This window comes from Schistocerca serialis, unplaced genomic scaffold (assembly GCF_023864345.2).
Source record: "Schistocerca serialis cubense isolate TAMUIC-IGC-003099 unplaced genomic scaffold, iqSchSeri2.2 HiC_scaffold_849, whole genome shotgun sequence".
NCBI classification, from domain to species: Eukaryota; Metazoa; Arthropoda; class Insecta; order Orthoptera; family Acrididae; genus Schistocerca; species Schistocerca serialis.
Window position 1 is genome coordinate 12,072,311 of NW_026048462.1, and position 72,089 is coordinate 12,144,399.

The following is a 72,089-nucleotide window of genomic DNA, read 5'->3' on the forward strand; positions in this document are numbered from 1 at the left end:
AAGACAGTAAGAATAACACCTTTCCAGACAAGAATTAGCCGAAAAATCAAGCACACGAAATACTGCACAGTAAGCACAATCCAAATACGCAATATCTGTATTGCTTCAACGACACCCTTGATGCCAGATACCCACACCCATCTGCGAAACCGATACCGCTTATTTCACTTGGCCTATATGGAAGAAAAAGAAAGCCCATAATGACAATAACACTAAAAGTGTCAAACTCGTTACGTAAACCATAACGTACCATATCAAACACGAAGACCACACTAAAACAAACGAAAACACTCCAGAAATAGTACAAAAATATGACCAACCAACAACGGTAAACCGATGTCGACAACACCTACCAACCATTGTCTAACAACTGCCAAATACTAACAATAAAACACCTTAAACTAATGGAAAGAATCGTCCGCTATTGGTCGAAATAGTGCTGCAAACTAATCACAGACAACTTCTTTTCCCACTGCAGCAAGCATTGACCTGCTCGTAAATTTCCTCATTTCGGACACCGAATTTTATATGCATTCCCTGTCACCTTCCCGAAAATTCTGAAAACTTATTATGAGACGTTTGGTGGGTTTCCAAACTTATCTTCTCACACCCTTCACCCAGAGCTTTTCGAGTTGTATGGATACGAAATCAGAAGTCAAATGACGTAAGCAAAACATCTAATGCGAAAGTAAACAGCACATCCACTGCTGACAAGAAAAAAAAAAAAATCAACCATCTATCGAATCGAAACAGGCAATATATTAATGTAAAATATCTGTTTTTGATGTTTACTGTAAAAAAATATTCGCAATGGGCAAGAACGTCAACTAAAACATGAACACTGTAGTTTTCTTAAAACTTAACATACCTGCAAAATACATTTTACAAGAAATACCAGTTAACTTACCATGGCTCTTAACTTGATGAAGAATTCCTCTCTTCCTCTCCAGGCAACAAGAACTACTCTCTCTCTCTCTCTCTCTCTCTCTCTCTCTCTCTCCAAACAACAAAAACGCCTCTCTCTCTCTCTCTCTCTCCAAACAACAAAAACGCCTCTCTCTCTCTCTCTCTCTCTCTCTCTCTCTCTCTCTCTCTCTCTCTCTCTCTCTCTCCAAACAACAAAAACGCCTCTCTCTCTCTCTCTCTCTCTCTCTCTCTCTCTCTCCAAACAACAAAAACTCCTCCTCTCTCTCCAAACAAACAACAAAAACTCCTCCTCTCTCTCCAAACAAACAACAAAAACTCCTCCTCTCTCTCCAAACAAACAACAAAAACTCCTCCTCTCTCTCCAAACAAACAACAAAAACTCCTCCTCTCTCTCCAAACAAACAACAAAAACTCCTCCTCTCTCTCCAAACAAACAACAAAAACTCCTCCCCTCTCTCCAAACAAACAACAAAACCTCCTCCTCTCTCTCCAAAACAACAAAACCTCCTCCTCTCTTTCCAAAACAACAAAAACTCCTTCTCCAAACAACAAAAACTACTCCTCTCCCTCCAAACAAACAACAAAAATTCCTCCTCTCTCCGAAACAACAAAAACGCCTCCTCTCTCTCCAAAACAACAAAAACAAAACAACTCCTGCCAACTCTGTGCACACAACAAAACGCAGTAATACTCGATGCGCGCGAAGCTAACCAAGTAACACCAATAACCCACAGCTGCTAGTTTCACGCCTTGCAGCCATCAGGCAGGTCACGTGACTCGATAGCAGCGCCTCTCGTGGCGCCCCACCAACCGGCAGTCTCATAAATTGGCTGTATGTCGGTGTTTTGACTGACCGACCGACCGACGAGCTTTTATTGTCGAGATGTCGGGCGCGTCCAACCACTTGACAACCAACCCAAGAAATTGTGTCGTGTGTAGCGCGATCGTGCCAACCGCATGAGTAAAACTCCTGTTCTGACAGCTCTCTGAATTAAATTCTGTTGTAATTTACATTTAGACGTCCGAGGCGGACGAAACTTTAAGGACTGAATTTTTAGAGAAATTCAAAGACTGCAGATGTTTTCGCGACAAATCGTGCGAGGAGTGTAAGAATAGAGATGCAAAAAATGAGGTACTTATTTCATTTTTTAACGAATCCATAATGGTTTCTCTATGTGCAACACGAGATTAAGTCTGTCGATCTTCTTTAATTCTGTTTTTAGATATTAATTTCCCTGTAGACCAAACTGTGGGATCTTTAATTTTTATTTGTTTATTTATTAGAATTATAACGCCGAGCGAGGTGGAATCGCATTCGAGAGGACGACGGTTCAATCCAGCGTCCGGCCATCCTGATTTAGGTTTTCCGTGATTTCCCTAAATTGCTCCACCCAAATTCCGGGATGGTTCCTTTGAAAGGGCATGGCCGACTTCCTTCACCATCTTCCCCTAATCCGATGAGGCCGATGACCTCGCTGTTTGGGCTCTTCCCCCAAATAACCCAATTCAACTATTCTAACAGCCGCTAAATGTTTCATTTCTTACGTATCTGTTGTATTTACTAGATGATGCGCTCCGCCCTCAAGTGTAATCTTTCTTGTTCAAATATGAAATGAGTTTCTGAAATTTGCAGGTCATCTATTCTACTACATCCGTAAATAAGTTAAAAATATTTTCATGGTAGTCTTTTGTTTTAGTTATTTTACTTCATCATGATTTATTTCCTCTGTCAACTGTTGGTCACGTTGCACGTTTCAGAAATAATTTTAGTTAATAATTGTAGCGGTATGACAGTACTGAATCTTAGGTCTGCCGCCAATGGTGAGAAATTGTAATACAGCTAACAGCCTCTCCTCGGAGTTCATCACTTCTCTCAGGACTGCATTATTTTTCCTTTAAGAATGGTTCTATTATGTCCAGCAGCTTTGAAATGCATGATTCACCCCTTCTTAAATAATCAAGAAAATTATAAGATCTCACCCTGAACATGGGTGAATTTCTTCCCTTGCCACTTCTTTGCCCACAGCTTTGTATCAACTTTTTTCTCTTCTTACCTTCTCTATGAAAAACCAGGCGCGATCTCGTAGAACAAAAACGCAATGAACTGAAGAGAAAACAAACAGGGCGGCACTATAATGACCGTGGGTAGTCGGTTCAGACGTGTGTAGGTTGCGACCAATTTGGTCATTCTGTCATCCGATAAATTGGTGTGTGTATGTAGGAGCCTTGTATACGCAAATATTGTTCATTGAGACCCTAAACCGATGACAAATCCGTATTTCCTGCTTCCCGACGCTGAGCTGCCTCTGTTTCCTTTATGGCGCACAGTTTCTTAGTGACACCAATTTCCGTGGACAAATTGTGGTTCCATAGATCTGGACAAATATTTATTTCAATTTCGTAGCTCGGGGGGTGGAGGTTAGTTTAACGTGCTGTCGACAGCGAGGCCATTAGAGACGGAGCACAAGCTCGGACTATGGAAGAGTGGACTAGGAAATCGGCCATGCCCTTTCACAGGAACCATCCCGGCATTTTCAGTAAGCAATTTAGGGAAATCACGGAAATCCTATACCTAAATGATCGGACGCAGGTTTGCACCGTAAACCTCCCGAATGCGAGTCCAGTGTGCTAACCCCTGCGTTACATCACTCAATAATTTCATAGTTGTTTGAAAGAACTATTCTGAGGTTACAAGCAAACTCCCGCGAGAAATCGTGGTCAGCCACCCAACCGAACTTTCCTCAAGCATTGCCAGTAACTCCCCAGCGTGTGTCGCCAGTGATCTGTCGTAACGTTGCTTCGGTATACTACATACCTGGCAAGATATAGCACTGAAATCCTTCAATACTGAAGTTAGAAGCCTATTATGAGACATCGGAACCTGCTAATGTGAAATCTAGATTTTCGAGCTCTTTCTCTCATTCAGTTACAGTCAGAGTCTCACTGTCAGTAAAGGACCCAATCCTACACATGCGCCGGTTTATCGACCGACCGATAAATTGTGCGTGTGTAGCTTGTTGACCGACCGACCGATTAACTGTACGCCTGTAGGCTTGTTGGTCGAAAGACCGATTTTTCTTTGCGGTGGGTTGGTTAGGTAAGACTAGCAAACAGCCGCACCCGCCTGCCCACGCCCCCATTCGCCGTAAAAATTGTGTAGTCTGTCCTGCAAGCCGCCCGACAACAGTTCCTTTTCAGTCACTATGCGCGGGGTTCAATGCAGTCCAAATGTGGCTAACATGGCGGTGTGCGAAGCAGACGGAATTGTGATGACAGAGTTTCTGGAAAGTTTTCGAGTCTTCAGATATCTGTGGGACATGGCGTGTGAGCAGTACAGCAATAGAGGGGTAAGAAATGAAGTGCTTCTTTCATTTTTAACGAATCCGTAGTAGTATCATGTGGCAAATAGAGAACATAAAAAATACGCACTTTTGTGAATAATCGTTAGTCGTCTGTCTGTTTCTCGATTTTGTTTCCAATACTCACCAGAAATGTCAGATAACCTGGGTCGACAGAAGCGTCCGATCCAACGCGTCGGCTTTGACCCGTGACGTAAGGGTGTTGTCCTGTGTGACGTCATGACGGCGCGGAGTTTGGTTTGAGTGTGGCTGTCTCCAGATCTGTTTTATCTTATTTTATTTACTTTTCTGATCTGTTCGTTCTATCTCGTGAGATTTTTTTAAAAATTTAAAAACACTTATTACTTATTTTAATTATATGTTTCCTCGAATTTCTGTTTTAGTTTACTATATTTATCTTTCTGATCTGTTCGTTCTATCCCGTGAGATTTCTTTTTAAAAAAGACAAAAAATACTAATCAGCTACTGAAGCATCTTTATCTTCTATGGGTTGCAGGCGTTATGACCCCTGGGGAGGTGGGTGGGTATTCATGCATGGCTGTCTTCACTTACACGTTGTAGCTACGCAAGGCGTCTAAATTTGTTTATATTTAGTTTGCCCTCCACCCAAAACACCCCATTTCCCGCGCTTGTCCCGTTAGTGTCATTAGGCTTCTTGTGGAAAGTGTGTGTGTTTTTGTTTCCGCCATATTTGTGACGTATTGGGTCAAGGCAGACGGGTGGGATCGGACGCTTCCGTATTTCCGATAACCTTAAATAGAGACAGATTGGATTTTTATTTCGTTTCCGATACGTATCGAAAATAACTAATAACCGAATTATAGACGGTACACGGACTTTTATTAATGAAATCCACTATGTTCATTATTAGAAGTGTTACAAAAATTCAACCTATCGTCACCGCTTCTGCTATGAAGAGCGAAGTGGAGGACTTTTCGTACGTTCTGACAACTGTTAAGTGCTTCATTTCTTATGAATATCTTGCTGAATTTATTACATAATATGCGCCGCCGCCATTTGCTGTCATCCTTCTAATCTGAAATGAGTTTCTTGACCTTACAGGGGATATTATTATTACATACGAACATAAATTCATAAAGTTTACGTGAATATAATTTAATTTTCGCTTCGCTTCTTCATCACGAATGTTTCCTCAAGCAACTATGAATCACCTTGCAGAAGTATCATTCTAGATAATTTTGGTGATTATTTGCGCTGAATCTGAGGTCCTCGTAAATTCCGCCAGTGGCTAGAAATGATATGTAGCTATCGTTTGACGACGTTCAGGAGCTCCGAAATGCATTTTCCATCCATTCTTAAATAATTCCGAAAATCTTCGGGTCTCTGCTCCGTAAGTAACAAAGCGTAGGTGTATTTGGTCCATTGCATTAGCCATTTCTTTACCCACAGCTCTATCACGGCTTTTTCTGGCCTTGTTAGTTCCAACGGCCAAGCCAAATCCCAATTCTTTTCCTGGCCATGGCCCAGTCCTAGTTAATGTTTGACTCCAAAAACGCTAAACGTGCCTTCATCCCTGTGCAACTACATCCATCACAGGCTTCTCATTCATCGTGTATTTGTAATAATGCAGAGTGAGGAAGTATTTGCAGTAACAAGTAAAACTGTAACCAATGCGTAAACGCAGAGGAAACGGGAGAGTCCAAAAAGCGAAGTAAGGAATAAATATTTGTAAACTAAAACAAATTCTACGTGTCACACGTAAAGTGATCGTTTCTGTGTTTCCAGTCACGAACAACTCGTTTAAGGAAATACAGTTGTATGAAATCCCACACAGACACCTCCTTCAGGAATGTAGGTTGTATAAAGAAACAGCGAAGTTTGTTGCAAATTGTGCTAAAGGGGTGACTCCTTTTCGACGAGAGAGGTGCTTCTGATGACAATTGCTAAGAAATTGGATAAGAATTAATTAATCTAGGTGCAAATTATCGAGAAGTCAGCGTTTCAGATGTTATGTCAAATATTTCTACTGTAAGTATACATGCCAAAGAAGCGGCTTCTTGCAGTCCGAAACCGTAGAAGACCTTGTGTTATTAAGTTATTAATAAAAAATTGTCTCCAACGGTTGATACACGTAGACTGATCGTATAAAAGGTGCATTATTTGACACAGCACATTACATCAGCACAGAATGGTGAATAACGTTCTATTTATAACCGAATTCCCGGATTTCTCGGTTAAAATTACTTTCTCCCGGGTGTAAATACTTTTTCCTTGTTAAGTGACAGGATACTTTTCCTTGGAACTGTAAAAATTAACAATCCTTTGAATGGTTATATACACCGGCGTAGTACTTCTCGGCCACTTAGAAAACCAAACTCAGTAAAAAAAATTAAAACATGTACGCTGCATATTTTCGTATTACGAAAGTGTAAATTTATATTCTACCAAACGCAGCATGTCACTTTCCGAAGCATTGAAAGAAAGACTGCAATTCGCGTTTGTAGCCAGTCATAGCTCATGTCACGAGATCTCGCCAGGCGATGACAGCGGATATTCGAACATAGGACACGTGAGAGCAATATCACTGTTAAGCAGCGCGTACACACAGATAGGAAACGTTAATGGTTTAAATTAATATACTTATTATTACTATAAGAAAAGCACAGTTTTCACATATAATCTTGATCTCTATGATTAATAAGCTGCAAGAGAAGCTAAGCTTTCACATATAATGTTGATCTATTTTGTGCGTGTTACACTTAGGACATCGCACAAATGTGCCAGAAATTTTTTTAATACAGACATGACTGTCTGATTTTCTGAGCTCGAAATTTTTCTAAATTTTCGTACTCAGACTTCATTTTTAAATGAGTCGAACTCTCCGTGATTTAAGGAATTTATCGTAAATTCTCGCACATAGTTCATCTTATATATAAGGTAATTTATTTTGAAAGTAACGCTTTTCAAACAAGCGTTCTCAATATTTTCCCGGGACCTGTTAGAAATAGGTTCGTTTCAGAGAGCGCCAGATAACAGGCGTCACCGCGCTTGCGCAGCTACTAGGATACTGGAAGCTCGTATGTTTGTAGACGTAAGACATTAAACGTTCTTACATTGTCATAAAAGAAACAAGACATCAGAGGATACTCCAAAAGCATCGGAATTTCGTGAACCACACCAAAACGCGTAATTCGGCTTGAAGTGCACATTCGTATGTCCAGATTCGGATGTAAATTTTCTTGGAGTGCCTGTAATGTATTATTTCATGTTTGGTTCTTCATTATGACATAATTTCATACGGGCTAAAAGATGAAAACATGCACTTTTAAAATGCAGCGAACAGCTGAAACCAGCCATTAGTGTGGAATTAAACACTTCGTTTCAGATAAATTGACTGCATCAGCGGAAAAGATTGCTAAAAGCCAAATCTCTTTAGCAAATCGACAAAAATAACTTCATTTTTCTGCAAGGCGATTATGCTTGACTGTCAGAAAGGTGGAAATAAAATCTGAAACTGATAACATATTTTAGCCTTCCGTACTCATGTCAATGTATTTTAATTCACTTGATAGCTCCTGGCCACAGAAACCTATTTTGTTTTCACTTGACGTGAGAGCAATAAACGAAGAGAAAACAGCAAAATCACTTAACGTAAGCGTCGGTCACGTGAAGATTATCATCTTTCCCACTAAAACTGAGACTGCTTTGTGCATCAGAAAAAAAACTAACCATCAAAATTGGATGGGGTAATCTGTAACCGGGAGAACAAGAACTCTTCAGAAAATTTGCGTTCTTTATTCCCTATAGCTAAAACTTGCTTTTTTGTGACATAAAATTAAATACAGGATAAATGAAACCAATAGAGGAGACAAGCACGTCAGTACACATTTCTTCAATCCTTAAACCTAGCATTTTTTTCTCTAACTGTTACAGATTTACATGACGTGCTTTCCTTTCTGGGAAAGAATTTATTACCTCATCAAAGATCGTTAAATGTTTTGCTACGCGGAAAGAGATTCTTTGTCTAGGTACTGAAAAAGCCGTTAATACAAACAGTCCCCAAGACTTGTGTGGTTTCTGAATCTGATTACGTGTTTTGTCACTGTCTGCTAGATAAAACGAAATAGGCTTGTCTAATATTGTAGCTATTCTAACAAACACCAATCAAACGAGAATGTTTTGGCACAAAGGACATTTTTATAACACGAGAAAATGTAATTCACGAAGTACCAGTTTCAAATGCTTATGAGACCTACTACAAGCAAAAGCTTTGTTCGGAACTAGTTTCAAATTTCATTCATATGCTTAAGTTTCTCAAGCATGAGATCGAAAAGTAGTAGTATGAAAATTTTATATAAATTTGGGATCGTCACTGCTCGGGATTAGCCGAGCGGTCTGAGGCGCTGCAGTCATGGACTGTGCGGCTGGTCCCTGCGCAGATTCGGTGGAATATAAATTTACACTTTCGTAATACGAAAATATGCAGCGTACATGTTTTCATTTTTTTTACTGAGTTTGGTTTTCTAAATGGCCGAGAAGTACTACGCCGGTGTATATAACCATTCAAAGGATTGTTAATTTTTACAGTTCCAAGGAAAAGTATCCTGTCACTTAACAAGGAAAAAGTATTTACACCCGGGAGAAAGTAATTTTAACCGAGAAATCCGGGAATTCGGTTATAAATAGAACGTTATTCACCAATCTGTGCTGATGTAATGTGCTGTGTCAAATAATGCACCTTTTATACGATCAGTCTACGTGTATCAACCGTTGGAGACAATTTTTTATTAATAACTTAATAACACAAGGTCTTCTACGGTTTCGGACTGCAAGAAGCCGCTTCTTTGGCATGTATACTTACAGTAGAAATATTTGACATAACATCTGAAACGCTGACTTCTCGATAATTTGCACCTAGATTAATTAATTCTTATCCAATTTCTTAGCAACTGTCATCAGAAGCACCTCTCACGTCTAAAAGGAGTCACCTCTTTAGCACAATTTGCAACAAACTTCGCTGTTTCTTTATACAACCTACATTCCTGAAGGAGGTGTCTGTGTGGGATTTCATACAACTGTATTTCCTTAAACGAGTTGTTCGCGACTGGAAACACAGAAACGATCACTTTACGTGTGACACGTAGAATTTGTTTTAGTTTACAAATATTTATTCCTTACTTCGCTTTTTGGACTCTCCCGTTTCCTCTGCGTTTACGCATTGGTTTCAGTTTTACTTGTTACTGCACACGCGCGCGCGCGCGTGTGTATGTGTGTATGTGTGTGTGTGTGTGTGTGTGTGTGTGTGTGTGTGTGTGTGTCCTTATGCTAATTTAGGTAAATTTAATTAGGCTAAGTAGTGTGTAAGCTTAGGTACTGATGACCTTAGCAGTTAAGCCCCATAAGATTTCACACACATTTCAACATTCTTTTGGAATCGTCTTATTCTTCCATAATTTGTGATTTCCCGTCTCTTCTCCTCCTTCATTCTAATAAACATTATCACTAATTATGTAACTTACTCTACGGTTAACTTCACTACCCCTGCCACAATCAACAGTTTAGTTATCCCGCGTTTATTCTCCGATTAGGCATTATTACATGTTCATACTACACGTTTTCCGCATGACTCCCAGAATAGAACTCAGGCGGCTGCTACCGGGGACAGTAGAACTGGTAGAACTGGTTCTACTAGTTCAGCGGTCTGGCCTAATATTTTCTATCAAAATTTCATTTTCTTGGAAACACCAAGAAGAAAATATGTAATCTTTCTTACCTATCGATCCTATTAGTCGTTCACTTCCACTCTGGTAGTCTGAATCTATGGATTCCGCTGGAAATTATAAGAACGCTGATTATTCGCAGCCGGCCGAGATGGCCGAGCGGTTCTAGTCTCTACAGTCTGGAACCGCGCGACAGGTACGGTCGCAGGTTCGAATCCTGCCTCAGGCATGAATGTATGTGTTGTCCTTAGGTTAGTTAGGTTTAAGTAGTTCTACATTTGCTACATGATGAAGAGGAGTACTGTAATCCAAGAACTGTCAAGAAACTTATTACTTCCTCCCTAAGGTATCTCATGAAATGATCGTCATGTCAGAGCTATCGCAGGTGTCAGTGCAGAATTCGAGCATAGGGCGGTTTTGATGTACCCGAAAGAATCATTCTCACAAGGTAGCTGATGTCGACGTTTATCGGAAGCTAAGAAGCCCAATAAAGCATCTTCCCTGACAATCACATGCTGAATGGCTGTATTTTTAAGCATACCTCTATACAGACTCACAAGACGAAAAAGTATCGCTATAAACGCTTTGAGGTCTACCTGCATATGTGGATGACGAAGCCGTCGTCGACTCCCCTGTCCAGCATGCTCTGGACGGCCTCCCTCGTGCAGACGGACAGCCCCAGGACGTTGACGTCCAGTGTGTGCCTCCACTCGGCTGTCTGTCCATCTGGGAACACAGGATGCTGTCGTCATCAGTCAGCAATAAAGCGAAGGACGAGGACTGCAGTGAAACCCTGTGTACCGACACATCATTCGAAATGCTTATGCTGTTAAAGTTAGTGATCCTGTATACAATGAAGCTACTCAGAACAGCCACTATTTTAAATGTAGTGACAGAGCATCGCCGTTTAAGCCGATTCTGTAATCCTCGTCACAAGAAGTCGAGTGCAAACTGTTGTATCTACATCTTCACAGCCACTTTATGTCACCAGTATTATCAATTTGAGACGCTGAAGACGGGTCCAACCTGTAGAAGTCGGAGGGTGTCACATCTGCACTGTGCGAAGTGTAAGAGATCTTGATACAGTCTAAGAAGGTGCCAGATTAGCTGCCAAAGATTCGTGCGGTTTGGCATTACCACTGTGAATTTGAACCGCTTCCGTGTTCTTTTGTAATCTCTTCGTGGTAGTGACGGCTTTATGCTTGTAAAAGGTGAACGTGTCCCTCGCTATTTACGAACAGCGGCATTACAGAAAATCAATAACTGCGTCCTTATCATTCCAAAATAGTAATTATGAATTTTTTTGCCGATGGCTACCTCTTACATTTGTTTAGTATTCGGAAGGTGATGCGTCGCATGTACCTGGACCTTTCTCATTCTGGATTATATACAGGGCGGTCGGATGCAGTCTGAAAATCTTTTGAGGGTCTCGCAGTGTAGGCTGAGTTGAGAAATAGTTGTTAAGAAAAGAACTCGATACGTTCAGAAATAGTAAGCACTGAAGGTCCTTGAGCGCACAAATTCAAGCGGCCCGCTAGATGCAGCTAGTATCAGTTATTATAGCATGGAAGGCAACATACGAGACTACTCAGCCTTCGGCTCTGGTTCGATCCTTACTGCCTTCCCGTGTCCAATTATTGTGTCGCTCTCTTGCTCGGTATTCGGGAAACAAACGATCATGTTTGGCGACACTGTCTCTGGCGGGCCTCTTGAATTTGCGTGCTCAAGTTGCAACGGCCTGATTTCCTTTTGTCTTTTACTCGGACACGTTGCAACGTATCGAATTAATTCTCAGCACAACTTACCCTGCAACAGCATTACGTGCTATTCGGACTGTTTAGCACAACCCTGTATATTCACGTTTCGTCAAAGGCCAGTAGATGGGATGCAAACATGTCTTTATTGGCTTCCAACACTTGCAACCTTCTCTTTATCGGTCTCAATCCAATATGTTCACACTTTCCGATATTACAAATTTTTTTTCACTCTACGTAATGCTTTTGGAACGCAGACCATGTTTTTAGAAAGCTCTCAGGTTCTTAATCCATTGTATGCGTAAATAGACTCGTCGCCTCGCTGAGGATTTGTGTCAATGATTTTAGTTTAAAGCGTCCCACTTTTGACACTATGAAACAGTACGTAACACTGTAATTCCTTTACTATCAAAAAATTTTATTTCATTATATTTCATTAATCTCATATTTTATTTTTCAATTTTAGTATTGCGTTAATATTTTGAAGGAATCATCATAAATCATTTGTAGCTGATATTTTATCAGAAATGTGCCTAAAATCCAACATCCAATAAATTTATGAATTTAAACTACAAAGAACACAGCTAAAACAAAACAAGTCGCCTCTAGTGAGAAGATCGTAAAATATTTCAATCGTACTGTGCGAATGGAACCTGCTGCCTAATCGAAAAAGACTCAACTTAAACAAAAATTAATGAAACTAGTTCTGTAGGTTAAAAATAGCTATAATACCAAAGGTATACATAATTGCTTCGTTACAAAGTGGTAAATACTAACAATATTGATGAAGGAAGTTAATGCAAGTCGCATCACAGAGGTGCTCTGCTAGTACACAACCTGACACATCCAGGTCTTTCACCTGCCTTGGTCCACTGTCTAGTAGATGAACGTTCGTTTGTCTCGCTATTTACAAACTGCGTTTGAGAATCAAGGTGGCTGTGCCAAACTTATACTAATGAATGCGGCAGGGAATTATTCCATTGTATAACCCTGGTTAAAAATAGATAAAAGTAGGAGGGTAGATGAACAAGCATTAGCTCGCCCTCTCGGATCAATCCAACAAGTAAAACTGCATTAATTTGGTATGTAGTGTCTCTCTCTCTCTCTCTCTATTTGTTTAGTCGATTCCCACTCTCCATGACCCCATGAACTAGAGCATGTCGATTTCTTCAGTCCTGCATTTTCTCCTGCAGAAGTTCCGAAACCATTACTGATGTGACGCCATCGATTCATCTCATCCTTGCCCGCCCTCTTCTTCTGCCTCCGATCTTGCCCAGCATTACCGTCTTTTCTATCGAATGGTGTCTTCTCGTAATGTCCCTAAAGCAGGTCTGTTTTTTTGCTTCTTTATTATACCGTTTAAGCAGCAGTCTGGGTTTTTATTTACTGTATTCATACTCTTTTCAATCCATGGAACTCTTAAGAATTTTCTTCCAATACCACAATTCCACGCCGTTCAGCCTTTCTTGCGATTCAGGTCTTACATCCGTATATCACAACTGACTATACAGATTTTTGTTGTAAGGTTACGTCTCTACTCCTTAAAACACTGACCGTGTTGTAATTCCCCTCTCCTCAAAGCGGTAACGGTCTCTTGATTTCGTAGCTGCATTCAACATCACAGAAATTACCTCCATTTTTGCTCCTCCCGTATGCCATGAAGTGATACGTGCAGTTGCATAATTTTCGTTTTCTTGACGCTCTAACTCAGATCAGCCTCTGTACTTCCTCCTTTCACCTTAAGTAAGAGGATGTTTAACTGTCTTCCACCTTCTGCAACCGGCCGGCCGAAGTGGCCGTACGGTTCTATGCGCTACAGTCTGGAGCCGCGTGACCGCCACGATCGCAGGTTCAAATCCTGCCTCGGGCATGGATGTGTATGATGTCCTTAGGTTAGTTAGGTTTAAGTAGTTCTAAGTTCTAGGGGACTGATGACCACAGCAGTTTAGTCTCATAGTGCTCAGAGCCAAGCCTTCAGCAACCAGTATGCTGTCATCTGCATTTGTAAGATATCTATCTCAGCTATTTGAATTCCAGTTTATTCTTCATCTATCCCAGCATTCCTCATAGCGTCCACTGTTGAGCCAACTGACTTTGATCCTTTCCCGTCGCAAGGTTGAACTCACCTTGGTAGAGTTACAGGCATGTAAAGTCGGAGCGGGGACGGATGGAGAATCATTCTGCGGGGGGGGGGGGGGGGGGGGGGGGGTTACTATCGCAAATAGGGTGACTGACGTTTGATATGGGCTGATAGCTATGCCCGATACCTGGGACCGAGATTCATACCAACCACTCCTTAAGAAGGTGCGTATTAACACGTTAACGTTAAAGGCCGGCAGTGTCAATAAGCACCATTCACGTACGTAAGCAATTGACAACAATAACTAAAATCTTACGTCACATTTTAATTATTTCATCTGCCTTATTCTTTACTATGTCATATTCATTTGTTTAGGAATGACTGTACTAATATGAAAGGCAAGAACATAGGAATGCAAAAGCGAATTTTAGATAAATCCTCAAGCATTTCTAATTCCCTGCAGTAGTTATTCCCTAATTCTAGTCGCAAATTCTAGCTGCAAAGGCATCGTGCTACGCAGTTCCCTTTTGTTTGGTGAAAACAATTTTTGGTTTCTTTTCTGTATCCGTGCGACGTTGGGCAGATTTGATGGTCATAGACGAGGGGCGTTCAATAGGTAACGCAGCGTTTCTTTTCTGAAAGTAGGTTGGTTCTATTCAGGATTCTATTAAACCTTATTATTCCCCACTCTTTGGGCACAAATCACAATTTTTCAACATTATTTCCGTTCAATGTGAAGGCCTCGCACCACCTCGCTGGGCTCGCTGGGAGAGGCAGTATGCTGACATGGTACGACTCTACTGGACGACATCGGAGGCATTGGACCCAACAAATGTCGGGAGGTGCGAGATCCTGGCCGTACGGTGGCTGAGGAGGAACAGCCCAACGAAGTTCTGTACTCTCGGGTGCGCATACTTGTGTGAGGGCTTAGATTGTCTTGGAGAAGGAGCAGTTTGTTTGCATTTTTGTGGCGACGAGCACACTGAATTCATTCAGTTTCCTGAAGGTAACAGAACACAGTTCAAAGTTGATCGTTGCCCCGTGAAGTAGGGCAGCAAACAGAATAACCCCTTGAGAATCCCAAATGGTCGTCGCCATGACTTTATCGTCTGAGGATGCGGCTTTGAATTTCTTCTTCACAGGAGATGTGGTGTGGCGTGACTCCATGGACTGCTGCTGTATTTCCGGCTCGAAGTGATGAACCCGTGTTTCATCGCCTTTGTGGTTGTTCTTACAAGTAATTGCCTCGATCAACCTCTTGACGGGCAAGTAATTCCACGCAGATGGTTCTTCGTAGTTATTTTATGGTCTTCTGTCAGTCGGCAAGGAACCCACATCTTTCAGTACTCCAATTCAAGAACGACTGCGTATTTTATTGCGATCCGTCGATCAGCTCGAATGAGAGTGGCTACTCGTTGCAACAGATGAAGCGTGACAGCTGTGTGCGGCCGCCCAGACCGCGGGAGATCGCAAGGTTTCGCGACCTTATTTGCGATGACAAAGCCTCATCCTACGAATAATCTTACTTTCGTTCAGCGCCAGGTCTTCGTAGACATTTTGCAATCTATTACGAATACCTGTGAGTCTCTGGTTTTCCGACGAAGGAAACTCAACAACAACTCTCTGCTTGCAACGCACCACTTGTTACAGACGCCATTTTGAATTCTACGTATGGCGCCGCCAGATGTTGAAACTTCATAAAACTAGAGGGGTGAAGCGGAAATATTCCACCATGTCCCACAGGAAATTCCGCATTTTGCCAGCCGGAATTGGATGAGATAACGAAGTGTTGCATTACTTGTTGAACGCCCCTTTTATGTATCCTAAAGTTGAAGCCACTGAGTGGTGGGAAAGTAGATTTGATGGAGTCGTCCATCTTTAGTACAAAATATAAGAGACTAGCGATGCACTGGTTGAAGTAAGCGAAGACGAAAATACGAACATAATGGGTGCACGTGAGGATGGCAATTTGGCTGACTTTATCAGTGCTTTCCTTTGTTGTAAGAAGGCCAATATTTGTTCTGTCTCACGGCGAAATAGCTAGCCAAATGCAAACCAGTATTATTGCGGGTCCTATTTCACATGCTATCGTCTGTCCACTTAGTCTTGTTTCTTGAGAGCCACAGTTCTGTTAGGAATTTTTTGACTTAATTCTATACGTTTCGTGCCTTTTGCAACTGCTGCCATAGTCGGCGATCTACCACTGTTCAGCGTTGCAGCGAACAGCCGGTCAGTGCGCGACTAACAGGTGAGCGGGTATTTCTTTATCTTTGTGGTGTGCTGTCAATATATACCACACGTGAAGATAACAGTCTACGTACATACGCACTGACACAAAACTTTTCTCTCCCGCCTATCATGTGAATTACAGGAAAGCAATCGGTACGAAACGCAAAGCGTGCACATTAGACGTAATGCGAGATCTCTATTCGCCTCTGCTCCCTGCCTGTCACACCCTCCCCCCTCCCGCCCCCGTGGCGGTCTTTGTGCTCCTCCCTCCGCACTGCACGCTCGCCTCTGCTCACGGAACGAGAAAGAGGGAACACATTTTAGTTGTACACTCTGCAACTGACATCACTTAATTCTGGTTGACGTATTTAATTTTGGAGTTATAGTTCAAAATAATTTAGACTGTAAATCTTTCACTTCTGTTGTACTCACTTGTTTCCCATATCTGGCTCTGTCTCAAATACGTATTTACATCAAAAAGAGCTATAATTATGTGTGGTATGTGAAAATAAGACGTCAAGGACTAATGACCGCCTGTAAATAGAAGATGGGGCGCTTTCCTGCTTGTTTCTTCGTCACTACTTCTACAGGGTTATCACAAAGTCCCATTAACCCCTATGTATTGCAGGGAAACTACATTGTTCTCTTTTTCTTGTAGGCAGTCACATATATCTAAATCATGGCTGATGTGCGCACTTGCACCATCTAGGAAAGGATCGTGATGAGCATGTGTGTTCACGAACGACCTCATACAGCAAAATCAATAAGAAATATTCGTCTAGATTTCAATGCAATGTTTCATAAATATTCCCTACCAAACCTAACAATTTTACGGTGTGAGAAAAACCAATTTCATCTCAATGTATAAAACATGAGATGCGATCAGGAAGACTATAAATACTAATGCAAAATTATATGAAGGATGCAGTGTCTGTCGAACATTCGCTAAAAGAAGTCCATTCGTAAGCGGTCATTGGAATTGGGAGTTCCATACTCTACATAACAAAATCATATGAGGAATGATTACAAGCTAAAGGCATTCAAACCTTCGTTTGCAAAGGAAATGAATGGTAACGACACCCGAAAAGTCATTGGGCTTGTGTGGGGGTGAATGCTTGATGACTTAGCAACTATTCCTTCAAGGCACAAATTGTTTTTCTCGGACAAGTGTGTAATATATCGCAGTGCAAGAGCCAGAAACGTTTCTGGAGTAATGAAGACCAATATTTTTATGACGAACTTGACCACAACCCACAATATGTCATGACATTGGCTGCAATGTCTGTAACCCACTTGGTTGCTCCATATTTCTTCAACGGTTCTGTGAATCACACTGCGTATCTCACCATGTTACGCGATTTGTTTATTCCGTATTTGCAAGATCGGGGACTGCACGGTCGTATGTGGTTCCAGCAGGATATGGCACCAGTCCATTCTGTTATCGCCATTAGAGAAAGCTTCAATGATACATTTCATTACAAACGGACTGGATGTCGTTCTGTCCATTCGCGTGTACCTTTGGATTGGCCGCTTCGAAGTCCTGATCTGTCATCCTGTGTGCAATAAGTTTTATGGGGTTCATTAAGCCGAAGGTTTCTGTCACACGTTGCGAGACAGATGAATTCTGTTCGACGTACGTTTACTGCCATCATGCCAGCAATTTGGAGAATTTCACATCTTACATGCTGAGAATATACGAACATGCCATAGGGGGAATGGGACTTTGTGATCACTCATGGTCTTCCGAGTAATCCAAGCTTCAAAATTATAAGCTGATTGACGGCTCAGCTTTTTTTTTTTCTTTTTTTTTTTTTGTCATCAGTCTACTGACTGGTTTGATCCGGCCCGCCACGAATTCCTTTCCTGTGCTAACCTCTTCATCTCAGAGTAGCACTTGCAACCTACGTCCTCAATTATTTGCTTCACGTATTCCAATCTCTGTCTTCCTCTACAGTTTTTGCCCTCTACAGCTCCCTCTAGTACCATGGAAGTCATTCCCTCATGTCTTAGCAGATGTCCTATCATCCTGTCCCTTCTCCTTATCAGTATTTTCCACATATTCCTTTCCTCTCGGATTCTGCGTAGAACCTCCTCATTCCTTACCTTATCAGTCCATCTAATTTTCAACATTCATCTATAGCACCACATCTCTAATGCTTCGATTCTCTTCTGTTCCGGTTTTCCCACAGTCCATGTTTCACTACCATACAATGCTGTACTCCAGACATACATCCTCAGAAATTTCTTCCTCAAATTAATGCCGGTATTTGATATTAGTAGACTTCTCTTGGCCAGAAATGCCTTTTTTGCCATAGCGAGTCTGCTTTTGATGTCCTCCTTGCTCCGTCCGTCACTGGTTATTTTACTGCCTAGGTAGCAGATTTCCTTAACTTCATTGACTTCGTGACCATCAATCCTGATGTTAAGTTTCTCACTGTTCTCATTTCTACTACTTCTCATTGCCTTCGTCTTTCTCCGATTTACTCTCAAACCATACTGTGTACTCATTAGACTGTTCATTCCGTTCAGCAGATCATTTAATTCTTCTTCACTTTCACTCAGGATAGCAATGTCATCAGCGAATCGTATCATTGATATCCTTTCACCTTGTATTTTAATTCCACTCCTGAACCTTTCTTTTATTTCCATCATTGCTTCCTCGATGTACAGATTGAAGAGTAGGGGCGAAAGGCTACAACCTTGTCTTACACCCTTCTTAATACGAGCACTTCGTTCTTGATCGTCCACTCTTATTATTTCCTCTTGGTTGTTGTACATATTGTATATGACCCGTCCCTCCCTATAGCTTACCCCTACTTTTTTCAGAATCTCGAACAGCTTGCACCATTTTATATTGTCGAACGCTTTTTCCAGGTCGACAAATCCTATGAAAGTATCTTGATTTTTCGTTAGCCTTACTTCCATTATTAGACGTAACGTCAGAATTGATCTCTCGTCCCTTTACTTTTCCTAAAGCGAAACTGATCGTCACCTAGCACATTCTCAATTTTCTTTTCCTTTCTTCTGTATATTATTCTTGTAAGCAGCTTCGATGCATGAGCTGTTAGGCTGATTGTGCGATAATTCTCGCACTTGTCAGCTCTTGCCGTCTTCGGAATTGTGTGGATGATGCTTTTCCGAAAGTCAGATGGTATGTCGCCAGACTCATATATTGCCCCCAGGGGGTCCACAACTCTTTTGTGGATACGTGCGTGGCGAGCACGGGGCCCCGAGCCATTGCAGCCTTCTTTCGCTCCCGGGCTGCATTTCCTTTCCCTTCCCCTCCTTTCCCCTCCATACCCCTTTCCCCTCGCCCTCTCCTCTCCCTCTATTGGTGTCCTTGCTTATGTTGGCCCCCGCTATCCTCCTGGTTCTGTTCGTTTTACACTCCGGCTTTGTTGCGTAATAATCTCCTCCTTTTGGCATTCCTTGGTCCCCCTCCGGGGTTTGACCTCCATTCCAAAATTTCTCTTCCATAGTGTGAGCCATTTGGGGAAGAGCACCTTACCTAGTGTCTCCGACGTGTGCCCTCCTCGTACATTCCACCTTTTCTTTTACGTCGTTGTCTGATGCTAGGGTGCATAGCCAGCACGGTAGCCAGCCCGTGTGGTGGGGTCGCTATGTACCCGTTTGGTTGAGCCCCCTGAACACGCAGGGATCACACTTCTGATACCTGAGCTGTGACCTCCTCATGCATGCCTTGGAGTGGTTGCTCGTCATCCTGGAGCATCGGAACTCCCGGCAATGGCCGCCGTGCCAGACGGCCCTTGCTGTGGCTGGGTGGCGCCCGTGAGGAGAGCCCCTGATCGGAGTGGGTGGTATCAGGGCCGACGCTATGCAGATGAAACGCATACGGGTCCAAAACTCTGGCCGCTCTTCTGCGGCCGTCTCTCTGCGTGGTACTGATTCCTCAAGTGCTGCTTCTCTTGCCCCTTCGGCCTTCCCTTCCGTGGCTACCCCCTGGTTGGAGGGTCAGGCCCGTCGTCTAGGGGCAAAACCTTTCCCCCGTTATCTAGTTTGCACCAGGACTGATGGAGATACTTTCACCAGTGTCAAACCTTTAATCTTTGTGGAACACATTGAAGACAAGTTCGGCGAAGTGGACTCCCTGAGCAAGATGCGGTCGGGTTCGTTACTGATAAAAACTGCTTCAGCTGCCCAATCTGAGGCCCTTCGTGCCTGTACCCATCTTGGCACAATTCCCGTGTCCATTACCCCTCACCAGTCTCTAAATATGGTACAAGGTGTGATTTTTCACAGAGACCTCATCCTTCAAACTGATGAGGAACTTCAGGACAATCTCGAACGGCGGGGTGTTCACTTTGTTCGGCGTGTTCAGAAGGGTCCTACAGATAATCGTATTGATACTGGTGCCTTTATCCTGGCCTTTGAAGGGGATACCCTTCCTGAGAAAGTTAAGATTATGGTCTATCGCTGTGATGTGATGATACATCCCACCTCCTATGCGGTGTTTTAAGTGCTTGCGTTTTGGCCACATGTCTTCTCGCTGTACCCAGGACCCTCTCTGTGGTGACTGTGGACGTCCACTCCATGAGGGGAGTCCCTGTGTTCCCCCTCCTGTATGTGTAAATTGTCATGGTAGTCATTCTCCACGTTCAGCAGATTGCCCAGTCTATAAGAAAGAAAAAAAGATACAGGAGTATAAGTCTCTTGATCGTTTAAGCTACACAGAGGCCCGTAAGAAATATGCACGATTGCACCCTGTGTCCATGACATCTAGTTACGCCTTGGTTACATCTTCATCCCTTCCTCCCCCTTCCTTACCCCCATCCCGGACCCCTCTCCTTCCCCCCTCCCCTGCGGCTCCCACACCTTCTCCTCTGGGCGCTGCTCCCCCTCCCCAGCCGGAGAAGTGTCCCACTCCTTCGGCGTCTGCCGGTCAAGGGCGCCTCTCCCGGGATGCCCCTTCCCGGCACCTTCCAGGCCAAAGGTCTGCTGCAGCGCGGCGACCGCGAGAGCCGCGGTCTATCGGCCCCCAGGTCGCCCGGTCTCTTTCTGTTCCTGATCTTGCTGCAGCTGGCTCTATTATGCCACACAGCCCTCCTCGATCTCAGCCTGAAAAGAAGAAGAAACGTAAGTCCCGGGACAAAGAGCCTCTGGTGTCACCGGAGGCCCCTTCCCCGGCTTCACAACCGGATTCTGACCTGTCGTTTATAGATGTCGCCCCCTCCTTGTCGGTGACGGGTGGGGACCCGGCGGTATGACTGGATTTAGCGTGTTCAGCCCTCATTTAAACCATCGTTCTGTGGTTCTCCAATGGAATTGTAATGGCTACTATCGTCACCTTCCGGAATTGAAATCCCTTCTTTCGTCCTACTCAGCAGCTTGTGTGGTTCTCCAGGAATCTCATTTTACTGATGCTCACTCACCGACCCTCCGTGGGTTCCGTGTTTTCTGTCGAAATCGGGTCGGACCCTTGCGGGCTTCTGGTGGCGTTTGTACGTTGGTCCGTACAGACATTGCTAGCACGTGGATTCCTCTCCAAACTACATTGGAAGCAGTTGCTGTTAGGGTCCACTTAGACTCTGCAGTCACAGTATGCAATCTTTATCTCCCTCCTGACAGGACTCTTACACCTGCTGCCTTAACCACCCTTCTTCAGCAACTTCCTCCTCCCTTCCTCCTCCTTGGGGATTTTAATGCTCATCATCCTTTGTGGGGCAGTGCCTTTCCATCTAGACGAGGTCTTCCTATAGACCAATTTATTGCAGACCACGACCTGTGCCTTCTTAATGATGGCTCCCCTACTCATTTCAGTGCTGGTCATGGTACCTTTTCTGCCATTGATCTTTCTCTTTCTTCTCCCTCTCTCCTCCCTTCATTACACAGGTCGCCACACGACGACCTTTGTGATAGTGACCATTTCCCGTTGATTATCACGCTCCCTTCCCACTCCCCGATGGACAGGTTATCTCGTTGGTCTTTCCACCGCGCCGATTGGCCTCTATATACTGCACAGGTCGAGTTTTCTCCCTCTTTGTCGGGTTGTATTGATGACGTTCTACGTGACGTGTCTGACGCGATTGTTCGCGCTGCTAACCTTGCTGTCCCGCGCTCATCTGGACAATTTCGTCGTCGGCAAGTCCCGTGGTGGAGTACGGCCATTGCCATTGCCATCCGTGATCGCCGTCGAGCTTTGCAACACTTTAAGAGGCACCCATCTGTAGCCAGCCTTTCTACCTTTAAGCGCCTTCGCGCTAAAGCCCGTTATTTAATCAAACAGAGCAAGCGGATATGTTGGGAACGATTCGTTTCTTCCCTTGGTTCCACTGTCCCTCTGTCACGGGTATGGGCTACACTTCGCTCTCTCCAAGGTTGCCATCGGCAGTCCACCCTCCCAGGCCTTCACCTCCCAGATGGCATTTGTACGGACCCATTAGTTCTCGCAGAACATCTTGCGACCCATTTTGCAGTGGCATCAGCGTCGGCCTCCTATCCAGCTGCTTTCCTTCATCAAAAACAGCAGGCTGAAGCTGTCACCTTCTGTTTCACCACTTGTGAGTCAGAATCTTACAACGAACCTTTCACTGAATGGGAATTTCTGTCTGCTCTATCTTCTTCTCATGATACGGCCCCTGGCCCAGATTCCATTCATAACCAGCTGCTTCAACATCTCAGTGCTCCACAACGGCACCATCTTCTTCGGGTGTTTAACCGTATCTGGCTCCAGGGTGACTTCCCTTCTCAGTGGAGGGATAGCATTGTGGTTCCTGTCCTTAAGCCTGGTCAGAACCCCCTATCTGTTGACAGCTATCGGCCAATTAGTTTGACCAGTGTTGGTTGTAAGTTACTTGAACGGCTGGTAGCCCGTCGGCTCACTTGGGTCCTCGAATCTCGGGATCTATTGTCCCCTTACCAGTGTGGCTTTCGAGAGGGACGATCCCCAATCGATCATTTGCTTCGCTTGGAATCCGCAGTTCGGCAGGCTTTTTCCCAGCGCCGCCATTTGGTTGCAGTGTTTTTTGACCTTCGCAAGGCCTATGACACGGCCTGGCGCCATCACATCTTACAAACCCTTCATCAGTGGGGTCTTCGGGGCCCACTCCCGATTTTTATCCACCAGTTCCTGATCCATCGGTCATTCAGAGTTCGAGTTGGTACTGCTTTTAGTTCTCCACGGACCCAGGAGACGGGCATCCCACAGGGTTCTGTCTTGAGTGTCCTTCTTTTCCTCATTGCTATCGATGGACTTGTGGCCTCTGTCGGTCCCTTGGTCGCCCCTGCCCTGTATGTGGATGATTTCTGCATTTGGGTTAGTTCCTCCTCGATGCCATCTGCAGAACGGCAGCTCCAGGTGGCTATACGGCGTGCCTCTGCATGGACCCTCTCACACGGGTTTCAATTCTCTCCTTTAAAATCGCGGGTGGTCCACTTCTGTCGCCGTACTACGATCCACCCTGATCCAGAGCTCTATCTTGCTGCACAAAGATTGCCTGTGGTTCCACAGTTTCGTTTCCTAGGTCTTCTTTTCGACAACAAGCTCACTTGGCTGCCCCATATCAGACTCCTGAAGGTAGGATGTTTCCGTAAACTCAATGTCCTTCGCTTCCTTGCCCACTCCTCTTGGGGTGCGGACCATTCCATCCTCCTCCGTCTTTATCGTGCTCTAGTTCTGTCACGTTTGGACTATGGTTGTCAAGTTTATGGTTCAGCTGCTCCTTCCACACTGCACGTGCTGGATCCAGTCCACCATCGTGGTATCCGTTTGGCCACTGGTGCCTTCCCTACTAGCCCTGTTGATAGTCTCCTGGTTGAAGCTGGGATCCCCCCCCTTTCTGTTCGGCGGTCCCAGCTTCTGGTGTCTTATGCCCTTACTATCCGTTCTTCTCCCGCTCATCCTTCCTATTCTATCCTATTCCCAGGCCATGGACGTCGCCCGCCTGACTCCCGCCCTCGGGCGGGTTTACCGGTTGGGCTGCGCCTTGCGTCTCTTAACCGTGATTTTCGGCTTCCTTCTTTGTCCTATCTTCCTCGCTCCCTCCCCTCCACCCCTCCTTGGTTAGTTCCTCGGCCTCGAATTCGGATGGATCTCCGCCGCGGTCCGAAAGATTCCATCCCCCCGGTCATGTTCCGTTCCTTTTTCCGCCAAATTTTATGGGAGTTTCGGGATGCTGTTGTTTTTTACACTGATGGCTCTAAATCTGCTGATCATGTTGGGTATGCCTTCACGTCCTTTGTTGGAACGGAAAATCATCTACTGCCACCCTCATGTGGGGTGTTTACTGCGGAATTGATGGCAATTTCCCAGGCCCTTACCTTTATTAAACAATCCCAACACAACCGCGTTTTGTTATGTACGGACTCGATGAGTGGCCTTCTTGCTATTGACCGGTGTTTTTCGCGCCATCCCTTGGTCTCTGCCATCCATGACCATCTCGCTGATCTTCACCGTGCTGCTTGTTCCATTGACTTCCTATGGGTCCCGGGCCATGTGGGTATCCCAGGTAATGAGCTCGCTGATCGTTTGGCTGGGGGAGCAGTTACTTACCCCCCGTTTTCTGTAACCCCTCCTGCAGCGGATTTACGGCTTCACATCAAATCCCACTTTGCACAGTCATGGGCCAATTCTTGGGAGGCTACTCCACTGTCTAATAAACTTCGTGCCATTAAGGTGAATCCAGGCCCATGGCGTTCTTCCTTTAGCCTCTCCCGCAAGGACTTGACCACACTGTGTCGTCTCCGCATTGACCATACCAGGCTGACCCATGGTTTCCTTTTGCGTGATGAGCCACCCCCGCTATGTGGTTGTGGAGCCTTCCAGTCAGTGGCCCACATTTTGGTTGAATGCCCCCTTCTTTTGGCTCTGCGTGCTAAGTACAGACTCCCCCACACTTTACCTTTGATGTTGGCTGACGATTCCCGGATGGTCTCTCTGGTTCTAGGTTTCCTCCGGGAGAGTGGTTTTTATTGTCAGTTTTAAAGTTTTTAATCTCCCTCTGGTGTTGGGGCAGGGCGGTGAGTGTTTGGGTGTCTCCCACTGTAGGCAGTGTTCGGAGATTCCCGATTCACCTCCCTGACTGGAATCCTCTTTTCTGCCCCTTTTACTCTGTTTTTACCCTTTCTTTTTAAGGCTTGGTTAGTTTTTCTATTCCCATACGTACTTTCTGCATTATAGCAGTTGTACCTTTTAAGTCACAGGTGGTCTTGCCTATGCTGCTTCAGCATAGTGTTGGGTTCGTTCTCTTGCCAACTTCCCTCATTTGCTTTTACTAAAGACAACGTGACTGCCCTTTTAACGTTTCCCCTTTTTCCGTTTTATTTTTCTGACTATACTGAGATGTCCCGTTAGCAGAATGGGGTCTATTTGAAACAAGGGACTAATGACCTTGCTGTCTGGTCGCTTTAACCTCAAACAACCAACCAACCAACCAGACTCATATATTCTACACACCAACGTGAATAGTCGTTTTGTGGCCACTTCCCCCAATGATTTTAGAAATTCTGATGGAATATTATCTATCCTTTCTGCCTTATTTGACCGTAAGTCCTCCAAAGCTCTTTTAAATTCCGATTGTAATACTGCATCCCCTATCTCTTCTAAATCGACTCCTGTTTCTTCTTCTATCACATCAGAAAAATCTTCACCCTCATAGAGGCTTTCAATGTATTCTTTCCACCTATCTGCTCTCTCCTCTGCATTTAACAGTGGAATTCCAGTTGCACCCTTAATGTTACCACCGTTGCTTTTAATGTCACCAAAGGTTGTTTTGACTTTCCTGTATGCTGAGTCTGCCCTTCCGACAATCATATCTTTCTCGATGTCTTCACATTTTTCCTGCAGCCATTTCTTCTTAGCTTCCCTGCACTTCCTATTTATTTCATTCCTCAGTGACTTGTATTTCTGTATTCCTGATTTTCCTGGAACATGTTTGTACTTCCTCCTTTCATCAATCAACTGAAGTATTTCTTCTTTTACCCATGGTTTCTTCGCAGCTACCTTCTCTGTACCTATGTTTTCCTTCCCAACTTCTGTGATGGCCCTTTTTAGAGATGTCCATTCCTCTTCAATTGCACTGCCTACTGCGCTATTCCTTATTGCTGTATCTATAGCGTTAGACAACTTCAAACGTATCTCGTCATTCCTTAGTACTTCCGTATCCCACTTCTTTGCGTATTGATTCTTCCTGACTAATGTCTTGAACTTCAGCCTACCCTTCATCACTACTATATTGTGATCTGAGTCTATATCTGCTCCTGGGTACGCCTTACAATCCAGTATCTGATTTCGGAATCTCTGTCTGACCATGGTGTAATCTAATTGAAATCTTATCGTATCTTCCGGCCTTTTCCAAGTATACCTCCTCCTCTTGTGATTCTTGAACAGGGTATTCGCTATTACTAGCTGAAACTTGTTACAGAACTCAATTAGTCTGTCTCCTCTTTCATTCCTTGTCCCAAGTCCATTTTCTCCTGTAACCTTTTCTTCTACTCCTTCTCCTACAACTGCATTCCAGTCGCCCATGACTGTTAGATTTTCGTCCCCCTTTACATACTGCATTACCCTTTCAATATCCTCATACACTTTCTCTATCTGTTCATCTTCAGCTTGCGACGTCGGCATGTATACCTGAACTATCGTTGTCGGTGTTGGTCTACTGTCGATTCTGATTAGAACAACCCGGTCACAGAACTGTTCACAGTAACACACCCTCTGCCCTACCTTCCTATTCATAACGAATCCTACACCTGTTATACCATTTTCTGCTGCTGTTGGTATTACCCGATGCTCATCTGACCAGAAATCCTTGTCTTCCTTCCACTTCACTTCACTGACCCCTGCTATATCTAGATTGAGCATTTACCTTTTCAGATTTTCTGGTTTCCCTACCACGTTCAAGCTTCTGACATTCCACGCCCCGACTCGTAGAACGTTATCCTTTCGTTGATTATTCAATCTTTTTCTCATGGTAACCTCCCCCTTGACAGTCCCCTCCCGGAGATCCGAATGGGGGACTATTCCGGAATCTTTTGCCAATGGAGAGATCATCATGACACTTCTTGAATTACAGGCCACATGTCCTGTGGATACACGTTACGTGTCTTTAATGCAGTGGTTTCCATTGCCTTCTGCATCCTCACGTCGTTGATCATTGCTGATTCTTCCGCCTTTAGGGGGAATTTCCCACCCCTAGGACAAGAAAGTGCCCTGAACCTCTATCCGCTCCTCCGCACTCTTCGACAAGGCCGTTGGCAGAATGAGGCTGACTTCTTATGCCGGAAGTCTTCGGCCGCCAATGCTGATTATTTATCAAAATTTAGGCAGTGGCGGGGATCGAACCCGGGACCGTAGACGTTTTGATTATGAATCAAAGACGCTACCCCTAGAGCATGAAACGAATTTTTTCAACGAATTATTAATATAAAAGATTTTTCTTCACTTGCGAAGATTTCCAATCACAAAGTAACCATAACATTTTTCCTCACGTACGCTTAAAAATAATATTTGACCGGGGAAAACATCTGAAAACCTATCACGAGCTTCTAGAATCCATTGCACGGAGAGTCGCCGCTCATTTGTTTTCCAAATGTGGACCAACAGACTTTTAAGTAATTGATCATTATGTTTTGGCTCATCAGTGTGTATAAAATAATAAGATTTTACCAATTGTTGGGAAGGCTTCGAGGAAAGCAATAGCTATCTGAGATCAGAGATAATAAAGCCGAATGGCAGTTTATTCTAGCCATAGTAACGCTATATTAATCTGTGTCGTCTACCAGGATAACTGTCTAGGCCTGTACAGCACACGCCTTGGAGACTCATTCAAACCCCAGACAGGTCAGCCCAATGTTGCGCCGCTACTGCCGCTGTTCATCAACGGACGACAGCCTTCAGTGACATGAAATGTATTCGCAGTTGCGATTATGGGCAACCATCAGCTGTGTAATGGAATGATTGTAACTGTCGTTGTACGGATATTACTACAGATCAGAACGATACAGAGTAGCAGATGGACGTTTTCTGAAGCTAATTCCACAGATTCGAATACTGTAATACGCTGATATCTCTCTCATACCGCAGCACTACAGTTACTGTAATTGTCAGCCTGTGTCCCAGTTCGAGGTAGTTCCTGCTTATACGTATATAGGACGAAATTAGGCCTCCCTCGTGTGTGTGTGTGTGTGTGTGTGTGTGTGTGTGTGTGTGTGTGTGTGTGTGTGTGTGTGTGTGTGTGTTTGTGTGTGTGTGTGTGCTAAGAGATTCTTCCTGTTTATTTTTCGTTCAAATTCCATTAGCTGTGAACAACAGCTACGTGTCCTATCTCTAGTCTCAACAACTGGTTTATGTCGCAGTGTGTTTGCTATTTCAATATGGCACTGCCTTATCTGCCCGACTGTGAACGCCTAATACTATTAGTTTTCTTTGGCTACGTAGTCTAAAGCTGGGCTCATGATAGGGCTTACCGCCACACACTGTCTTTGCTATTTCATCATGGAACTGCCTCATCTGCCATCTTGGAACGTCGTAGACGGCTGGTTTGCTTTCAGCATTTTCCCAGAGTAGCGTATGATTCTTTTCTTTGTTGTACCTGCTGCCTCTTTTCCTCTTTCATTGACTAGGCGTATCAAACTTAGTGAACTGAACAATGCTTTATCGAAAATTGTGTCAATATTATGTGACAGCTTTACTTCTTATGCTACACGCAATTTGTAAAGCAAAAATGAGTAGTGGCTTCTGTGAAGGTGCGCTAGGGCGATCGTACTGGCGCCATTTCTGCTCGCGTTCTATCGATTCTGGCCCTCGTCGTATCATCCTTGCTTTGTTAAGTGTTACCTCTGGAGCTTTGAAGTAAGGAGTGGTGTATGGAAGTCACATCTGGACGGGTGTGTCTGAGTAGCTGGCGTACTGACGAATGCAGAGAGTTGAAACCGTTGACCGTTGGTTCGTAGGTCTTAAATTAAGTCCTGTTAAATTCAAGTCCTGTTGTGGGGTTAGCCCACAGTTGTGCTAGTAGATGCGCGGACTCAGTCCTGCCGCCCGTTTATTTCATCAATTATTTCTAATCGGTGTGTGTGAATCTCTAAGGAACCAAACCGCTTATGTCATCGCCCCCTAGACTTAAACTCTACTTAAACTAACTTTAGCTAAGAACAACACACTCACCCATGCCCGAGGGAGGTCTCGAACCGCCGGTGGGAGGGGCCACGCACTCCGTGACATGACGCCTCACACCGCGCGGCCAATCCACGCGCCTTTGTAATCGGGCCATGACTGTGTTGCACCGTTGACATGTTCTTATACTACCACTTGTAATTTTAAGTATAGTACAAATGTCATTATGCAATGCGATATTACTTTAAAAACCTCAGTTATCTGTATTAATTTAGCAAGATTCTTGGTAACTGTTAGTTGGCTTACGATAGAATGACTATTAAATAAAAATGTTTTTTGAGGGGAATGATAGATGACTCACGAAGTTGGTCCACCTGATCCTTGCTCTGGGTCTCAAACATATGACACGATATAAACAAGACATCCAGCCGTGGTCAGAGAGAAACAGTAAGCGTACAAGAAGCCTTTTCAGCACCGGCTCTGTGCGTAATTTACCACCTGTTCGTATAAACTATAAATCTCTTTCCAGATCCTTTGCAGCATCATGATGTCTCAAAGTTCTTACTTGAACGGAGACGAACTGTGGCTCACTTACTTGTTGAAAGGTTTTCTCTGCAAATGCCGGCGCTGTTGGTAAGAACATCGACCCCTCCTAAATTCTCTTTGATCCATTTGAAGGCCCGTAGAACATTCTCCTCGCAGCTGACGTCACATTGCAATGGATAGAGCATACCCGGAGCGTCCTTCAGTTCTCGAGCCTGCAAGATATAAACGACAGATTTGTGGAATCTGCACGCGACAGAAGAAAAAAAAATCATTAGGCGATAGATCAAGTTTGCCATTTAACGAATTCTACACAAGTGAGTGCCGTAATTACATGAAGAAAGAAGCTGTTGCCACTAAGGATGATAATATTCATGTTTCCCCAGAACCTGGGAATTCGTGAACACAGGTAGCCTCACTTAACTTGATCATGTATGTGAAGAAACCTAACATAGTCATTCAGTGTTAAGCTTTCGCCACAAACTAATCGAATTAAAGCACCAAGCAAGTAACAACCAAAAACTTACATTTTCAGAATTCTTCAAAGAACTTATAGCAAATCAGTATGAGAAATAAACAATTTTTAGGACTTCAGTTGGTGTTCGGCTCGTTGTTGTAATTTACTCAGTGCACCAAAATCTAAAAAACCACCTCTTCAACTGTCAGTAACCACAATTCAGATAGGATACCGTCTACGTCAGGTGCGCCGTTCTATTGGAGGCCACATGGCCAGCTATTAACCTATTGTGAAAATCTTCCGCATTAGACTAGAACTGTTGGGAAGTAGGGCTGATGTGATTTGCGCTGTTAGATAGTTCGGTACCCAGTTTCTTTGAAGCCGACGTCGTAACATAATGTTGACCATTCTGCCGTTGCCTCAGCTAAATGTGGTTGATAATTGTCATGGTGAAGAAGGAATATTAAAGTGTGTACCAATTGTTGTTCCTGTCGGGCAATCTGAGCAGCGCGTTATTCAACGAAACATGGATTTATGGAGTTCTTGCGATGTAGCAAGTCATCTTAGGACGACCTGCACTATATAATTTGCAGTTTTTTCTCCAAGCAGCCCTCGCAACGGGCAAGAAAGTATTCATGGAATCGGTACATATCAAGAGTCCGCCGACTTGTTTCATATTGTATGATCTGTCAGAAAGGAGGTAACATAGATGTTAGCCCGGATTTTTCTGTGGGTCCCAGACAGAAGCGGCTCATATTTATCTTTGCAAAGTACACAGCTTCTGCAAGGATGCCTCATGTCATCGAGCCACCTGTGAACAACTATTTGCCAGGCTTTCCAAAAGCAGTATCATTTGGACATTGTTGAGTCTCAAGTCGCTCGTATATATCGCTGCTTTTCTGACTTCATTATCTTGTACTGAATAACGAATGCGAACTGGAATATCTATTGCTTGACATCAAATTACCCCAGTTTAGGTATATTCATATTAGATATATGTATACCACGAACGTACAGTACAAGACTATGTAAAGCCCGAGCATGTTGCTATGAACTGGAGCCAAGTGGACTGTCCAAAGCAGAAACTTTGTCACTTCGGTACAGGGCTTACCTGAAGAATCCACGAGCTACGGAGACTCGTACAGTTACCCCAGTGTCCTCCAAAGACCAGAAGCGGCCAAGAGGGAAGAGAGGGCATGTGGAACACATTTTGTTGAGTGTGACTCGAAATTCCCAAAGATCTCCCGATAAAAATTCGTAATCTGAAAACCCAATAACTGAAACCGATGTAATATCAAATAGGGGACGTGAGGTTCTTGAAGTGTTAGTTGTCATCTGCCGGAGCGAGAGCTTCAAATAACTCTCACATAACACTAGACACGCCGTTCACCAGTAAAGGGAATATGCATCGCAAAGTTGGGACAGAAACTCTCCTCGTGGTTGGGCGAGCAAAATTATTAGGTTAGGCGAAATTCAAATAAAACGTAACTGCTGGTACACCCAGACGAAAGTAACTAGCGGTGGTCCAGTTAGCCTGGTAACAGCATGCTTGAACATGATGCCAGAATTAGAAGCGCCGGTCGTAAAGTCATTCAACATAGCATAAATTGAATTACACGGATGTAGCTCAAATATACATTAGGAGAAAGGGGCTACTTTCATGCAGCTAATACAAACCAGGAAATTTTCACTTACATTATCGACAGTAAGAACAAACAATCTTGTAAACTAATATTAAATCCGTCATCAGATAACTGCTCCGAAAAACGAGTTTCAAAACAATCGCGTGAGAGAAACACTTTAGCCCTGCTGACAACAAGAAAAGTAGAAGTTGTTGAATCCGCCGACAAAGAGAGAGTGATTGGCGAACATGGTTAGCGATGTTGGTCACCAAGAGAAAACATTTATAAAGAAATCAAGGGGATCGTTGGCAAATATTGGAACTGATAGACAGTTCTACCTAAAAGACGCAATAGAGCCCTTACTCCAAATTCCAAAATCATAGACGAGTTGTGGCTGATGTTCAGACTTACTATAGATCTCTGTGTAGGTAATAAAAAGACAAGGATGCCCTGTTTTGGTTAAACAGTAAGACTACATTTTGAAATTGGTGCAAATTAAATTTTGTTACACTCTTGCTAAGGAACAAATACCGTATCTCTTACTACTGTCTCTGACTCAATTGCTCTCGCACTGTTTTGCATGATACAGCCGTAGGTCTTCTCAATAGTAGAGAGTTCTCGACAAAGGTTACAGTATACTGATCACGTAAACTTTACCGATTAAGATGTTTCGGTTTGGAGGGAAATAATCGACTCAGTAATTCAAGTTGTAGTAATTGCACAGGTCACTCTTGTTTTCACATCATGCACGGGCTCTTGACGTAAATGCTGAATATACTACTGGCCATTAAAATTGCTACACCAAGAAGAAATGCAGATGATAAACGGGTATTCATTGGACAAATATATTATACTAGAACTGACATGTCATTACATTTTCACGCAATTTGGGTACGTAGATCCTGAGAAATCAGTACCCAGAACAACCACCTCTGGCCGTAAGAACGCCCGTGATACGCCTGGACATTGAGTCAAACAGAACTTGGATGGCGTGTACAGGTACAGCTGCCTCTGCAGCTACAACACGATATCACAGTTCATCAAGAGTAGTGACTGGCGTATTGTGACGAGCCAGTTGCTCGACCACCTTTGAACAGACGTTTTCAATTGGCGAGAGATCTGGAGAATGTGCTGGCCTGGGCAGCAGTCGAACATTTTCAGTATCCAGAGAGGCCCGTACAGAACCTGCAACATGCGGTCGTGCATTATCCCGCTCAAATGTAGGGTTTCGCAGGGATCGAATGAAGGGAAGAGCCACGAAGAGTATCGATTTAATTAATTATACAATCGATATTATGGAGTGAGGGAGTAATTCCAAGACATCCACAGTTGCGGGTTTATCAGGTATCCAGTACTTCGTTCATATCAAACAAGGGAATAGTGGGGTACACCACACACTCTGCCTACTTCTTCCTGAATGTATTAATGTCTTTGTTCCATCTGCTACAGGCTTCCATAGCAGCGGAAGTGTGAGAACAAAGGTACGTAGCCACTAACAGAGTTTCATCTGCGTGAGTGTTGAGGGGAACAGGTGCGTTTGGAAGGGAGGAAGTGTGGGGAGGATATCTTGGTGTGTGTATTTGCATACGTTGGTACACACAGACAGGAAGTATTCTCTTGAGAGAGAGAGAAGGACGGGAAGTGAGCCTGGTATCTATCTGGGACGGACGCCACTACCAGATTCTTTGTCTGTGGAGCATTATCGCGATCTCGCAGCTGGGGCAGTCCCTGGCCAGTGGCGAGCGCTGTGCAGTGTGGTCAGTCTGGCAGTCAGTGAGATGATCAACAGTTTAGTTTCGCCAGATATGTTCAGGGCGATCTGTGACAGAGTAATTACATGTGGTTAGTGTTCGATGACAGCATTCGTTGCATGATTGGAATAAAGAAGCACCACAATAATTTAAAATTTCCATACTGCATCGTCAACCACAAATATTGAATAAACAATATTCCACACATTGCCTTGTCCAGCAGAAATTGTTTAAACAATATTTCATATGGAGCAATCGATATCTCGCCAATTAGCTAATCAACTGAGTTATTTCCTACTAATTTCTAGTTTGGGGAGGGGAGGGAGAGTGAGGGAGGTGTGGCTAGAACATTCCCCAGATGGCATGGATTTAACCAGTTAATAAATTTAATTAGTCAATTAATTTGACATGAAATGTGAGTTTCTATGGGCGAAGAGAATTCGTAGACGGGTAGAGAAAGAGGCAGATGAGGGGGATGTTGAGGGGTTTTTCTCAGGAGGGCAGAGTATCCTCAGGGGATCATAAATGAACCCCAAGGATGTCATAAATCAATTTAAAGAACAATATGTTAAGGCGAGGTGGAGGGGGTGGCGTTACATGAAAAATCTCTTAGCAGTATAATATGTTAACGTCATAAATCAATCAACTGCCACAATTTAATTATGTTGCATATCAATTTGGTATCGAAATAGAACCAGAACCAAGGCTGCCGTATTACTGCTGTAACCTGTAACATCACCTGTTCACGCGCAGTATACTTCCTTCTGGTGTTTCACGTGGGTCTTTTCTATGAACACTCCAAATTTTACGTTGAATGTTGACACATTTGTTCCCTCCCTAGTTACAAGTCCACTCGAGTGTGCAGCACACGGTTATTATATGACGGAATGTTCAAGCAAATACTCTCCTGAAGTGTTAAATTGATTCCAAGATCAATGATTCAGGCTGTGGGAAAATCAATTTTGTATAATATCCTTTTTTCCGGGAGTTCTGAACCTATAAGGTATGCCGATCTATGAAGTGTAGAAACTGTGATAGAACTATAGATTTGTAGGTGGGTCGTGAGTCGCGACCGGCGACTGGATATTTCAGTGAGTAGAGTATTTACCAGTTAGGGGAAAGGATCTTGGTTCGAGTCCTAGTCTGGTACAAAGGGCGTTTCAGATCATCACGTATTCTGTTGCAGACTAAAATTCTTTTTGGACGTCAGGAAGACACTGCAAAAGTCGTTAGCCTCCCTGAAATTGAACGCTGAAACTGCTTGGGGGTGGGGGGAGGGAGGCGAGATGGACGGCTGCTATATCCTATCCATGAGGTTCAGAAGTGCATGCATGCGTGTTTGAAAGGACAGTGTATCGTCCTTCTTATCACGACAGGCACTGCACTATCGAGCCGGCCGTGGTGGCCGAGCAGTTCTAGGCGTTTCAGTCCGGAACCGCGCGACTGCTACGGTCGCAAGTTCCAATCCTACCTCGGGCATGGATGTGTGTGATGTCCTTAGGTTAGTTAGGTTTAAGTAGTTCTAAGTTCTAGGAGACTGATGACCTCAGATGTTAAGTCCCATAGTGCTCAGAGCCATTTGAACCATCCTTACAGGCTTAAGTAGTTCTACGTTCTAGGGGACTAATGACCTCAGACGTTAAGTCCCATAGTGCTTAGAGCCATTTGAACCAACTGCACTATCGAATTTATTTGGCAACGCTGGACAGCGACTTTCAGTTAAACTTTCCTCCCCTGTACGGGAATTACACAATGTGTGTACGAGTACAGGTTGTGTTGCAGGAAAGACGACATATGGAAGTTTAGGTCCGGCCATGAGTCGTTCACGGATAGCGAAAGTGGTAAACGTGAATGCTCATATAAAGTTGGAAGTCCAGGTTTGAATCTCGGGTGGGCACAAATTTTCACTGTCGTCATTCACTTAAGCTGATGGTTCTTCGCATTCGCTAATGTGAATAAATTTTATGTATTTCATAACGGCTGTAGTCACCACAATGCCAGGCATGCATGCATGTCCGAAAGCACATTGCATCGTTCTTCTTAACAACAGAGGCACTGCAGTATCATAAAACTGGAAAGGAAGGTACCCATCTAGGCTGAGGCACAAATTTCTTGTCACACTCAATAGCTACAATCCTGTGCTGACAGATCGAAACTTTCATCGGAATCAAGAACCGAAAATTCAACTCTTCTATGCTTGCACTGCTGCTCTTTGCATTGATTGCAGGAACAGTGTACAATACCATAGCTAGGACAGGTAAAGTGGGATATAAAAAATTACTTGTCCTTATTATGATCAGTTTTATATTGGCCAATCAGGCAGAGGGGTAGCAATTTTGCTGGCAGAACATGAAATCAACAGGTGGTCGCAGAATGATTACCCCACATTCGCTGAACATGTACTGAGAAGACCCCAGCTACCAGTTATTGTCCCATTTTACTTAGCAGACTAAGGCCAGAAACTCAGTGTATTGGAAGGCCTGGAAATCAACATACATCTGGCCCACAATTATAATTTAATATCAAATGATGAAAGACCGCTCGATACTTCTCCTCCTCTAAACTTCTCTTAATCCTTTCAGTTTTCCATTCCATCTAACGCTGCCTAGTTTATTAACATTCTTCCAGTTTCCTGTATTTACTTTTATTTCATTGTAATCATGTAAGTACTTCATAAATTCTATTGTTATAGTTGTCTAATTTATCTTTTACTCTGTTTCTGTCTCACTTTTCGTACGTAATACCTCCTCAAGCTACTTTTCGTTAGTCTTGTTAAATACCAATTTTATTGGGGTTGTTAATTTGATGTAAATTGTATATACGCAGTCTGAAGCGACGAATGGAAGTTTGTACGTGCGTCTCTCCACTGTTCGAGTTTAGAGGCTGTGCCAAGTGGGCTGAGAAGTGAATGGGAGGTTGGTTGAGGATGGAGACTTGCTAGGGTAGGCCCTGCAGTTGTGCAAAGCCACTCCGCCCGTGCGGTGTAGTGGTTAGCACGTCTGCCTAACTAGCAGGACACTCGCGTTTGAATCCCGGCCTTGGTACAAATTTTCGTCCGTTACGTCTGTCTCCATACATACACAATAGATGTTTCAGACTTGAAAAAATTGTTTTGGAACGATGAAGTTTCATTTGATTGATATAAATTGTTACATAGGCAGTGTTCGTGAGTTTGTTAATGCTTTTCCTTGTTTGCTCATTTTGTATCTGTTCACTGTTAAAATTTTTACCTTTTTAATTGCGTTGCTACCGCACTGTCAAAGATGATATGTATTATGTGTTTTTGCCTCAGTCTAGATGAGTAACATCTTTTCGAATATTGTTTACAAATATTTTAACTCGTTAGATGATGATAGTGTTTTAAAGTCTAATGATGGCCTTCTACACCGGCCAACTAAACAAATTAATCCTGTAGAACATACACAACATTGTGTTTTTCATGCATTACATTGCACTACTAGGAAACGACAAGAAACAGTTAACAAACGAGGCCACCGATTAATGTGAAGCTTACACTTTTCAGTTTTGGTATTTTGAAATATTTTTCGTGTTCGTGTTAATGTCGACGTTCGTTCGTTATTTCCTGCTACTGAAAATTTCACCATTTTAATAAGATCGTCGTTGTAACAACACGATCTAAGCCACATTGACAAGAACGAAAAGACACTTTGTCAACAAAACACATGAACGACATCTACAACTGAAACATCAATTATGCAACACGCTGCATCACACTTAAAAGTTATTTATTGTTGGCCCCCGCTGTTCACTAGACAGCACATATCTCACCTTACAACCTTAACCGAGACCTTGGGGCGCGCTACAGATCCGTCTGTCACCACAACCCAGCTAGCCACGTATTAAGTGGATTAAGGGCTGCCAAGACCCACCGTCGTTTAATAAGAAAATTCGAAATGTTGCACTACGTTCAAAACAGAAACGGAACTGACGACAGGCAAAAGTTAGTAGAAATTCTTGCATCTGTAAGAAGAAGCAAGAAGCACACAAATTCCACTTCCATACCTTAGCAGATCTTGACGAGGCCTGGAGAAATTTCTGGCCGTACATAAAATCAGCAACTGAGTCGAAGGCTTCTGTCCAGTCACTCATCGAACAGTCCAGTCTGGTGTGACACCAGAAGACAGTAATGGAAACAGTAATTTTAATTTTACGTTTAAAAAATCATTCACGGCGGAATATAGTACAGACATCATCGGTTGACCGTCACACAAACTCCAGTACAGGAAACATAGTCATAGTCATCTCTGGTATAGATAAGCATCTGAAAAAGCTGAAAAGAAATCAGTCGCCGGGTCCGTACGGAATGCGGTATTCGGTGTTACGGGGAGTACTCTTTGACACTGGTCTCTTACCTAGCTTGCATAATCTCCCACCCACAGTGAAGTCTCAACTGAATGGAAAAAAAAGCGCAGGTGACTCTTGCTTGTAAGAAGAGTAAATGAACGGATCCGTAACGCTATCGAGCAAAATAATAAATCTCCTTTGGACAGAAAAGTTTCTGTCCGCAAATCAGCACAGATTGAGAATGCACCGATCGTTAAATATTCAACTTGTCCTTTTCTTGTATGAAAACCTGCAAACCATTCATGAAAGGCAACAGGCAAATTCAACTTTTTTAGATTTCCAGAATGCATTCCACGCAATGCTTTATTGTGTTTTAATGAAGGTCCGACAATATACAACACTACCTTGTACGTTGCTCCAGAGGGCAAATGAGACGAGGTTATTACCTGGAGTATGTCAGGGACGAGTGATGGAACCTGTCTTATTCTCTATATATGGATAAACGATGTGATGGATAAGGCAACTGTTTGCTGACTACACTGCAGTGTAAGGGACAGTGTTTTCGTAGTGTGTGTTAGAGGCTACAGGATGAGTCGGAGATAATATCAATTAGGTATGATGAATGACAGCATGCTAGAAATGTAGAAAAGTGTCAATTAATGCAGATGAGTAGGGATAACACTGCTGTCTTGTTCGGTACACTATTAGTGTTGTGCTGAAGGACACAGACACGGCGATCATACAAGCTGTAACAGGTGTAGTTGCGGATATTCTCATACAAAGGACCTTGATGTGTACACACATCAGCGTGCTGGTTGTTGTTTCTCTGCTTGGAACAGTCTTCCCACAAACACATGAGAAACTTTACGACCTGAGGCTTACTGCATGATCATACTGCACCATTAAGAGTGTTATGCCTGTCAGTATACACAAAGCGTTTTGCGTCTACACGTCCACACTTCACACCTGCAAATATATGACTTCTACTGACTATGACTTTTAGTCTGCAGTGACATGAATAAAGATATAATATTGTTCAGTACGCTGTCCTCAGCCAGCAGTAGAAATATCAGCACGTACTTAAAGCAAGTCCCTCTAACTAAGGGCTCACCTTCAGAGGACGTCATGTTTCCAAGTAGAGAGGGAATTAGCATATTTTATCAAAATATGAGGTATTAGAGGCAAAGTTAGTGAACTGCTTATAGATTATTGGTATATCGGAGCACCACTTAAATAATTTGACACTTCAGAGGCTTCCTTTACCAGAATACAGATTAGCTGGCTGTTTTTCATCCCTTGCGGGATGGGGGAGTGGCTATGTACGTAAAAACAGAATTCCATGTGAGTGTATACACGTATCACAGCACTGCACTGAACACATATTTGAATGTTGAGCAGGGGCAGTTGAATTTAGTGAAACTAAACTGCTAATTAATGTTGTTTGAGGTCCCCTAACTCTGACTTCAGATCATTTCTGCACAAGCTAGAGAGGGTTCCTGATTCACTTTGTAGGAAGTAGTAGAAATTAATTATATGTGGTGACTTCAATATAAATTTTCTGAATGATGGTGCCAGAAAAAGGATGTTGGTAGATCTTCTAAATTCATATGATCTGATACAGGCGGTGTTCTTTACAACTAGGGTGTAGGGAAACAGTAGCACAGCCATAGGCAATATTTTTATTCATTCTTCATTACTAGATGGGCACTCTGTTAGTAAAAGGGTGAATGGCTTTTTAGACCATGATGCACAGATTTTAACACTAAAAGGCTTTTGTACTCAAACAAACGTCACTATAATTACAAACTATGTAGGAACGTTAATCGAACAGCAATAGTCAGTTTCTTAAACGTCGTTAAGGAACAAGAGTTGCAGGATATTTACAGTGCTGATAACATAGATGACAAATATGATGCTTTCCTTAACACATTTCTCATACTCTTTGAGATTTGCTTTCCATTAGAACGTTTTAAACTGGGTACTAGCAGTAAAAGGCAGCCCGCGTAGCTGACAAGTGGAATAAGGATATCATGTAGAACAAAGCGGGAATTATATCAAAATGCTAGAAGTAGTCACAATCAAGCTGCCCCCCAGGGGGTCCACAACTCTTTTGTGGACACGTGCGTAGCGAGCACGGGACCCCGAGCTAATGTGGCCCTCCTTCCTCTCCGGGCTGCATACCTTCCCTTCCCTTTCCGCATCCCTCCCCGTCTCCCATCTTCGCCCCCCCCCTCACCTCTGGCTATTTCCTTCCCTTTCTCCCCCTCTGGGAGTATGGTTTGTGCCTACGTCCGGAGACGGACGCTCGAAACTTTTCCAACTTACTTGCTTTCTACACTTACAAGTCCTCGTCCTTCCTCTGTCCTTCTCTTTTCCTTCCCTCTTCTCCTTGCCCTTTTCTCCGCTGCGGCGTTTGAGACCCCCTCTTCTTTCCTTTCCCTTTCTCTTTTTTCCTCCGTGTGCGTGTCTGAAGGCCGACCCACGCACTTCCATGCGTAGCCGGTGACGGGGTAACGCGTAATTCCCCGCCCCGGGTAGACAGGTAGGACACGTACGTACCCCCTGGTAACGGCCAGGCCCAGGGAGGGGTGATTACCCGAGCTGATACCTTCCGAAAGTGCCGATTGGTCCCTCCGTCCGTTTGACGGGAGGTGTGACCTGAGGTGTGAACAATCACCTAAGGCGGGTGTGCCCTCGGTGAGGGCCCCCACAAGGGAGGAGCGCGCCATCGGAGACGCCGGTAATCATGGGGGATTCTTCCGCAATGGTTTCCTCACCTTCCACTATGTCTGCTCACAAACGTAAGTTCACTGAGTCTCAGCCACAGACGGTTCTTCCATCGTTACCACAGTTCCTTGTTGTTTCTCGGTCTGACGAAGGTCACGACTTTTCCACGGTCAACCCTTTCATTATTCAGAAAGGTGTCGACGCAATTGCGGGTCCCGTAAAGTCTTGTTCCAGATTACGGAATGGTACCCTGTTGTTAGAAACACACAGTGCCCTCCAGGCTCAAAAATTGCTGCGTACTTCTCTGCTCCACACCTTCCCTGTCCGGGTGGAACCGCACCGTACCTTAAATTCCTCGCGTGGAGTCGTTTATACACGCTCCCTCGATGGATTGTCTGACGAAGATATTCAGCACTACCTGTCTGACCAGGGCGTCACCGCTGTTCATCGGGTTATGAAAAGGGTTGACTCGAACATCATTCCGACCCGCACTGTCTTCTTGACATTTGACAAAGTTCAACTCCCATCAAAAATCAAAGCAGGCTATGAGATAATTTCCGTTCGTCCTTATGTCCCAAACCCTACGCGTTGCTATCGATGTCAGCGGTTCAATCACACCAGCCAGTCCTGTTCCAATCCGGCCAAATGTGTTACGTGTGGCAAGGATGCCCATGAGGGTGCTTGTCCACCTCCATCCCCTCACTGCATCAACTGTTTGGGTGACCACGCTGCTTCCTCTCGAGATTGCCCCGTTTTTAAGGACGAAAAGCTGATCCAGGAAATAAGAGTGAAGGAAAAGGTGTCGACCTTTGCTGCTCGAAAGTTACTCGCCAGTCGACAGCCCACCGTGCCTCAGAAAGGAAAATACAGCGCTGTCCTTGCTTCTCCTTGGTCAACAAAGGAGGCGGCCACGCAGACTTGCGACCTCACATTTAGTACCACGGTCGTCAGATCGGCCAGCGCAAAGATCGCCCGTTCAACCTCACCTCTTTCGCCTGCCCACTCTATGGCCCACCCTTCGTCGGGTTCTGCTAAATCTCGAGCCCAAAAGTCAGACGCCAAGTCTTCAAAAAAAGTGCATTCTCGTGAAGAGTTTTTACGTACTACAACTTCACAACCATCGGTTCCTCCTTCATCTAAACATACCTCCAAGAAGGCTACAAAGAAACACAGTTCCTCTCCTTCTCCGCCAAGGCGTGTCCCATCTACAGCACCACCTGGCGGAAATCGCCCTCGGCCATCTTCTGTGTAGCCGAGGCGCACTGTTGGTGGCCGGTCAACTGGCCGATCGTTGGTGGCAGGAGCTGCTCCTGACCAACCTATGGATCAGGATCTTCTGCCTTCGACTGAATGCCATTCCATGCTGTCGGTCGCAAGCTCTGAGCAGTCGTTGAGTTGACAGCACCCTTGGTCACGTTCCTCCATTTTCTGTTCAGCCTATGTCGATTATCCATTGGAATATCCGCGGCATTCGAGCCAATCGGGATGAATTGTCGATCCTCTTACGATCCTACTCGCCGGTCATCTTCTGTCTTCAGGAAACAAAGCTGCGTCCCCATGACCGCTTTGTTCTCCCTCATTTTCAGTCCGTCCGATATGACCTCCCCTCTGTTGAAGGCACTCCAGCCCATGGAGGACTCATGATTCTGCTCCATGATACTCTCCATTATCACCCAATCCCCTTAAACACTTCCTTCCAAGCTGTCGCCGTCCGTCTTTCCCTTTCTGGGTACACGTTCTCTCTTTGTACGGTATACATTCCATCGTCTACACCAATGGCACGAGCTGATCTCCTTCATCTTCTTGATCAGCTTCCACCCCCCTATTTGTTGGTTGGGGACTTCAATGCCCACCACCCGCTTTGGGGATCTCCACATCCTTGTCCACGTGGCTCACTATTGCTAGACGTCTTCCACCAAGCGGATCTAGTCTGCCTCAACACTGGGGTCCCCACATTTTTATCTGCCTCCACGGCAAATTTATCCCATTTGGACCTTGCGGTTGGTACTGTTCCGCTAGCTCGGCGCTTCGATTGGTTCGCCATTGATGATACACACTCGAGTGACCACTTTCCATGTGTTCTTCGACTGCAGCCTCAACTGCCATATATGCGCTCGCGACGCTGGAAGTTTGCCCAAGCCCATTGGACACTTTTTTCGTCTCTAGCGACATTCGATGACCGTCGCTTTCCCAGCGTCGACGATGAGGTCACACATTTTACCGACGTTATTCTCACAGCTGCGGAACGTTCAATACCACGCACCTCCGAATTGCCCCGGCGCCCTCCAGTTCCTTGGTGGAACGAGGCATGCCGTGACGCAATACGTGAGCGGCGACGTGCTCTTCGCATTTTCCGTCACCATCCAACTTTGGCCAACTGTATCCGATATAAGCAGCTCCGTGCGCGATGCCGTCGCGTCATCCGCGATAGCAAGAAGGCAAGCTGGAAATTCTTTATTAGCTTATTTAACACCTTCACTCCCTCCTCGGAAGTTTGGAGTCGGCTTCGACGGTTCTCAGGCGCGCCTAGTTTCTCCCTGGTCTCTGGGCTCACTGTCGCGCATGATACCTTAGTGGACCCCGTCGCAATTTCTAACTCATTGGGTCAGCACTTTGCTGAGATTTCGAGCTCTTCAAATTACCCGCCAGCGTTTCTCTCGAAGAAACGTGCAGCGGAAGTGCGACATCTTGCTTTCTCCTCTCAAAATCGCGAAAGCTACAATACTGTTTTCTCCATGCGCGAACTCCAACATGCACTCTCTTCTTCTCGCTCCTCCGCCCCAGGACCGGATGGTATCCATGTCCAAATGTTGCTGCATTTATCAACCCATAGCCTGCGTTACCTCCTTCGCCTTTATAATCGAATTTGGACCGACAGTACCTTTCCCAGGCGATGGCGGGAAGCTATTGTCGTTCCCGTTCCGAAACCTGGAAAGGACAAACATCTCCCCTCTAGCTATCGCCCCATTTCTCTCACGAGTAGTGTCTGTAAGGTTTTGGAGCGTATGGTGAATTACCGTTTAGCTTGGTGGCTGGAGTCCCGCAGTCTTTTAACACCAGCCCAATGCGGATTCCGAAAGCATCGTTCTGCTGTTGACCATCTTGTTGCTCTCTCCACTTATATCATGAACAATTTTCTCCGGAAACGCCAAACGGTAGCAATATTTTTTGATCTGGAGAGAGCGTACGATACCTGTTGGAGGACGGGCATCCTCCGCACACTGTTCTCTTGGGGCTTTAGAGGCCGGCTGCCCCTTTTTCTTCGCGAATTTATGGCAGAGCGCACATTTTGGGTGCGGGTGAACACTACTCTCTCCCGTACTTTCTCCCAAGAGAACGGGGTACCCCAGGGCTCCGTGCTTAGTGTTGTACTGTTTGCCATCGCCATAAATCCAATTATGGATTGTCTCCTTCCTGATGTCTCGGGCTCCCTCTTTGTGGACGATTTTGCGATCTACTACAGCTCTCAACGGACCAGCCTTCTTGAAAGTCGTCTTCAAGGATGTCTCGATCGCCTCCACTCGTGGAGCATCGAAACCGGCTTCCGTTTCTCACCCAGTAAGACCGTTTGTGTTAATTTTTGGCGACGTAAGGAGTTTCTTCCGCCCTCCTTACATCTAGGTCCTGTCAACCTTCCGTTTTCTGACGTCGCTAAATTCTTGGGTCTTATGTTTGACAGAAAACTGTGCTGGTCCTCCCACGTTTCCTATCTTTCGGCTCGCTGTCTGCGTTCCCTTAACACCCTCCGTGTCCTGAATGGTACCTCTTGGGGAGCGGACCGAGTGGTCCTTCTCCGCCTCTATCGCGCCTTAGTGCGCTCGAAATTGGATTATGGAAGCATAGTCTACTCCTCTGCTCGGCCGTCTATTCTTCGGCGTCTCGACTCTATCCACCACCGTGGATTACGTTTAGTGTCTGGAGCTTTTTACACCAGCCCTGTGGAAAGCCTTTATGCTGAGACTGCTGAACCTCCGCTGTCCAATCGGCGGGCAGTCCTTCTGAGTCGTTATGCTAGCCATCTGTCTTCCATGCCTGCTAATCCAGCCGATAACCTTTTTTTCGACGCCTCCTTTGATGTCTGGTATGCAGGCCGCTCCTCCTCCCTACTACCCCCGGGAGTCCGCTTCCGTCAACTGCTCCATTCTCTTTCCTTCCGCTTTCCTAAAACCTTCTTGACAACTTGGGGTACAGCACCGCCTTGGCTCCGTCTCCGGATCGACTTGCTCAGAGACCTATGTCAATTTCCCAAGGATGGTACCCCTACACTTGTTTACCGTCGGGCATTTGCTGCTCTATGTGCACAAATGACGGAAGCCACATTTATTTACACCGATGGCTCGAAAACATCGTTAGGTGTAGGGAGTGCCTATATTGTTGGCGACACCCCAAATCACTTTCGGCTTCCCGACCAGTGTTCGGTTTATACTGCGGAGCTTTACGCTGTTCTCCAGGCTGTCCACTACATCCGCCGCCATCAGCGGATACAGTACGTAATCTGCTCAGATTCTCTCAGCTCTCTCCTAAGTCTCCAAGCTCTTTACCCTGTGCACCCTCTGGTCCACCGGATTCAGGACTGTCTGCGCTTGCTCCACCTGGGGGGCGTCTCAGTGGCGTTCCTCTGGCTCCCGGGACACGCTGGTATCTGTGGAAATGAGGCGGCCGATATAGCGGCCAAGGCTGCAGTCTCTCTTCCTCGGCCAGCTCTTCAGTCTCTTCCGTTTACCGATCTACGGAGCGGTTTATGTCGCCAAGTTACTCATTTATGGCATGCGCATTGGTCAACACTTCCCCACAATAAATTGCGGGAAGTGAAAGCCCTTCCTTGCGCTTGGACCTCTTCCTCCCGAACGCGTCGTCGGGAGGAGGTAATTTTAGCTCGACTCCGGATAGGGCACTGTCTTTTTAGTCATCGACATCTTTTAAGCGGTGATCCTCCCCCACTCTGTCCCCACTGCTCTCAGCTGTGGACGGTCAGACACCTTTTAATTGAATGCCCCTATTTTAATCCGTTACGCTCCCGTCTACAGCTCTCGCCTGATCTATCGTCGATTTTAGCAGATGACACGCGCTCAGCTGACCGCGTTCTACAGTTTATTAGTGACAGTGAAATGACGTCAGTCATTTGAAGCTTTTTTTTGGGGACAACCAACCCCTTTCTATAGTGGACTTTTAAGCATTCCTTCTGCCTTTAGTTTCTCAAATTTTCTGACTTTGTTTCCATTGCTGCTGATTTTAAATTTCGTTTTTTTTCCCTGTTTTCTACGTCATGGGCTGGGCGCTAATGACCATAGAAGTTTTGCGCCCTAAAACCACAAACAAAAAAAAAAAAAAAAAAACAAAAAACAATCAAGCTGCAGTAGCCAATTACAAACAGTACTGTAAGTTGCTTAAAAATGTTATTAGAAAAGCAAAAAGTATGTGTTATGCAAACAGAATAGGTAACTCACAGGATAAAATTAAAGCCATATGGTCAGTTGTGAGGTAAGTGTGTCGTCAGCAGCATGAGGTCGGCGATATAAAGTCAGTTCCTGGAAAAAATATTTCTGTTACTGATAAATCAGATGTATGTACAGTGTTTAACAATCATTTTCTGAGCATTACTGGTGAATTAAATAAAAATGAAATTGCTACAGGGAATCATATAACTTTCTTGACAAATGCCTTTCCGAGAATGATGTCTGAAATACTCGTCTGTGATACAGAAAAGGGAGAGATTGAGTCAATAATTAAATCATTAAATCACTGAAGACTATGGACTCTATGGATATGATGGAGTGTCTGGCAGAATATTCAAGTACTGTGCTGCACATGTTAGCCCTGTATTTAGCCATATTTGTAACTTTCCCTTTAGGAATGGTCAGTTTCCTGAACGATTAAGTACTCAGTAGTAAAGCCGCTTTATAAAAAGGGGAAAGGGATAATGTAGACTATTTTAGACCTGTTTCTATGCCATCCGTGTTTGCCAAAGTAAATTAGGGAAGTTAATGACATAAGTTCATGGCTTGTAGTAAAAGAACTAACGCTAAATCACAGTAAGACTCAATTTTTAGTGTTTGTAACATGCAATTCAACAAAACCCGACGTTTCAATTTCAAAAAATGGGCATATGATTAGTGAAACTGTGCAGTTCAAATTTATAGGTGTTCAGATAAATGAAAAGCCCACGTTAAGGATCTTGTTCAGAGACTTAATGCTGCCATTTTTACTATTCGAACGGTAACTGAAGTGAGTGATCGTTCGACACGAAAATTTGTCTACTTTGCTTATGTTCATTCGCTTATGCCGTATGGAATTACATTTTAGGGTAACTCTTCCCATTCCAAAAGGATAATTTTGGCTGAGAAACGGGCGGTTCGGGCAATAAGTGATGAAAGTTCACGAACCTCTGGTCGACGCCTGTTCGCGAGTCAGGGTATTTTGACATTGGCCTCTTAGTATATATAGATATATCTATTCCTTACTGTCATTTCTTGTTAACAATATTAGTTTATTTGATCGCGATTGTTTACGGACTGGCATTTTTCTGGTTAACAAACATTTGATTTTCATCTGCTATTACCTTTATGTTATAATTTCATGTACTGACCCATTCCATGACCTTGGACATTTGCTCCTCAGTTTGGTCCTGCGGAACTAGACGTGTGTATAAAATTAAAATAAATTGCACCTGTTACGCTCTGTATGTCTACGTGTAACACTGCAAAGTCATATGAAATGAAACGGGCAACTAGTGTCGGCTGTAGGGAAGGCGATTTATCTATTTAAATTTGTTGGAAGAATTCTGATTAAAATTTAGCACAGCTGCAGTATTTTTGAACTCCATAAGTACGGATTAAAGGAGGATGTCGAAGAAATTCAGAGACGGTCTGCCTAATTTGTTACTACAGCTCGAGCAACAGGCGGGTATCACCAAGATGCTTCGTGAAAATAAATGGGAATCCACGTAGGGACGACGCTTTCATTACGGTTAACAGTATTGAGAAAATCTGGACTCTATTGAAAGATTTCACTAATGTGCATATAGAGGCCAAACACAACATTATGGTAAGACTTGGTTTGTTTGTTTACCGACATTAGATAGCGAGTTTTGAGTCTCTGTGAATATGACAAGTTCAGGGAATAGTGTTTAGAGTGTTACAGTCTTACAGTCGGACTCACTTGTTAGCAGAAAGAACTGTTAATACATTTTGGAAGAAACAACATCCCGTTTGGGGAGACGGTGATGAGCACTCGTCCATAAAATGCCGCTCATATCTATGAAACCATATACATTGTTATAGCACATTAATAAGCTCACAAGTAAACCAAGTGAAAAAAATAGCACTTGTTTCAGGTCCTACTGTAACCTTTCGTATTGTCCATAACAGCATTGGTGATGCACAAGTGGTCGAGGGGTATCGCCTTTGATTATTCATTTGATTGACGTCTTCGGTCCCAAGTTCGAAACACGAAACTACATAAATATTGATTAATAACCAGCATTGGCGGGCGAAGACTTCCGACATAAGAATCACCCTGTTCCTGCCAACGGCCTTGTCAAAGAGGGCGATGGAGCGGACGGAGGTTAAAGTCACTCTCTTGTCCTCGGTTTAGGAAACTGCCCCTAAGGGCGGAAGAATCAACAATGTCAAATGTCCAAGGTCATGGAACGTGTCAGTACATGAAATTACAACATAAAAGTAATAACAGATAAAGATAAAATGTTTATGAACCAGAAAAAAGTCAGCCCATAAGTTTAAGTAAACGCGATCAAGAATACAGAAGGCAATGGAAATCACTGCATTAAAGAAACATTACCTGTACCCCCAAGATATGTAGCCTGTAACTGAAAAAGTTTCATGATGAACTCTCCATTGGTAAAAGATTCCGGAATAGTCCCCCATTCGGATCTCTGGGAGGGGACTGCGAAAGGGGAGGTGACCATGACAAAAAGGTTAAATAACCAACGAAAGCATAGCGTTCTACGAGTCGGGACGTGGATTTGTCAGGAGCTTGAACGTGGCCGAGAAGCTAGAAAATCTGAAAAGAGAAATTCAAAGGCTCATTATAGGCATAGTAGAGGTCAGTGAAGTGGAATGGAAAGAAGACAGGGATTTATGGTCAGATGAGTGTAGGGTAATATCGACAGCAGCAATAAATGGTGTAGCAGGAGTAGGATTCATTAAAAATAGAAGGAAGGGCAGAGAGTGTGTTACTGTGAACAGTTCTCTGATGGTGTTGTTTCTATCAGAATCGACAGCAAACCAACACCAACGATAGTTCATGTGTAAATGTCGACGGCGCGAACTGAATATTAAGAGACAAAGAAAGTATATGAAGATAATGAGCGGGTAATACAGCCCGAATAGGGAGATAAACATCTAATAGTAATCGGGGACTGGAGTACAGTTGTAAGGGAAGGAGAATATTGGCGTGAGACAAGGAATGAGAGAGGAGAAAGACTGATTCAGTTCTGTAATAAATTTCAGCTAGTAATAGTGAAAACTCTGTACAAGAATCGCAAGAGCACGGGGTATACTTGGAAAAGTCTGGGAGATACGGCAATGTTTCAGTTAGATTACGTCATACACATGCAGAGATTCCGAAATCAGATACTCGATTGTAAGGCGTAACCAGGAGCAGATCAGAATGCAGTAGTGATGAAGAGCAGGCTGAAGTGTAAGAGATTAGTCGGGAAGAATCAATACGCAAAGAAGTGGGATACGCAAGTTCGAAATTCTGAGAAAAATAGGTGTAAGCTGTAGGGAGAGACGGGTCATATACTGTATGTACAAGAGCCAGGAGGGAATAATAAGAGTGGACGACCAGGAACCAAGTGCTCAGATTAAGAAGGGTGTAAGACAGGAATGCAGTCTTTCGACCCTACTGTACCATCGAAGGAGCAATGAGGGAAAAAAAAAGAAATGTTCAGGAGAGGGATTAAAATTCATGGTGGAAGGATATCAATTATACCATTCACTGATGACATTGCTATCCTGAGTGAAAGCGAAGAATAACTACATGATCCGCTGAACTGAATGAACAGTGTAATGAGTACAAATCTAAGAAAGACGAAAGTAATGAGATACAGCAGAAATGAGAATAGTGAGAAAGTTAACGTCAGGACCGATTACGAAGTAGATGAAGTAGGTGGATTCTGCTTCCTAGGCAAGAACATAACTTGTGTCGGACGGGACAAGGTGGACATTAAAAGCAGACTAGCACCGGTAAAAAGGGCCTTAACTTGAGGAAGGAATTTCTGAGAAAGTACATTTGGAGCACAACATTGTGTGGTAGTAAAGAATGGGCTGTGAGAAACCTGGAACCGAAGAGAATCGAAGTATTTGAGATCTGGTGCTACGGACGAATGTTGAAAATTAGATTGAATGGTAAGGTAATAAAGAGGGGTTTCTGGACAGAATCGGAGAGGAAAGGAAAATATTCACATGGAGAAGGGACAGCAAGATAGGACATCTGTTTAAGACATCAGGGAATGACGTCCATGGTACTACAGGCAGATGTAAAGGGGACAAACTGTAGCGGAGGACAGATATGGAAATACGTTCAGCAAATAATTGAAGACGTCAGTTGCAAGTGCTACTCTGAGATAAAGAGTTTGTCACAGGAGAGGAATTCGTGGCCGGCGCATCAAACCAGTCAGAAGACTGATGACTCAAAAAAAGTAGCATCTGAGGATGGGCTTTGAAGACTAAAAACCTGTTACGATTGTGTCATAAAAAAGTGACTGAGCTAAAAATAGAAAAAAGTTATATCTTACTCTTAATACATTACATTCATTTCTCTATTGCTCTGAAATCCATGCTGCTTCTGTGGCAGTTAGCTAAATAACACTTCGAACTGAAGTACTGGCACAATTTTTTGAACCTGTCCACTTTTGAGAGACTGTACCGAGGGTGCTGGTTAGTTAACTACCTGGACCCTGTCGATCCTCTTGTCGAGGCCGACGACCTCGAGCCCCCTCCTGAGCAGCGCCCGTGCGGTGGCGGCGCCGATGCCGGAGTTGGCGCCCGTCACCAGGGCGACGCGACCTGCGTACCGCTCCATCCTGACGGCAAGTGGCGCGCCTCAGCGGCTGTTCGCCTCCAGAGGACAGGCGGCCCGCGTAGCTCCGGCAGGGCAGCTCGTTATCGCCCGATCGCAGTCCTTACTCCTCTCCGCCGGCGGGCAAACAGATCTGTCTCTCCGATGGACGACTTCAGTGGAACGCCTTAACGAGTAGCTTCTAGAACCTGGAACAGGTACAAGAGCAGTTTTTGCCTTATTCAAACCGACATTCGGTTTGACCGCAGCTGTATGTAAATAAATAAAAACGTAGCAGCATTTGTTCCAAACAATTTGTTTGCAGACGACCGTTTTGTTAAGCTACTTAACGTCGACGGAGTAAACTCCACATTTGAAATGAAGGTATTGTTCTACGAGAGTTCAATAAGTAATATAACACATTTTTTCTCTGTCCCTTTCTGTTGAAAACATGAAGATTTGTTGGCGGACATCGTGGAATACCATGCGTCAGCTACTGTAGTTTTATGAAGCTTCGATATGTGGCGGCTCTATACATAGCCTTAAAAATGGCATCAGCAATGCAAATGCGTTCAAAGAGCGGAGTGCTGTCATTATGTTCCTTTTGGTGGAAACCTGACCGATGTCCCACGTGCCGGTTCGCTGTACACGTTTGTGACTCTTGCACTTTTGGGACGTGTGGACGTTTTCATTCGAGGTGAGTGACGGATCACAGACAGACACCTCGCTGCAGTGCTGGACATCTCTGTTCGTAGTGTGGACACTTTGATGTACCCCTCATAATGTAATGACCAACTCTGAAGTTTACTCTGGTGCACTCATGAAACTGAAGGAACGACTTCAGTCTGTTCGTTGCCACAAAAATGTAAATGACTGTCTCCCTCTCCATAACAACACAACACCTCACATGTCTGCGTATCCAAGAGGAGCTTACAAAACTCCACTCCCCATTCACCCTTTAGGCTGGATCTCGCACTTTCCGAGGTCCATCTCTCCAGTCCAATGAATAATGCACTCCGCAAGAACCAGTGCGTGGAAGATGGGGAGGTTATTGACGTTGGCTCCGACGTCGGCCAGTAGGTGGTACCATGCGGGCATAGAAGCCAGCGTGGTAGGGAGGGGTAAGGCCCTCTCATTGTACGAGGATTATGCTAAAAAGTAGAGTTTCGTATCCAAATGAGAGGGAAACAATATCCTGCACTGGAATGCTAAATCAAACCAACCTGCCTTCAGAAATATTTGTTGCATTACACACTGAACGTCCCTTACACTATTATTTCACTTCAAATAGCTTCAGGCACTGGTTCACACAACCAAGTATTAAATGTGTAAACACGAAAACAATTAAACTGCAAACCCTTAATGTACAGGGTTTCTCGGCAGGCGTGGTCACTTTTCAGGCATATAAAAAGAACGATCATTTGAGGGGAAAATCATCATATGGACATACGCCATATTCGGAATAGTTTCCGAGATAGTAGAGTTTAATGTACAGTGTTATTCAGCTGCAGTACTGATCAATAAAATATCAAGTTTACACGTGCATACACATACAACAGTTTGTAAACCGTACAACATTTTTTATGGAGTGACTATTCCAAAATATATTTTTTGAAGGAATCCCCTTAAGCCTTATTGTACATTTCACATTACAAGTGTTTTATAGTTGACAATAAATTCTAGAATATCCCACCGTCAGCTTCATTGCATATGCGCACTCTTGGGAGGACATGTACTGTTGGTTGTCCGAGTGCTTCTGTACGTTCCATAATGAGAGCAGCATCTTCAGTCAAGCGAACAAGCATCTCATTTCTCGTATTCACCCTCCGTTTGCACACTTCACCTGACGCCATGAACAAAGAAAATTCCCAATATGCCTGAATCTTTGCGATTCCGTATGGGTCACTAAAATCTGGTTCCTTTTAAACTAATCTCTGCATACTTTCCTTCATTTTCAGCTTCGTCTTCTACTTCTTCTTCGTCCTTGTCGTTTCCTATTTCTACATATTGTAGGTTTAGGCAACAATGCTTTTTGTTCGTCATTCCTGTCGCATGCTCGTGACAGTTGTTTTAAATAGTAAATGTTATAATTCTTACACTAGAAACATCATGTCAGGGAGGCATTTTCAAAGCTTTTTTTTTTCCTTAATAAATGAGTGTCTCCTCAATGTCTGTTCAGCGAATGTTGCTGCGTATGCGCCTCCGCAGTAGGCGCCTGCTTCCTGCACCCATGCTGACTGCTGTTCATCGCCGACGGAGGCTGGAATTCGCACGCCAGAACCGCAACTGAACGTGCTCTGAGCGGCGATAGGTGGATCATGTTTTATGCTGCATCGTACAGATTTACGTTGGCGCGTACGGCCCTGCGACATTCGTCGCAAGCTTCCACGCTTGCACCATGGTTCAAAATGGTTCAAATGGCTCTGCGCACCATGGGACTTAACATCTGTGGTCATCAGACCAATAGAACGTAGAACTACGTAAACCTAACTAACCTAAGGACGTCACACAACACCCAGTCATCACAAGGCAGAGAAAATCCCTGACCCCGCCGGGAATCGAACCCTGGAACCCGGGCGCGGGAAGCGAGAACGCTACCGCACGATCACGAGCTGCGGACTGCACCATGGTCTGGAGTACATTTTCGTGGCATTCCCTGGGTGACATTATTCTCGTGCATCTACGAGCAGGACAATGCAAAGCATCCCACAGTTCGCAGTGTACACGTGAGATTCGAAGAGTACCAGGATGAGTTTTCTGGACTCCCCTAATCAGCAAACTGCCCCTATATAAGATCTGGCTCATTATATGGGACCACCTCGATCCGGCTGTTCACGCCATTGATCTTGAGGTTCAAAATCCATAGAGCAGCTGGCCACCCCACGTCCTTGTCGGTACCATCCAGAGCCTCGCTGACTCTCTACCTGCAAGTGTGCATTATAAAAGGCGGTTGTTGGGCGTTTTGACAGGTGGTCACATAAATGGGACTGGACCGTCTGCAGTCATGAATATAAAGACTATGAAAACAGTGTCATTCAGAGTTAGGCTTTACGATAATAAAATGAAAGAACAAGGTAATAAGCATAAGCATATATTATCGTGAAAGATACCTTTGGCGATAACTAATTTACTGATTCGATGAATCAGATAAATTAGAACTTAATGGAGTGAGAGGTAAGAAATCAAGATGTAGGTTTCTGTGATTTCCGGAAATCGCTCCAGAGAAATGTCGGGATGGTTCCTTTGAAAGGGCACGGCCGATTTCCTTCCCCACCCTTAACATAATGCGAGCTTGTGCTCCATCTCTAATGACCTCGATATCTACTGGTTGTTAAACCCAATCTTCCTTTTTCCCTTCTGTTTTACCTTTTTTTTATGTTTTACACACTTCAATAAAATGCAGAGTGTCATCTTCAACTGCAAATTGCATTTGCCTTAACTGCAAGCCTTTGACACTATTCTCAGTACGGAAGGCATATTAGTGTGCGTGTGTGTTGTTGTACGGAAGTTGAGTAACAATAAGGAAACACCGCGAAAAAAGCATGGTTGGACATAAATTCAGCTCCTAGCCAAGGCGGCAAGTTGCGCCATCAATTTGGCCACGAACGCCATCTGTGCAACGTTCACAGTACGTTGAAAATGCCAGTCGTGGTCAAAACACTGTTCTGTGTGGTTGTGCGAGCATTATGTCCGAGTGAAGTATATTCTGCGGCGGTCGCGCATAATAGTGTATCTAACAGACTGTGTGTGTCACTTGTTCACATTTCTTTTGGTTATACTCATCGTATACTCACTGGTTATTGTAGCAGTTACGCGGACCGATTAAATCCACAATCCACAATCGCTCCAGATGTCCTTCAAGATACTTCTATATTAATTATCTCTTCTATGTACAGTTTGAAGAAATCGACTTGCGTTCCAATATGCAAGCTGCTGGCTCATTACTGACTGCAATAAAAGTTCGTTTCAGCGTGCTCTCCTGCAGAGATGAGCTGCCACATGTTTTCAAAGTTCAAGCGTAATTGGCCATTGTCGATTACTACATTCGCTATGATATCGCCCCATGATAGAAGAACAGTACTCATCTTCTACAGCAGCGGAATAGATACCCTTCAGTCTCACAATCAGCTTCATCCCATTAAACTATAGGTATGTTTAACAATCTCTATTGTGTCCCTGCATATCATATGACAATACAGGCGCGTGACTTCCAGGCCAAGAGTCTTACCAAACAGAATGTGGTGCTCTCCTGATCGCAGAACATATTTCGGAACAGCTGATATATGCGTGTTTCTCCACTTTAAAGTTGGGTTTCTTCACAAAAATTCAGCTAACAACCCTAGTAATAACCCAGAATATTTTAAAAAGTGTGATACTTTCGGCTATGGAAGCCACATCCACAAACTGATCAAAAAGACAGAAACTCATTAAAAAACCACCGAGAGTATTTGTATTTGTCCAAAATAGAAAACAGTCACTGTCATCCTGTCTCAAGAAAGACCTGCGAAGTTACATCCTCACAACATAACACAATCTCGGGAGAAAGATGAAAACTATCACATTTCATGTATCGGTGACGAAAATAATACATCTTTCAATGAGAGAACATATCGAAAGATATGCCAAGAAATTTTAGGTCGTACAGATCAGATGAGGTTCAGATCCACATCCGTGGATGGTCTTGCATTGAAATTCAGTGCAACAGGAAGTAAGTCAGAATATCAAATTGGGTCTGACGGTTATCCAAAAAATTTGCTTCAAGTACTGAGGACAACAGAGAAAACAAAGAATTCATCCTTTATTTTGCTAGATTTTGCGAAGAATGCTTTTCTCAATTATCGGCTTTCTTAGCTGATTACCATCTGTAAATAATTTAGCGTTACACATTTCAGTGTCGTTGTGGAGATCAGTCGAAGGCTTCTTCGTGCCGTCCTCTGCAGTAGTCTGTTCTGTGTAAAGCTCTTCAGCTCTGAGTAACTACCGAAATTTAGATAACTTTTAACCACAATTTACATCAATTTGAACCTGATTACTGTACTCTAGCCCTGGTCTCCTACTGTACTTTTAATTCTCCACTCTTCCTCCATTTCGAAACTGGGATTCCTCGATTCCTTTTCGCGTGTCTTATCAAAATGAAATTTGCTTGTTATATTTGCACATTGCTAACCTTCAGTTACTTACGTGTCGCTTATTCGCGACGAACTTCTGTTGTTATCGCAGAACCCACTGATAAACTTTCACTGCAATGTCTGTTAAGGTAGATTCTCTGCTTGAGTTGACAATATGACAATTCAGTAAGTAACACAACCATTTTTTCCCCTGAGAGCGTATTATGGATTCAAATACGCCATACTATTCCCCACAGGCTTTGCCTACAAAATCCTATTTTTCAACATCACCTCCGTTCAGTGTGACAGCCTTACGCCACCCTACCGGGAGGGCCTGTAGTCTCGCATGGTACCATTCTACTGGCCAACGTCTGAACCATCGTCTAGCTGTATCAGTAAGCTCTCCATCACCCACGTACTACTTCCCGGAGACTGCATCCTTTACTGGACAAACAGATGGAAGTCGGAATGTGCGAAATCTTAGCCCAAGACTTTGAGTAAGTCAGCACTACCAACGGAGACACACAGCTGTGCAGCACTGCGTTTGATTGTGACTCATCGATCACTTCGAAAGACAGAGTCCACACATTCCAACACTGCAGGAGTGACAACTGTGTACGGCCGGTCGGCAGGCTGGCTATCAGATCGACTTACGCGACCTCGTTGTTATGATGACAGACACATCGCCCAGTTAGTCATCGTGATTTTGTTAACCGCCATATATCCGTAGATATTCTGCAAGCAGCTTGAATATCTGCGACACTCCAGTTGTCCACCAAAAGAAACTCAGTGACGGCTCTCTGCTTGTAACGCACGTCCGCTACAGGCGCCATTTTGAAGGCCACGTATAGCGCCACCACCTATCGGAATTCCATGAAACTGGAGGGTGTGAAGCAGGAATATGCCACGATGTCTCACAACAAAATATGTATTTTTTTAACCAAAATGGTGGAGCAAATAAATGCCTTTCATTACTTATTGACCGCCCCTCGTACATGATGAGAAGTCTGTGAGAGTTGTAATACCCACGGCTACATTTTACTCACAATAATATTCACGACAGCACTGTGTGTGGAATGTGAATGAACGTTCTTGCGATATTAATAAAAACGACTACATCGTTAGTAAGAAACAAATAATTATTGTAAATGACATAATTTAATATTTTGTAAGAAACTATATCTCAGACAATACCTATGGAGAAAGGTAATGGCAATCTCAGTCTTTTGTTTTCTTATGATTCTTCTAGAATAATCCTTCTTGTTTTTCGAACTGTTGTACTGATAGGATGTGATTGATGTCTGGTTACACAGATGTCCGTAAGAAAGTGTATTATGTTGTTAATTTAATAGTTGATAAATATAGTTTATGTGTAACTGAAATAAATCTTCTTTGATTGGAGTTTTACTTCATTTTGACTCTCGTCATATGTAAATGTTAAGTTTTCTGAGCAGCTACAAAGAAGCGCAGCCATTGGAACTATTGATCTACAGTGCAGTTTATTGGGAAATGCTGAATAATAAGTGATTAACACTAAGAAATATTATCAAATGTTAATACATATAGTAAAGATACCAAAAGATTTAATATATATTATTTGTTAATAGTGAAACAGGGGTTGGAGCAGAATCGATAAGACACTGTCTTACGTTAGCCGCCATCTTAGTGATATACTGCAGCGGTAGTTTTAAATTAACTTTCTATACAGACATAAACGTTGTTGCTCACAATAGTGATAATAATTGTGTATTGCTGGCCCAGAACCCAATCTTACGTAATAAATTCCAGTTAGACTGTGAGTAATCCCTAAATATTGTGAACTTCTATAAATGGAAACAGCATCTTATGTGATACAAATTCTTATATGCTGATGTATGAAGCCTGGTTATTTCGTAAAGACTTTTATGAAATATTTTGACGCGAAAAAATACATTAGTGTTGTGTGAGTGTGGTATTGTGTGATAAAACTGTTCATTTTGCTGAAAGAAAAGTGTTTCTACCTCGAATAACAGTAGCGTTAAATTCGATAAACGAACTGCAACTAGTAAAGAGACCTATGCAATAGCACCGAAAATTAATAAAATCATTACTCTTGTTTAGTTCATATTACGTATCATACATTTAGCTTGTTTGCTGGCATATATATCATTCCTGTTTTCAGTTAACTTCGTTCCATTTACACTGCTTGACAGACAACATTGCTAACCCTTCCCATGTGGAGATTTCTTTAACAAAATAATAATCATTAATCGGAAAAGCAGTGACTAAATAATACCACTTCCTACATTAATAACAAGTAAGTAGTTTTATTGTAATCTTGCTGAAATTGTACAACACACAATCAAACCACAATACAGCATGCCACAGAGTCAGCAATATATGAAAGCATTAGTACGTTTGTATGTGTGAAGTACTTGTGTGAAATTAATAATCCTCTTGTACGACTATTCTGCATCAGAGATAACCATTTTTTCTTTACTAAGTATTTGGTGAGAAATGTTGGGTTGTCGAAATATATCTGTGTCAGACACAGAATGCCATGGGAGAGGGTCTTCCTGCGATTACAGTTCAGTTCTGCATTTTCCGTTTATAAACTGCGTTTGATTCTCCCTGTGGTTAAGCAATTCGGTATTTCATTCACCACATACGTTTTGATGTATTCTTTCGAAACCTTTATGAAAGTACTGGTCTTTATATGCTCCGCTGAGACCAGGAACTGTTTCAACTAACCTTAATTAGATTCGTCTAGGTTAAAACATGCCAATTGCTTTAAAAAATACTGATATCGTCTAAATTTTGATAACTGAGTATATTGTGGGACGGGCTTTCAGCATGTAACGTGGACATTGTCGAAGTTTCATGTTTCCTTTTGCACAATGTTGTTCTGGCGAAACCAAAAGTGCCAGAACGAAGCTGAAGAGCCCAAGAGAAGAGAAGGCGGTGAGACGACGTCGGCCAGTGGTGCGCTGATTAGGACCGCACCACGACAGCAGCGGCCTCTACAAGAGGAGAATATAAGCGCCGCTCCTGCCTGCCTCGGCCGCTCAGTATTCGGACAGCATCAGCACGGCCCGGCAGAGAGTGCTACGGTAGCAGTGACGTGTCATCCATATCAATTGCTTGTAATAACACTGTATATAGCAAGGGACACTTATATGCATGTCACCCATCACTTGCGACCACCAAGAAAAACTATTAATGTGATTTTGCTTTAATTGTTGTACAGCATTTCGAGAACGCATCATCCTTTAGGCATTCTATACGAGACGAATGGGCAGGACCCCACAAATGTCCATCATTCTCGGACACCCACTGCGCCGAACTGGTTGAAGTCATACGATACCTTAATTGAATTTGGTCGTAACTACTTTTTTTGTTTTTACTAAAGATTGCAATGGGAATTGGAACTCAAACTTGAGAACGGCCGATGAGGAATAAATTTTAAATATATGTCTTCTCATAGATTTTAATTACAGGGCAGTTGGGGTTAATCAGCACAGGAATATTTGATGGTGTGCTGGAATGCACGTTAGGGAGAAGTTTGGGTTAGTAGTTCACTCCAAGCTACATTTATTCACGAAACAGACTGAAATACTCAATTTCTGTAAACACTTATAATTTAAAAAGTCCTTTCACTATCGATCCTTCAGGGGTGTCTGCTTTAACAATTTTAGTCAACAGTATTCCGTAAGGATTAGGTTAAGTGAAAAATTCGAAGTGGACACTTAAGTGAAACAACAATCGAGACACTTAAAGAGAGCAGGCGACTAGGTCACCATCTCTAGGGCAGACGAGCTGTGAAAACTGGCTTGAAGCCGACAATGGAAAGACACCAAGAAACTTAATAAGGATCGCGATGCAAGAAGTAAATCATGACTGGATGAGGAACAAGGCCTTCCCTAACTGAATCTAGATACACGATCAGATATTTATCACTCACGAAGTGTCCAAAAAGTGCTTCTGACAAAGTAATTAAAATCATAGATACTTCCTAACATTGTAATACTTACTATCTGACAACTAAAATCACATTTCTAGTGAGCACAGCAGTGGCAGTCACGCTAAACAGATCCCGAACAGCGTTTGCTGCATCTGAACAACTTTCAGTCTGTAGCAACTCCGAGGAAAGAGACAGATAAAAACTTGGAAGTGACGAACTGACCAGTCGACAAAGTGATTTTTCAGTGGTTCCGAGAGGCTCCTCCAGTCAGGAGACAGCAGACACAGCAGCTGGTTTCTCATTTAAGTATTTCCTAAGCATAAAAAATTGAAGCAATCGTTTTTCTTGCGCAGCGTTCTTCAAGGAACCAATCGTGAAGCCACTCGTTAAGAATGAACAAGCAGACCGAGCTTCCCCCATCTGCTCGCACCCGCTAGACTGCCGACACAACGTAGCCTCCCCCCCAGGGGGTCCACAACTCTTTTGTGGACACGTGCGTAGCGAGCACGGGACCCCGAGCTAATGTGGCCCTCCTTCCCTTTCCGGGCTGCATACCTTCCCTTCCCTTTCCGCATCCCTCCCCATCCCCCATCTTCGCCCCCCCCCCCTCACCACTGTCTCTTTCCTTACTTTCTCCCCCTCTGGGAGTATGGTTTGTGCCTACGTCCGGAGACGGACGCTCGAAACTGTTCCAACTTCCTTGCTCTTACACTTGCCGGTCCTCGTCCTTCCTCTGTCCTTCTCTTTTCCTTCCCTCTTCTCCTTGCCCTATTCTCCGCTACGGCGTTTGAGACCCCCTCTTCTTTCCTTTCCCTTTCTCTTCTTTCCTCCCTGTGCGTGTCTGAAGGCCGACCCACGCACTTCCATGCGTAGCCGGTGACGGGGTAACGCGTAATTCCCCGCCCCGGGTAGACAGGTAGGACACGTACGTACCCCCTGGTAACGGCCAGGCCCAGGGAGGGGTGATTACCCGAGCTGATACCTTCCGAAAGTGCCGATTGGTCCCTCCGTCCGTTTGTCGGGAGGTGTGACCTGAGGTGTGAACAATCACCTAAGGCGGGTGTGCCCTCGGCGAGGGCCCCCACAAGGGAGGAGCGCGCCATCGGAGACGCCGGTAATCATGGGGGATTCTTCCGCAATGGTTTCCTCACCTTCCACTATGTCTGCTCACAAACGTAAGTTCACTGAGTCTCAGCCACAGACTGTTCTTCCATCGTTGCCACAGTTCCTTGTTGTTTCTCGGTCTGACGAAGGTCACGACTTTTCCACGGTCAACCCTTTCATTATACAGAAAGGTGTCGACGCAATTGCGGGTCCTGTAAAGTCTTGTTCCAGATTACGGAACGGAACCCTGTTGTTAGAAACACACAGTGCCCTCCAGGCTCAAAAATTGCTGCGTACTTCTCTGCTCCACACCTTCCCTGTCCGGGTGGAACCGCACCGTACCTTAAATTCCTCGCGTGGAGTCGTTTATACGCGCTCCCTCGATGGATTGTCTGACGAAGAAATTCAGCATTACCTGTCTGACCAGGGCGTCACAGCTGTTCATCGGGTTATGAAAAGGGTTGATTCGAACATCATTCCAACCCGCACTGTCTTCTTGACATTTGACAAAGTTCAACTCCCATCAAAAATCAAAGCAGGCTATGAGATAATTTCCGTTCGCCCTTATGTCCCAAACCCTACGCGTTGCTATCGATGTCAGCGGTTCAATCATACCAGCCAGTCCTGATCCAATCCGGCCAAATGTGTTACTTGTGGCAAGGATGCCCATGAGGGTGCTTGTCCACCTCCATCCCCTCGCTGCATCAACTGTATGGGTGACCACGCTGCCTCCTCTCGAGATTGCCCCGTTTTTAAGGATGAAAAGCTCATCCAGGAAATAAGAGTGAAGGAAAAGGTGTCGACCTTTGCTGCTCGAAAGTTACTCGCCAGTCGACAGCCCACCGTGCCTCAGAAAGGTAAATACAGCGCTGTCCTTGCTTCTCCTCGACCAACAAAGGAGGCGGCCACGCAGACTTGCGACTTCACCTTTAGTACCACGGTCGTCAGATCTGCCAGCGCAAAGATCGCCCGTTCAACCTCACCCCTTTCGCCTGCCCACTCTATGGCTCACCCTTCATCGGGTTCTGTTAAATCTCGAGCCCAAAGGTCAGACGCCAAGTCTTCAAAAAAAGAGCATTCTCGTGAAGAGTTTTTACGTACCGCAACTTCACAACCATCGGTTCCTCCTTCATCTAAACATCATACTTCTAAGAAGGCTACGAAGAAACACAGTTCCTCTCCTTCTCCGCCAAGGCGTGTCCCATCTACAGCACCACCTGGCGGAACTCGCCCTCGGCCATCTTCTGTGTCGCCGAGGCGCACTGCTGGTGGCCGGTCAACTGGCCGATCGTTGGTGGCAGGAGCTGCTCCTGACCAACCTATGGATCAGGATCTTCTGCCTTCGACTGAATGCCATTCCATGCTGTCGGTCGCAAGCTCTGAGCAGTCGTTGAGTTGACAGCACCCTTGGTCACGTTCCTCCATTTTCTGTTCACCCTATGTCCATTATCCACTGGAATATCCGCGGCGTTCGCGCCAATCGGGTGGAATTGTCGATCCTCTTACGATCCTACTCGCCGGTCATCTTCTGTCTTCAGGAAACAAAGCTGCGTCCCCATGACCGCTTTGTTCTCCCTCATTTTCAGTCCGTCCGATATGACCTCCCCTCTGTTGAAGGCACTCCAGCCCATGGAGGACTCATGATTCTGCTCCATGATACTCTCCATTATCACCCAATCCCCTTAAACACTTCCTTCCAAGCTGTCGCCGTCCGTCTTTCCCTTTCAGGATACACGTTCTCTCTTTGTACGGTATACATTCCATCGTCTACACCAATGGCACGAGCTGATCTCCTTCATCTTCTTGATCAGCTTCCACCCCCCTATTTGCTGGTTGGGGACTTCAATGCCCACCACCCGCTTTGGGGATCTCCACATCCTTGTCCACGTGGCTCACTATTGCTAGACGTCTTCCACCAAGCGGATCTAGTCTGCCTCAACACTGGGGTCCCCACATTTTTGTCTGCCACCACGGCAAATTTATCTCATTTGGACCTTGCGGTCGGTACTGTTCCGCTAGCTCGGCGCTTCGAATGGTTCGCCCTTGATGATACACACTCGAGTGACCACTTTCCATGTGTTCTTCGACTGCAGCCTCAACTGCCATATATGCGCTCGCGTCGCTGGAAGTTTGCCCAAGCCGATTGGACACTTTTTTCGTCTCTAGCGACATTCGATGACCGTCGCTTTCGCAGCGTCGACGATGAGGTCAAACATTTTACCGACGTTATTCTCACAGCTGCGGAACGTTCAATACCACGCACCTCCGAATTGCCCCGGCGCCCTCCAGTTCCTTGGTGGAACGAGGCATGCCGTGACGCAATACGTGAGCGGCGACGTGCTCTTCGCATTTTCCGTCACCATCCAACTTTGGCCAACTGTATCCGATATAAGCAGCTCCGTGCGCGATGCCGTCGCGTCATCCGCGATAGCAAGAAGGCAAGCTGGAAATACTTTATTAGCTCATTTAACACCTTCACTCCCTCCTCGGAAGTTTGGAGTCGGCTTCGACGGTTCTCAGGCGCGCCTAGTTTCTCCCCGGTCTCTGGGCTCACTGTCGCGCATGATACCTTAGTGGACCCCGTCGCAATTTCTAACTCATTGGGTCAGCACTTTGCTGAGATTTCGAGCTCTTCAAATTACCCGCCAGCGTTTCTCCCGAAGAAACGTGCAGTGGAAGTGCGACCTCTTGCTTTCTCCTCTCAAAATCGAGAAAGCTATAATACTGTTTTCTCCGTGCGCGAACTCCAACATGCCCTCTCTTCTTCTCGCTCCTCCGCCCCAGGACCGGATGGTATCCATGTCCAAATGTTGCTGCATTTATCAACCCATAGTCTGCATTACCTCCTTCGCCTTTATAATCGAATTTGGACCGACAGTACTTTTCCCAGACGATGGCGGGAAGCTATCGTCGTTCCTGTTCCGAAACCTGGAAAGGACAAACATCTCCCCTCTAGCTATCGCCCCATTTCTCTCACGAGTAGTGTCTGTAAGGTTTTGGAGCGTATGGTGAATTACCGTTTAGCTTGGTGGCTGGAGTCCCGCAGTCTTTTAACACCAGCCCAATGCGGATTCCGAAAGCATCGTTCTGCCGTTGACCATCTTGTTGCTCTCTCCACTTATATCATGAACAATTTTCTCCGGAAACGCCAAACGGTAGCAATATTTTTTGATCTGGAGAGAGCATACGATACCTGTTGGAGGACAGGCATTCTCCGCACACTGTTCTCTTGGGGCTTTCGAGGCCGGCTGCCCCTTTTTCTTCGCGAATTTATGGCAGAGCGCACATTTAGGGTGCGGGTGAACACTACTCTCTCCCGTACTTTCTCCCAAGAAAACGGGGTACCCCAGGGCTCCGTGCTGAGTGTTGTACTGTTTGCCATCGCCATTAATCCAATTATGGATTGTCTCCTTCCTGATGTCTCGGGCTCCCTCTTTGTGGACGATTTTGCGATCTACTACAGCTCTCAACGGACCAGCCTTCTTGAAAGACGTCTTCAAGGATGTCTCGATCGCCTCCACTCGTGGAGCATCGAAACCGGCTTCCGTTTCTCACCCAGTAAGACCGTTTGTGTAAATTTTTGGCGACGTAAGGAGTTTCTTCCGCCCTCCTTACATCTAGGTCCTGTCAACCTTCCGTTTTCCGACGTCGCTAAATTCTTGGGTCTTATGTTTGACAGAAAACTGTGCTGGTCCTCCCACGTTTCCTATCTTTCGGCTCGCTGTCTGCGTTCGCTTAACGCCCTCCGTGTCCTGAATGGTACCTCCTGGGGAGCGGACCGAGTGGTCCTTCTCCGCCTCTATCGCGCCTTAGTGCGCTCGAAATTGGATTATGGAAGCATAGTCTACTCCTCTGCTCGGCCGTCTATTCTTCGGCGTCTCGACTCTATCCACCACCGTGGATTACGTTTAGTGTCTGGAGCTTTTTACACCAGCCCTGTGGAAAGCCTTTATGCTGAGACTGCTGAACCTCCGCTGTCCAATCGGCGGGCAGTCCTTCTGAGTCGTTATGCTAGCCATCTGTCTTCCATGCCTGCTAATCCAGCGCATGACCTTTTTTTCGACGCCTCCTTTGATGTCGGGTATGCAGGCCGCTCCTCCTCCCTACTACCCCCGGGAGTCCGCTTCCGTCAACTGCTCCATTCTCTTTCCTTCCGCTTTCCTAAAACCTTCTTGACAACTTGGGGTACAGCACCGCCTTGGCTCCGTCCCCGGATCAACTTGCTCAGAGACCTATGTCAATTTCCCAAGGATGGTACCCCTACGCTTGTTTACCGTCGGGCATTTGCTGCTCTATGTGCACAAATGACGGAAGCCACATTTATTTACACCGATGGCTCGAAAACATCGTTAGGTGTAGGGAGTGCCTATATTGTTGGCGACACCCCAAATCACTTTCGGCTTCCCGACCAGTGTTCGGTTTATACTGCGGAGCTTTACGCTGTTCTCCAGGCTGTCCACTACATCCGCCGCCATCAGCGGATACAGTACGTAATCTGCTCAGATTCTCTCAGCTCTCTCCTAAGTCTCCAAGCTCTTTACCCTGTGCACCCTCTGATCCACCGGATTCAGGACTGTCTGCGCTTGCTCCACCTGGGGGGCGTCTCAGTGGCGTTCCTCTGGCTCCCGGGACACGCTGGTATCTGTGGAAATGAGGCGGCCGATATAGCGGCCAAGGCTGCAGTCTCTCTTCCTCGGCCAGCTATTCAGTCTCTTCCGTTTACCGATCTACGGAGCGTTTTATGTCGCCAAGCTGCTCATTTATGGCATGCGCATTGGTCAACACTTCCCCACAATAAATTGCGGGAAGTGAAAGCCCTTCCTTGCGCTTGGACCTCTTCCTCCCGAACGCGTCGTCGGGAGGAGGTAATTTTAGCTCGACTCCGGATAGGGCACTGTCTTTTTAGTCATCGACATCTTTTAAGCGGTGATCCTCCCCCACTCTGTCCCCACTGCTCTCAGCTGTGGACGGTCAGACACCTTTTAATTGAATGCCCCTATTTTAATCCGTTACGCTCCCGTCTACAGCTATCGCCTGATCTATCGTCGATTTTAGCAGATGACACGCGCTCAGCTGACCGCGTTCTACAGTTTATTAGTGACAGTGAAATGACGTCAGTCATTTGAAGCTTTTTTTTGGGGACAACCAACCCCTTTCTATAGTGGATTTTTAAGCATTCCTTCTGCCTTTAGTTTCTCAAATTTTATGATTTTGTTCCCATTGCTGCTGATTTTAAATTTCGTTTTTTTCCTGTTTTCTATGTCACGGGCTGGGCGCTAATGACCATAGAAGTTTTGCGCCCTAAAACCACAAACAAAAAAAAAAAAAAAAAAAAAAAAAACAACGTAGCCTCCGGGAAAAGATCCTACGGCCATTCCAAGGCCCAAAGACGGGACCGAAGAGGCCCATCTAAATTTATCGATGTGCGTGCGTTCGTATTTACACAGACGTTCACACAACCAAGCAATCATCCACGTTTAGGAAAGGTGGGTAAAGGTACGTAATATGTTGAATATCGAGCGTAATAAAATGCGAATAAAAGTCAAATCCATTCAAAAAATGGTTCAAATGACTCTGAACACTATGGGACTTAACTTCTGCAATCATCAGTCCCCTACTTAAACCTAGATAACCTAAGGACATCACAGACATCCATTCCCGAGGCAGGATTCGAACCTGCCACCGTAGCGGTCGCGCGATTCCAGACTGTAGCGCCTAGAACCGCTCGGCCACCCCGGCCGGCGCCAAATCCGTTCGCAGTGTGAACTTTTCCCCTGGTACGATAAAAAAAATCTAAGAAAACGCAAGCAGAAAAGAGACAATCTGCAGAACATAACAAAGTTACTGCGCCCTTCCAACGTAAAACATTTGTCTGCCCGAGATACAACAATAATATTATAAAGGTAACGGAAATCTAAAATCTTTATTTCTGATTCGCACCTTTCATCAATTAAATTCAGTACAAATTATGTAATTAAGCAGAAGTACACAACCCTGATAGTAATGAAACGAAATATTGTCACTGTAGTATATACTTAAATACTTTTCGTATACTTGATGCGCCAAAGATAACGATTAGCGTCCTGTCTTTGAGCACGCGCCATACATCTAAATCATACTCCTAAAGCCACCAAACGGCATGGAAGGTAATTCTGGAGCCTCTAAGAGATCAGCCATTCCTTGTTACACTAACGAATAATGTGTATGTCTGCTACTTCAAGTTTATAAATACAAGCTCATTTCTTATTGTGGTGTGCATACTGTAAGACCTTTGGTACGCACACCATCAGATTATTTGACTTGTCGCTCTAAGGAAGTAGGCAAGTGTCAGTAATATGTTTCGTGGTCTTATCGTGGCGTGTTTATCTTCTGCCGTTATGTCAGACGATAGAAATGCCACTTGCACACTTACAGTAGCAGATTGACGGTGACCAACTTTAAACAGAACTGGATTAATGTTGACACACATTTATTAAAATAATAAAAAGCACAGACATAACGTAACTTCATTCTTGATGCTGTTTACAACTGACAGTCTGATGTTTCTTTGGTCTTGGGACGTTAATCTTATTCTCACATATCTCTGATACCTGACAAAGTGTCTATTCATTTATCTTCATGGCTACATAAAGGGATATGGTAATCTTATTAGGCGCAGACTGAAACTTGACTATAGACTGGTACAGACAAATTCAGACTAATGCAGACAAATGCAGACTGACTAATCAGAGGTCTGTACACTCGTTATAATACCTCGAGCGTTCAGATATCACTGCACGAGTGTGATCCACGCGGAGAAAAGGTTCTACGTTAGCAGCAATCTCATTGGCTGCGAGACATATTAATATGCGGGTCGGCGGAAGCAGAATTTGGTCCGTCTCTAAGACAGCGCCATCTCGTAGTGCAGAGACGGACGAAAGCTGCGCCTGCACTGTTGTGCTTAGTGGGGAGCGCTCTATTGGGAAAGTTGTATACGTGCTGACTACGCAGAACCATGTACACAACACTTATCCTTCTATGTTTCACAGATGGCGAACTATTATTTGTTGCATGACACTTGTAACTTCATCTACATTAATTTAACAGGACAAGGACCAATTCTCTAGCACTGTGGACCATCTTCATTCATTAATGCTCTCACGTACTGAGCCATGGTAATTACAACATTAGCTAAGTAACTGCACATGCCACCTGAGGCAAATTTTGTGTATCAGTAGGCTATACTGGAAGCCACTTCATAATGCTTTGCAGTAATATCGTTGGTGTGATAAATAATCGAGTCTCGAGCATTAAGAGTTGTTTGATCTTTTCTGTATAGATTATCTCCATCGACTTAGTGATTTTACAGATTTAATGTGTCCTTCATGCGACCATGATGAAGTTGCCAAAACAATAGTTCTCCGTTTTTTGGTATATACAATTCTACCCCAAAGAAGAGCATGAATGAGATGGGTGCTCAGATTTATAGAATAGTTAAGATAGTACACGTAAATTACATACCTGTAAGTTCGCTATTGAGAGCAACCTTAAGCTTAAGCTTCTTACAGTAATTCAATTGATATGCTAGCTACGTATGTTTCATTTACATCACATCCACAGCGAGATTTTGAGTTAACATTTTACACTATTTAGTATCATATTTTTGTATTTTGTATTACTTTCACATTTTAGCTGTTGATGTTCACTTACATCACGACAACAGTGAGGCCATAGCTTTGACTAAGTCATTTCGTTTTTGTGAGGATTTACATTTGTCTCTTATGCAAGAGCTTTTTCAATCTAAGTATTTTGCACAACTTCTACTGTTAATTGTAAATAATTTAAATCATATTACAATCATGTCTTCGATATGGGTAACATCTTTCAGGTATCATTCCTGGGAACTTCTCACATTTTACTAGATCAGTGTTGCACATATAAAATTATTACTAATGTTGTTAATCAATATCATACAATAAAATTACCCTCACAGTCATTGAAGATAATTGTAGGAGGAACATGTTGAAATTTATCAAGACTATTTATAAAAGAAATTTTCTGCTATTTAGTCGTTATTGAAATATTTTATTTCTGATTGTACTTGCAAATAAGTACGACTTCCTAGCAGTAGAGGTTATGAAAAGCGGTCACCTTGGAATGTGTTCTTCTTTTTAGTTCATAAAAAGGTTTATAGCCTGTTCTCCCATTTTAAGAGACTCTTATGAAAGTTGTCCATTATATTTGGATATTTGCAAAATTCTATAGATTCGGTTTGTTTCATCTCAGTTATCTTCAATTGATTTTATCTCTCACCTTTGAACCCATTGATTGACTTCCGTTATGTGATCTGCTGCAATAGTGTACATAATAAGGTTAATAAGAGCAAGAGGGCCCCAGCCAACGAGGTAATCAGGGCCAAAGTCTATTGCTGCTTTCACATACACACAAACAGGTGTGTGTCTTTACACACACACACACACACACACACACACACACACACACACACACACACACACACAAACACACAAACACACACACACACACACACACACACACACACACACACACACACACACACACACACACACACACACACACACACACGAACATTATATATATATATATATATATATATATATATATATATATATGTATATATATATACTATTGGCTGTTAATATTGCTACACCAAGAGGATATGCAGATGATAAACGGATATTCATTGGACATATATACAGGGTGATTCAAAAAGAATACCACAACTTTAAAAATGTGTATTTAATGAAAGAAACATAATGTAACCTTCTGTTATACATCATTACAAAGAGTATTTAAAAAGGTTTTTTTTTTCACTCAAAAACAAGTTCAGAGATGTTCAATATGGCCCCCTCCAGACACTCGAGCAATATCAACCCGATACTCCAACTCGTTCCACACTCTCTGTAGCATATCAGGCGTAACAGTTTGGATAGCTGCTGTTATTTCTCGTTTCAAATCATCAATGGTGGCTGGGAGAGGTGGCCGAAACACCATATCTTTAACATACCCCCATAAGAAAAAATCGCATGGGGTAAGATCAGGGCTTCTGGGAGGCCAGTGATGAAGTGCTCTGTCACGGGCTGCCTGGCGGCCGATCCATCGCCTCGGGTAGTTGACGTTCAAGTAGTTACGGACAGATAAGTGAAAATGTGGTGGCGCTCCATCCTGCTGAAATATGAATTGTTGTGCTTCTTGTTCGAGCTGAGGGAACAGCCAATTCTCTAACATCTCCAGATACTGTAGTCCAGTTACAGTAGCACCTTCGAAGAAAAAGGGACCAAAAACTTTATTGGCTGAAATGGCACAGAAAACGTTCACCTTAGGCGAGTCACGTTCATACTAAATGAAACTTTATAGCTCCCTTAATTCGCCGACAGATAGTGCTTAGCTCTGCCTTTTGTCGTTGCAGAGTTTTAAATTCCTAAAGTTGTGGTATTCTTTTTGAATCACCCTGTATTACACGTGAACTGACTAGTGATTACATTTTCACGCAATTTGGGTGCATAGATCCTGAGAAATCAGTACCCAGAACAGCCACCTCTGGCAGTAATAACGGCCTTGATAAGCCTGGGCGTTGAGTCAAACAGAGCTTGGATGGCGTGAACAGGTACAGCTGCCCATCCAGGTTCAACACGATACCACAGGTCATCAAGAGTAGTAACTGGCGTATTGTGACGAGCCAGTTGCTCGGCCACCATTGATCAGACGTTTTCGGTTGGTGAGAGATCGGGAGAATGTGCTGGCCAGGGCAGCAGTCGAACATTCTCTGTATCCAGGAAGGCCCGTACAGGACCTGCAACATGCGGGCGTGCATTATCTTGTTGAAATGTAGGGTTTCGCAGGGATCGTAACGCATCTGAAATGTAACGTCCACTGTTCAAAGTGCCGTCAATGCGAACAAGAGGTGACCGAGACGCGTAACCAATGGTACCCCATACCACCACGCCGGGTGATCCGCCAGTATGGCGATGACGAATACACGCTTCCAATGTACGTTCACCGCGATGTCCCCAAACACGGATGCGACCATCATGATACTGTAAACAGAACCTGGATTCATCCGAAAAAATGACGTTTTGACATTCGTGCACCCAGGTTCGTCCTTAAGTACACCATCGCAGGCGCTCCTGTCCGGGATGTAGCGTGAAGGGTAATGGCAGCCATGGTCTCCGAGCTGATACTCCATGCTGCTATAAACGTCGTCGAACTGTTCCTGCAGATGGTTGTTGTCTTGCAAACGTCCACATCTGTTTACTCAGGGATCGAGACGTGGCTGCCCGATCCGTTACAGCCATGTGGATAAGATGCTTGTCATCTCGACTGCTAGTGATACGAGGCCGCTGGGAACCAGCACGGCGTTCCGTATTACCCTCCTGAACCCACCGATTCCATATTCTGCTAACAGTCATTGCATCTCGACCAACGCGAGCAGCAATGTCGCGATACGATAAACCGCAATCCAGATGGGCTACAATCTGACCTTTATCAAAGTCGGAAACATGATGGTACGCATTTCTCCTCCCTACACGAGGCATCACAACAACGTTTCACCAGGCAACGACTGTCAACTGCTGTTTGTGTATGAGAAATCGGTTGGAAACTTTCCTCGTGTCAGCACGTTGTAAATGTCGCCACCGGCGCCAACCTTGTGTGAATGCTCTGAAAAGCTATTCACTTGCATATCACAGCATCTTCTTCTTGTCGATTAAATTTCACGTCTGTAGTACATCATCATTTTAATGATCAGTAGTATATATATATATATATATATATATATATATATATATATATATATATAGGTTAGGTTAGGTTAGGTTATATATATATATATATATATATACACACACACACACACACACACACACACACACACACACAGGGTGAGTCACCTAACATTACCGCTGGATATATTTCGTAAACCACATCAAATACTGACGAATCGATTCCACAGACCGAACGTGAGAAGAGGGGCTAGTGTAATTGGTTGATACAAACCATAAAAAATGTACGGAAGTATGTTTTTTAACACAAACCTATGTTTTTGTAAATGGAACCCCGTTAGTTTTGTTAGCACATCTGAACATATAAACAAATGCGTAATCAGTGCCGTTTGTTGCATTGTAAAATGTTAATTACATCCGGAGATATTGTAACCTAAAGTTGACGCTTTGGTACCACTCCTCCGATCGTGTGTATCGGAGAGCACCGAATTACGTACGCATCCAAAGGGAACGGTGATGGACCTTAGGTACAGAAGAGACTGGAACAGCACATTACGTACACATGCTAACACCTTTTTATTGGTCTTTGTCATTGACGCACATGTACATTACCATGAGGGGTGAGGTACACGTACACACGTGGTTTCCGTTTTCAATTACGGAGTGGAATA

The 72,089-nt window shown here is 44.2% G+C and overlaps 1 protein-coding gene across 1 annotated transcript; it reads right to left on the reverse strand.

The window, feature by feature from the left end:
- Nucleotides 1-10,559: 10,559 nt before the first annotated feature.
- On the reverse strand, nt 10,560-50,551 carry LOC126452318 (dehydrogenase/reductase SDR family member 11-like). The gene is made up of 4 exons (XM_050091061.1): nt 50,420-50,551; nt 39,720-39,732; nt 29,698-29,853; nt 10,560-10,693 (listed from the first exon to the last, which is right to left on the reverse strand). Exons 1-4 carry the CDS (start codon nt 50,549-50,551, stop codon nt 10,560-10,562), a joined length of 435 nt encoding a protein of 144 aa, XP_049947018.1.
- Nucleotides 50,552-72,089: the final 21,538 nt, after the last annotated feature.

Coding starts and splice junctions, on each gene's coding strand:
- LOC126452318 (XM_050091061.1), bottom strand. CDS start 50,551: ATGGAGCGGTACGCAGGTCGCGTCGCCCTGGTGACGGGCGCCAACTCC. Junction 10,694..29,697: donor CAGAGAAAACCTTTCAACAA/GTAAGTGAGCCA, acceptor CTGTGTTCCCAG/ATGGACAGACAGCCGAGTGG.